The sequence below is a fragment of the Sturnira hondurensis genome, unplaced genomic scaffold (genome assembly GCF_014824575.4).
Source record: "Sturnira hondurensis isolate 20B ecotype Veracruz unplaced genomic scaffold, ASM1482457v3 Scaffold0022910, whole genome shotgun sequence".
Taxonomy (NCBI): domain Eukaryota; kingdom Metazoa; phylum Chordata; class Mammalia; order Chiroptera; family Phyllostomidae; genus Sturnira; species Sturnira hondurensis.
The window spans coordinates 294,244-366,157 of record NW_028095541.1 but is presented as its reverse complement, the minus strand read 5'-3'; the positions used below and the strand labels follow the sequence as shown (position 1 = coordinate 366,157).

The 71,914-nt window shown below is 46.6% G+C and overlaps 2 long non-coding RNA genes and 1 pseudogene across 2 annotated transcripts in view; 1 reads left to right on the top strand and 2 right to left on the bottom strand.

Annotated features, from left to right (window-relative positions):
• The window catches only part of LOC118980574 (uncharacterized), a 2,712-nt gene extending 2,016 nt beyond the window's left edge, over positions 1-696 (bottom strand). The window contains exons 1-2 of the long non-coding RNA XR_005065140.1: positions 625-696; positions 212-442 (exon numbers count right to left, since the gene is read on the bottom strand). This is a non-coding gene — a long non-coding RNA (uncharacterized LOC118980574). The remainder of the gene's footprint in view (positions 1-211; positions 443-624) is intronic.
• Positions 697-47,773: 47,077 nt separating this feature from the next.
• Positions 47,774-59,386, top strand: LOC118980571 (uncharacterized). The gene is made up of 3 exons (XR_005065138.1): positions 47,774-47,839; positions 56,090-56,160; positions 58,854-59,386. It is a non-coding gene; the product is annotated as an uncharacterized LOC118980571 (long non-coding RNA).
• A 9,941-nt stretch (positions 59,387-69,327) lies between these two features.
• The window catches only part of LOC118980434 (uncharacterized), a 15,449-nt pseudogene continuing 12,862 nt past the window's right edge, over positions 69,328-71,914 (bottom strand).

Genomic DNA, 71,914 nt, shown 5'->3' with positions numbered 1-71,914 from the left:
TGCGTGGGCTAAGTCCCTTCGAATGCAGCCCAGCGTCCGGTCCTACCGCGGAGGCCGGGTGTGCGGGGTTCTCCATTTCGGGAGACTGTCCCTGGTGAGCGGGTGGCAGGACCAGTGGGAACCCAAGGAGGACGCAACAGGGGCCTGGTCAGCTCTCGTCTGCCTATTCTCCTCCCCCAAAGCTGGATGGAAATATGAAGGCACAACTGACCGGCAGTTCCTCATTCTGATGACAAACAAGAAGCTGATTGCGATGAAATATCATTTTCCAGCTGTTGGTTTCCACTTCCACTTCCCAGGAGACGTGCGCTTTGCCATCCGCCCACTGAAGGGTTCTGAGCCAGGCAAATGCAGGCCTCACTGGGGCTCCCTCATTGAAGCTGGGAACCACGCTGGGGACCCGCTGACCTGTCAGGTGCAGACTGGTGCCCTGGGACCCGCGCTGGGGACACAAAGTGCTCGTTTCCACTCAGGCCAGGGCCTTGTCCCCAGGGGAAGGCACAGGCAGTAAACACAAACCTGATTCGTCTCCCCCCCTCCCCCATTTGTAAAGTCTTGAAGTCATCACAGGCCAGCCCTCCCTCCCGCTCCCCTTCCTCCTCACTAAGTTAACACCACGTTTACTGTTTGGTGCTTCCCCACGGCCCCACGAACACGCCGGGCCAGGCGCATAGTCTCCTGGGAACTCGAACAGGGCGCCTCAGCCTGCAGAGGGGCCCCGCCTCCCAGGTACAGGGAGGGTGGGGAAGCGCCAGGGGCTTGGCGAGAGCGGCAGCCGCACCGGGTCTTCGGCACCTGGGCGCGTGGACCGAACAACCAGGGCCCGTTGTAGCAACTACTTCCAGCGTGCGCAGGACTCCAGAGCAGCCTTGAACTTTGGAACTGGGCGGGGGAACCGCTGCCGGTTGCTTCCCACTTTCCCACTGCGGAGGGGGGTGGGGCTGGAGTTCCTGGGCCTTGAGGATCACGTGGTCCGGGAACATTCCCTCACCCCTCCGACCGCTCCAGGGTCTGCCCAGAAAGTAGCAGTCACCAGGTCGGTGAAAGCCGAGGGGAGGAGTCTCAGGCCGGCAGGCCTTGGGAACCCCTACCCTGCACGGGGAAATGGCAGGAACCCGTCACTGTGGTGGTCGCCAGCTGCCACACACACACTCCTCCAGCAAACAGCAGCAGCCACCTGCATGCTGCCCACCACTGCTCCAGTGTAAGGGTCAGTGGCAGTTCCACCATGCTGCCGCCGTGCCCTCTCCAGCTGGGGCTGGGCCTAGGACCCACAGTACCAACGTGTGGGAAGGGGCTTAGCAGTCCTATAGGTGCTGACCAGGCACCAGCTCCGTGCCCCTCACCCGGTCGGGAAGCCTGGTCTCTACTGTAGCGCTTGCTGAACTGGAGCTGTGCTGCCAGGGTCCTGATGAGGCAGCAGCTGGAGGAAGAGGACAATGTGTAGTAGGGCATCTGGACGCACAGATTCCAAAAGATGCCTGAAGCCAGACAGCAACTGGAAACCCTCTAAGCCACCTATGCTTCTTAAAGGGTGGTGCCTTGGGTGGGAGAAGAGGTTTCTGATGAAACCTTGAACTGAGCTGGCAGAAGGTGGCAGGGTGGTTTTCTTTTGAGTGTGTTAGAGGAAACAGAGGCAGAAAACTGCCATTATTTCAAACTATATACTTTAAATAAAAGATTCCTTTTCCCTTTCACCAAACTGTCTCCAGAGTTTTTGCCTGTGGGCAGCTAGTGGTAGGACCCCACTGGTTGTTTGATTACAAGCCCTGGCCAGGTGGCTGAGTTCGTTGCAGCATCGTCCTATACACCAAAAGGTTGCAGTTTGATTCCTGGTCAGGGTACATACCTGTGCTCCAGGTTCAATCCCCAGATGGGGCACATTCGGGGAGTCAACCCATCGATGTTTCTCTCTCACATCAAAGTTTCTTCTTCTCTAATCAATGGTCATATTTTTGGGTGAAGATGAAAAAAAAGAAAATGGCACCTCAGAGACACTGGAGGAGTCCAACTAGAGGTGCTTCACCTTTGCTCTGAGTTGTAATTGCCCAGGGAACTTTGAAAACACACACATACGATTGCCACCCCAGCTTGAGGTGAGCTCCTTAAAATTGAGGGCTGGGGCTTATTCATCTCTTTCCTTCTCTTCCATATCTAGCAGAGCTGGGCTAATAACAACCTTGGTTGGTTGTTGAATGGATGAATGCATGAATGATAAACAAGCTCTTCACACAAAGTGGAACCATGATGAAGTTGCAGGCTTCCCTGCGTCTACCGAAGTTGGCCAAGTGGGACTCGTCACAGCCCTGTTCCTGAGCCACTCTGCAGCACACAGTTGTTGCTTTTCACCAGTTGGCAGGCTCAGTACTGCATACAGATGGTAATTGGTGATGGGGCACTTTAAACACCACAAAAATCAGTTGGAAATGTGTTTCTAGTGATCGGTAACTAGTAATAAAATAATGAGGCTCTGCCTGTTCTGAAAAATGTCCAAGTGTTGGGCCAGATCTTATTACTGAGTGAGTATGCATTACTCCCTCTCTCCCAGCACTCTAAGGAGAACTCCTTAACTGCAGAACCTCTGAGTTCTCCCCTTCCAAAGAGAAAGATTTCTTACTGCTGGGAGAGATGCTTAGTCAAGCTATGTAATAAAACCCTGAGTGGGGGGGAAAAGACAGTGATGAAGGCAGGAAAAGAGGAGTTTTCTTCAGGGATACTCGAAGAGCCCCATCAGAGCAACCAGGTGCGAAGGAAAAAGAAGAGAAAATTTAGTTAATGTTTGAGTTCCTGTTTATATCTTTTTCTGTAATGATTNTCTGAGTTCTCCCCTTCCAAAGAGAAAGATTTCTTACTGCTGGGAGAGACGCTTAGTCAAGCTATGTAATAAAACCCTGAGTGGGGGAGAAAAGACAGTGATGAAGGCAGGAAAAGAGGAGTTTTCTTCAGGGATACTCGAAGAGCCCCATCAGAGCAACCAGGTGCGAAGGAAAAAGAAGAGAAAATTTAGTTAATGTTTGAGTTCCTGTTTATATCTTTTTCTGTAATGATTTGAATGAGATAGGAGCAAAGAATGAAGTTCCTTTTAAAATTGTATTTTGGCCATTGTCCTGTGCTTCTAAATGCAACACTGCCCCAAGGCCAACACACAAGAGACTAGACTTTGTGAAAGTTACACCTACAAATGGATGAGAAGGGCGTGCAAAAAGACAAAAGCATGCCTTTCACTCAGTGTTTTGCTAGCTCCACAGCTGCCTCTGTCCCAGAGAATGGAGCCAGTGGAGGCAGCGGAAGTCTCAGAGCTAGTCAGTTCTGGCTGCTGTTGAGGGACAGCCTGGACAGTGAAGCACTGGGTCTTGGGGGTGGGGGGTGGAGGGCACCCCAAACTAAGTGCTGTCCTTAGCACTCACTGGGGCTCTTCAGCCAGAGGTGTCCGGGAGTCCTTGGGGGTAGGTCGCAGGGAGGTAGGGAAAACTCAGTTTGGAATCAGGCTACTGCTTGATGTGGGTGCCCCAGGGGCAGCCGGAAACTAGACAGGCTTCTCCCCAAACCAGGATGCCTCAGGGTGGCCAAACCACTGGGTCATGGAGACCACTACTGGCAGGTGGTAGCTCTGGGGAAGCCAGGGCTTCCAATATATCAATAATAGTTTACTCAAGGAGAAGCCTCTAGGATATACTCACCCCCCACCCCACCCCAGTGGCTTCAGATCTTAAGATCAGAAGGGGAAAATTTCTAGGGCAAGGTCAACATCAGAGAGACAGCAACACATATGGTTAATTAACAGTGGGAGGGGCTCTCGACCATGGCAGCCCCTGTGATTCAGGCTTATTACCGCAAAGTTGAACTCGGGAGAGAATAGCAAAGGCAAAGCAAGGTGGCATGAGGAAGGGCCACATCGTCTTGGATGGAAAGCAGGGAGGGCACTGGACTAAAGAGGACAGAAGGCCTTCGGTTGGGGCTTTGCCCACTGCTGACACTATAAACAAAATTGCTGTCAGTTTTCTCATATGAAAAACAAGATCTCCAGTGTCTTATACATGAAAGCATCTGGTACATAGTGTACATTCACTCATTTATTTATTTCACAAAAATATCAGACGTTTGCTATGTGCCTGGCACCAGGCTAGACACTGGGGACACTGGTGAGCAGAGAGCTGTGGTCCTTGTCGTCATGAGGCTTACATTTTACAGGAGAAATGAAAATATCGGTTGAATCCAGATCCCTACTTGCCTGCCCACTCCCCGACCTCCTTGTAATGGTCTCCGGCCAGGACTTTTAGAAAGTGTGAGCAAGAAAGGAAAGCCTCAGAACACCACGTTTTAGGGCTTCCAGGAAAACGAAACTGGCCTCCTGGCCATAACCGTCCTCTCTCCCATAAGAGATTTCTGGGGAAGCTGAGGAGATTCCAGTTTAAAGCTAGGGAATGATTACAGCCTCCCTCCAGGCCTTTCCAAGAAACCATGGATCTTTTTCCAGGCCTATGCCAAAAGCAGATATAATCAAACCAGCATTTTAACACATCTCGTGAGGACAGAAGGACATTTGACAGGCCGTTTCTAGAGACTGATGAGAGGCTTGGGGAAGAGGACCATAGGAGAAGTAGGAAAAGAACTGTGATGGTCAGCTGTGAAGGTGAGAACACCATAGTGGTGATTTAACCAAGGTTATGTGTGTACCAGTTCTTTTCCTGCTCAGTGGAGAACTGTTTAAGATAGAATATATTTCTGTTGTAGTGGGAATATTTTCAGTTACATGTAGGAAAGGACTGCCCGACTCTAAGAATGGTTAGATGCCAACAAAATGGGTTAGAGAATAAAATTAGCTTTCTTATACTTGAGAGAACAAACTTGCAGATAAAGCAACCAAACTTAGCCCATGTGAATGCTCGTTATCTGATTCTATCCTTCAAGGTCAAAACCAAAGAAACACTGCTGAGTCTTGATGTGTAAGGAAGGCTGGACACCTGTAGGCTGAGGGGATCGCATCCCACTTGGGGAGACCCCTCTCAAGTCTCCTTTTGGGCCTTTAGCCCATCTTCCACCTTCTCCATCCAGCTCATTGACCAAGAGGCTGACCTTCAGGAACTGTGCAAGGACCCCTCCCCCCTGGGCTTGTAGCTGAGTACTGTAGGTGGTCCTCCAGAAGGGCTGGGGGAAAGCAGTGCTGGGCATTACCCAACCCTGTCCCCCGCGGTGTGATAGCTGCTGGACTCCTTTACGGGAGGCTGTAGGTCCCATTGGGTGCCCTTTCACGCAGCTGTATCTCTCACTGGGTTCGAGGGAACGCCCCCATGTCATACCTTCAGGCCTAGCGGTGGTAACAATGCTGCCGACCCTGGACTGCCCTGGACTCTGCCCAGACCTGTAGATACTCCTCTGATAAGCACTCCAGAGTCAGCCCTTTGAGTGTCTGTGACATCTGTCTCCAGCTGGAATTCTGACTCACACACGCTGTGAGTCGGACTGAAGGAATTTCATTAAATATTTATTTTAACAGAAAGGTTTTGAGCAACTACTTTATATGAGTGATAAATACGGAAGGACTTAATAATAACATCTAAACATTTTTGAGTGTCTGGCATGTGCTAGGTACTAGACTAAACCAATGCATATGACTTAATCATCATGACAATGTTACGGCCAATGGGTTCTTAAACCTCTTTCCAGGCATGAAAATTCATGTACATTTCAGTTAAGTACCTTGCCTGAGGCTACATTACTAGTAAGTAGAAAAGGCAGGATTCAAGCTCAGATAAAATCCATTCTTAAACTTACATTTTAAAGTTCTCTTTACAGCTTCTCATATACAGTGGTAACTATGATAGGAGGAGGAAGGAACTCTGCCATGTGCTAAGAGTTGGCTACATAAAACTAAGCTCTGTGTTCCCAACTTGAAGTCTTGTGGGGGTGCAAACATGAACAGATGACTGCCTGGATGAAAAGCACACCAGGTGACTAGGGGTGGGAGACGTACGGAGGAGGAGCATTATATACAGCGATACACTGGTAAGTGCTCAACAAATGGTCCCCTATCCTGCCCCAAAGCCCAGATTTATAGTGTTTGCCAATTTCTGTGGTGTAAATACTTGCACTGTGGCTGACGTCCAGTTGCCAGTATAACGTGGCTCAGTGGAGAGTGGGGAGGTGTGCGTCGTCGGCTTTTGCGAGTCAGCTCAAGCCTGCTCTAGCTCACTGCTGAATTCACGCACAAGGGCAGCGAGTGGTGAAACAGAATGGTGTCTGGGACGCTACCGGCTGCTGGACCAGCTCAAGGACCCAGAGGAGACGAAGGTGGAATGGGAACAGGGCTGAGCCCGGAGAGGAGGGAGAAAAGACCGCGGGAGAGGGCTTTGCCTGAAAGGCTAGAGCTGCACTAACTTGGCACTGACACATCGTCCCTGAGTGTTTGAAAATGTGGCTGGTCCACACTGAGATGTGCTGGAAGTATAAGCTATACACAGCTTTGGAAGACTTAGCAAAAATGAATAAATATATATATATGATATCATTAATATTTTTGTGTTGACTACATGTTAAAATGATAATATTTTGGGTATATGGGGTTAGTCGCATATTTACAATTAACTGTATCCGTTTCTTTTTACTTTGTAAAATGTAGCTGCAAGAAAATTCCAAACTACATATGTGGCATTATATTTCTGCGAAGTATCTTTAGGCCAGAGAACATGGACATTACTTAGCAGGCTGCAGAGAGCCTTAGAAGATTTTTAAACAGATGGGGCCTGCTGCCCCGAAGCTCCATCTGGTGCTGTGTGGAGTTAGCTGAGGCCAGGCGGGAGGGGGGAGCTTGGCGGGGTCCAGCCAGAGCGATGTGGGACTGAATGGAGGCAGAGAAAGCAGGGATGAAAAAGAGGAGAGCAGGTTGTTGGGACAAGGCAGCCGATTGGATGTGGGAGGTGAACAGAGGGAGGAATCAAGGATGATGCCTAGGGTTCTGGCTTGGGCGGCCGTCTACATGAGAGTAGATAACAGATAACAGATATCTGTTATATCTTATAATAGATAAAAGTATAGGAGGGACATAGGTTTCTTGGGAGAAGGGAATGAGTTCAGTTTGGGATGTGATGAGCCTGAGATGAAAGGGAACTTGCCAACGTCCAACAGGCCACTGGGCAGGGAGGTCTAGAATCCCATTGGCACCATCTTAAAAATCCATCCGGTTCCATCTCCTACCACCTATCCTGCCACCACCCTAACCCAAGCCACCATGATATCTCACCTGGATTAGTGCCATACCCTCCTAGCCGGTCTCCTTGCTAATGCACTTCCCTCAAGTCTCTATCAACAGCCAGAGTAATCACATGAAAAGCCAAGTCAGAACATGGCACAGCTCCCTTCTTCCAGTGAATTCCTGGAACTCCCAGTGAATTCCACGGCGCCCAGTGTCCGTGCCTCTGCGTACAGCGACCTAAGGCCCTGCGTGGCTGGCCCTGCTGCCCTCCGAGCTCCCACCACCTTCCCCCTAAGAGACTGCTCTAACCACACTGGCCTCCTCGCTGGTCCCGGAGCTCCCCAGGAAGTGCCTGCCTTGGGGAGTCTTTGTGCCTGGTACCCGTCCCTTGAATTTCTTTTTTTGTCAGTTTATTCACTTATAAGTTTTACTTTTTTAAATTTAATTGTTGTTCAAGTACAGTTTTCTGTCTTTTACTCGCATCCCAGCCCACCCCGCCAGCCTTCCCTTGAATTTCCGAGGGGCTGTCTCCCTCATTTTCTTCAGGTCTTTGCCCAGCTTTCCCCTTCTCTGTGAAGACTTCTGCTCACCCAGTATAAAATGACACCCCCACTCTCTCCTGTTCTTACCTTTTTCATCAGCTCTTATCACTATTAATCATGAGGAAAATGTTAGTTATGTATCATGCTTGATGTCTGTCTTCCTCATTAGAGTGTAAGCTCTGTAAGGCAAAAATAGTGTTTGTTTTCTTCTCTGCTGCATCGCCTGCACCTGGAATAGCTCCTGGCACATAGTAGACTCTGGGTTAATGTCTGTTGAATGAAGGAATAAACTGGTCTATCAATGGGGTGAGTACCTGAGTCCCAGAAACAGACCTGCTTTGGGAATCCCAGCTCTTCCACTCGTCATCGTGACCTGGGGCTGGTTATTTATCACCTCTGAGTCCTAGTTTTCTCATCTCTGTAAGGGAACAATTAATAACACGTCTTACAAAAGATTGTTGTGAGAATGCGCTCAGTCAAGAAATATTTATGGAACCCCTCCCATACACCAGGTGCTGCATTTAATGGGAATTAAAAAAGATAATGTACAGAGACCCTGACATCATGTGTACCATATTTTAACCTCTCGTAAACAGTAGCATTTACTGAGTAATAACAGGAAGAGGGGGAGGAGCATTAGGCAGTCAGGAGGGAGGGCCGTGTGAGGAAGATCTGGGAGAGGCCCGGCTGGCCCAGGGCGAGTGAGCAGAGTGGGGGTGAGGGGAGGAGACTGCTGGTCCTACTGAGTCCACAGCGACGAAACCCATGAGGGGGAGCTGGGATGCAAGCTGGACTTTAAAGTCTGGATCAGGGAGTGGAGGGGAATTCTGGTGTCATCACCAGTACACCGGTGCCAGAATTCTAAAGAACTGCAGGCTCCCCGTGAAGGCACAAGTCACAAGTCAGTCGTCCCAGGAGGAATGACACCGTGGGGGGCCCTGCAAGGAGCTGGGGCTACGAGAACACAGCGATGTGTCAGGCTCCCACCTACTCCAGACTGGACTGGGGTTGGACTCTGGAGTCCCATGCCTCCCTCCTTGAAAATCCCATGAACGAGCCAGAGCCTAAGTCTGGTCACCAGTGTACAATGGCTCTTTGTCACCAGTCAGGAGATGAGAGCTCTGATGGGGGCAAAAGTCTGAGGGGGTCTCACATGGCATGGAGATGAGGGTCAAGACACTAGTGAGTCATGGAGCATGGAGGACTAGAGGCCCTGCCCTTTCCCTCCAGACCTGGCATGACTCTGGCCCTTGCTGCCCTGGGAGTTCCTTGCCCTGGGCTTCCTGGTGGATTTTTCCAGAAGACTTCCAAGGTTGCCTCTCAGCTCCATGACTGGAAATTTGGAAGATGCTCTCACCTCCACCTCAGGTCCAGGCCCCAGGGATTAGGGAGCCCGAGAGAGATGGCAGTTACTTTGAGGACGGGATCCCTCCAGCTCTTTGGTGCCCAGGAGGTGATTCGTTTCAGAAGTCTTTGTGGTGCCACTGATTTGGGGAATAGATCAGGCCAAGAAGTCAAACCTTGTCGTGTAGTCACTCACTTTTCACCCAAGTAAAATACAAGACTGCCAAGCTTACTGCACGCCTCCCCACTCCACCCCTCAAAATATGTTGCATAACAGACACATGCAGCTCAAGGAGCAAATATAAGGTAAACTCCTGCATAACCACCATCCAGGTCAGGAAGGGAACCACTGCCAGCCCCCCGGCCTCTCCCCCTTTCTGATTTCAGTCCCTTGCCTTCCCCTAAATAAATTACCATTATGACTTCTGGAACAATCATTTCCATGTTCTTTTTTGTTTGGTTTGTTTTGTCTTACAAAGCAGCGTGGTTCAGAGGTAGGAACATAAATTCTGGAGCCAGAAGGTGTTGGTTCACATCTTGGTTACTCTACTCACTAGTTGTGTGTCCTTGGGCAAACTATTTGATCTCTCTGCACTCAGTTTTTCATTTGACATAAAGATAATGGTAGCATGCAAGCTGGTACGTTTGTTTAAAAGATTAAATATGACTTAATATATGTACAGTGCTTAGAACAGTGCCTTAGATAGAATGGCTGCTCCTTATCCTATGTCATCTAAATATACATCCCTTAGCAACTATGGTCTAATTTGCTAGTTTTCAACTCTATAGTAACGGAGTTGCACACACATTTTTAAAAAAAGAAAGATAGGCACACAAAGCCTGTAGGATAAAGCAGCAGTGGAACGGGGGAGGGATGTGCCAGGCCCTGCAGTTCCCCAGGTAGGAGCGGCTGGTCGTGGTGGGAGGGTAGCACACACGGAGGTGGCACAAGCAGGCCATGCTGATCTCAACAGAGCAGTGTGACCAGGAGAACACAGTGTGGGTCCAAGGAGCGGAAGGGACTCGGGGTGCGAGGCAGCCTGTTCCCTCCTCTCCCACCAGCCTGCACCAGTGAGGTCGTGGAGGACAGCGTTTGTGAACAGAAAAAAGCTCTGTTCTGGTGAGGCTCACTCTGCTTCCCATAAAGCATGGTGGAGACCGCTTCTGCATTCTACCTCTGGTTGCATTACTTCACTTTTGTTTTAAATCCTCACCCAAGGGTATGTTCGTTGATTTGAGAGAGGGTGGGGGGAACAGCAGTGTCAGATAGATGCATTCATCAGTCGCCTCCTGTCTGTGCTCTGTCCAGGGATCAAACCTGCAACCTTTTGGTGCACAGGGCAACACTCCCGCCAACTAAGCCATCTAGCCAAGGCACATAAGGTCACATTTTTATTCCTGGCCCCTGGGCCGGGCTGTAGGTCACTACACTGACAACAAACGTTTCCTTTTTGTGGCAGCCTAAACAGTCAAAGCCGCATGGGCCTCTCTCTCCTGAAGGAACGGTCCTGTAGCTGAGGGAGCAAAAAGCCCCAACTCCCAACTACATTCTGGGTAGAGTTAAATTCCAAATGTCAAGTTGTTTAGCAAACTTACTAGTACCAGATGCTTCACTGAATTACATGGTTTTCTTTTCAAGTTATCTGTTTCCCTATTGCTAATGTTCCTTGAGAACTTGCTCCACTCCAGGCCTTGTGGCAGTTCTCCATGAATCTGCCCACTTGGTCTTCACACAGCTCCGAGCTGGGGTTTCCCAGCCACCTGTGCTTTGTAGAAGAGGAAATGGGCGCCTGGTAACTTACTCAGAATCACATGGCTGGTAAGTGACAGAGGCCTGGCGAAGGCTGTGCTCTTGACCGGTCACTGTTCAGTTTCTTTCCACTTCCTGTAAAACAGTCCTGGTCCTGCCATCAGCAGGCTGTGTTGCCAGACAGGCCACTGAACCTCCGTGGGTTTCGGTTTCCCTGGGTGTAGGGAGGCGTCCTGTGGGCCCCAATACGCCGCCGTATGTCCCGACTCACTTCGGCGAGGGATCCCCATGGATGCAGCCCAGCCCTGGGCCCTTGGGGACTCCAAGAGAAGTGCTGTCGTGGCCTGAGTCCTCCTCGGGGAGTTCCTAATATAGTCGGGGACACAACTGATGCTACAAGACAGTGAATAATGAATTCCCCAAAATGCAATTCAGGCCAGAGTGTACGGGCTGTAGGAAGGAAGCTGAATGAGTCTTGCCCAGTTGAAAAATGGACCATCTTAGAGGAAGAGAAAATCCTACTTCATGTTTGCTGAGAATTACATGTCTGTCAGGCAAGGGTCAGACAGCCTGTCTGGTGGACAAGGCATTACCACTCAACTCCTAGTCAGCTCGACTTAAAGAATCCCCAGCAGCAAGAGCCCTGCACAGCTGGCAGACCGGCTGCGTTTCGATGAAAGAATAAACACATAAAGACAATATGTGTTTTTTCCCTCCACATAATATGCTTTGTTATGTTGACACATCTTCTCCACAGGGCTCTGCATGGGATAAAGAGGATGTATGGTGATGAAGCAGAACCCAGGAAACAGAGGGCTATTTGGGATTGTGCAAAAGTCACTGAATTAACCCAGGAATAGAGATATCACACTTGCTGTGACTGGTTATGTGAGCAGAAACACAATTTAACTGGGTTGGGGCCACAATACTGGGGGATATAATGATTGGATTCCCTACTCTAGTAAGTTTAAACCAGTATTGCACACCAGAGGGACTATTTTAAAGTGTTGAGCTTGGGTTCACTAAGTGAGCTATGAGTCTTAGGTTGGTTTTAACTCACTGCTACAACACCCCAGAGCCTGTGGCGAGACGGCACCTGTCCCAGAATTCTCGGTCTCCCACCTGCTCTCTTCCTCTGTTTCCCCTTAGGTTCTGTGCCAGTTCTGCTACTCATTCTACCATTTCAAGGGATAATACCATCTACCCATTGCCAAGATCTCCACATCCAGCAGCAGGCTGAATGCACTCAACTCTAGAATTGCGGCTGAGAGCTGGGACTCGGAAAGACTGCCCATCCCATTTGTCAGAGGACTCAAACAACTGGCGATTTTGATCTGACTCCAGAGCCAGAGCAGGCTCTGCAGCAGGCCCGAGCAGTCCTGCCACGTGGACCTCACAGACTGGAAAGCCCCACGGTGCTGGGAGGATCTGTGATAAATGACAGCACCATCCAGTGTGTCTGGCAAGTTACATTAGGAGAGTTGCACGGGGGATCTCTAAGTTCCAGAGCAAGGACGTGCTATCTACAGCAATGTACTTTCTCAAACACAGCTCTTGGCAGACCCCTAAAACTGAGAAGAGACCAAACACCTTGCTGGGAGTCTTCAAATATTCATGCATCCAGACCTACCTGTTGAGGACCGAGTGCCGTTGGAGAGGCCCAGCAGTAACGCACCTTACAGCGATCCCAGCACATCCAGGACTGGGTCTGAGCCCGTCTGGAGGGCATGAGTAAACTCACTGACCGGGCTGACCAGACCCACGTTTCCATTTCTGTTGCCCTGGTGCCTCTCCCTAAGTTCACACCGATGGCCAGGGGTTTCTTGTGACCAAGAAGGGGGAATAAATCCAGGCCCTGTTCATGGAGGGATTGTTGGTGTGAGCTGAAAACAGACTCTGCTACGTTGCAACTCAGGGGTCTCTAAAGAGTGAGAAGGTGCGAGAAAATCTTCCCAGTGGGCAGGGCTTTGGGCAGTGGACCTGGTCATCCAGTGTGTGAAGAGAGAGAAATGGCTTTAGGTCAGATGACGCTGCGGCTCCTGAGCTGTGGCAAGTGGGTTGGCCTGCTCTTGGCCACCCCAGTGCTGGCACGATAGGCCTATGACTGGAGTTGCCAGGGCGGCAGAAATGAGGAGAGTACGTACACCCAACTTGGCAGAGTAATGGACTCTGATCATCGTGAGGAGGCAGGATTGCCGCTGCATTATGGGGATGGGAGGAATCGATTTGGAACTTAGGGGATGCACTGGGACCCATCTTGGGGCCCACTTTCAGCTGTAGATGGGCAATTTCAGCAACCACACCTGGTAAGGGCATGGTGACCAGGGGTTCACACCCTTCAGGGATAAAAGTCTGTGTCACCCCAGCAACCAAGCAGCCTCGCCCAGCAGAAGTGGCTGAAGGTGAGCGGAATCGAGAAAGAGTGGAAGAGGAGGGTGTTGGCGAGTGTGAGTCCCAGCGCAGCGACCAGCCGCAGTGGTGGGGAGCTCTGGTCTGGTGCTTTTCTTCTGTACCCAAGAAGCTCTTTGGAAGCCTGGCTGCCTCTACCGCACTGCCTTGCCCACAGGTGCAGAAGCTAGAAGGGCCTGGGAGTCTTCATTTCCTCGGGGCACCGCTTGGTCAGGGACTGACGGAGTTTGGGGCAAACGTCTGCCTTCCTACCTCCATGGGGGCAAACTCACAGGTCTCTCTATTCTGAGACCTCACCTGAGATCTCACAGCCTGGGCTCCTCCCCCTTCCCCAGCCTGCTTCCCCTGTTCCTGTGCCAGTGTCTTCCTAAATCCCACAAACTGGCATCTTCTTCTCAGGGTCTGCCCTGGATAACCCCTCACCCCTCAGATAATAATGGGTCATATTCACGGAGCCTTTATTCACAAAGTCACTGTGGTCAGAGCTGCTTCACGCCCTCGTCCACTTCATCCCCCAGAAGCCAGTCAGGTGAACTGGGGACCATTGTGAATGCTCAGCAGCATAGCTTGTCACTTAAGGGGCACAGGCCCTGGAGCCCACCTTCCGAGGGTCAGCTTTCAGTTCTGCCAATGGCCAGCAGTGTGGCTTTGAGCGAGTCACTTTCCAGAGCTGCAAAATGGGTTAATAACGGAGTCTACTTCACAGGCTGGTTAGGGAACGTTGAGGAGTTACTGTGGGTAAAGTACGGGAGTACCACATAGGTATTCGTGAAATGAACGAACACTGCACGCAAAAGGCACACCAGACTTACAAAGATCAAAAAACTTGCTCAAGTTTACCAAGCTAACCTGGCAAAGACGGCATTCACACTCAGATCAGTACGATTTCAAACCTAACCTCTCAACTAGGACCCTGTGCGTTCTGCTCAGGCCTCCTGCCCCTGCTTCCCCGTGATGTAGTTCGAAGGACCACTTTTCCCCAAGACCCCTGCCCAACCCTGGCTTGTCTTTGCTGGGAGACAAGAGGAGGGGCCTGGATCTGCCAGCAGCTGCCCTGGAGCCCTTCCAGGCTCTGCACCTGCAAACAAAGCAACCACCTCTCCACCACTCGGGAGATCACCTTGTCTTGGGGGGGGCCACCATGTGTTAAGTCTCAGGGGCTCTCTACAGAACTACCTTTTCTTCATTTCATGGACCCCCCCCGACAAAAAAAAAAAAGAATTTCCTTCACTGCTGAAGTAATAGCTTCTGAGTACTTTTTAATTTTTAATTCTGAAGTCTTTTCTCTGTTTTCCCAATTGCAAAGGTAAGTGAGGTAATTTAATACATATGGGAACATGTCAGGGAGGGAAGTGAAAAAACTCTCACTTGTTGCCCGTGCGGCTTTCCAAGGCTGCTTCCCCCACCCAGGCCTTGACTCACTGGGGCTGTCACAGCCTCCTGTTGGACTTCTGGATGACACACCTGGCAGGCCTGGCAAATGTCCTTATAAGGCAGCCTCTGTGCAGAGCTGGCAGCTTCCCTGGCCTGCGCCGTTTCAGAAGGCGATGAAGCAATGTTCCCTAGCTGGGAAGGGCAGGGAACATTGCTGCTCCTAATTAGCTGCAGCTCCGTTCAGCGGCCCTACTTCCCTTTCTGTGCTTTTGAATATGAGAACTCTTAACTACAAGATAACCTGAAAAGCAAAGCCATTTATTTCCATGTGATACAGTTAGCAACAAATATTGAGCATTAAGTGCTCTCTGCGAGGCACTTCAATCTCACCTGGCCACTCTTTACAGGAAAAAGGAAAGATCCAGGCACGGTGCTAAGCTTCAATGAGCCTGGGATCCACCGTTACATCTTCTCATTTTGTGTGTTTGTGAGGCCCTTAGGGTCCATCCAGGTCCCAGGACTTGGGAAGGCAGGGTAGAATGAGGAAGGGATGTTGAACATTTAATGGCATATGTACCAAGCACAGTGCTTGACATTTGTTTCCTATTTAATCCTTGCAGTGACCTGTGAATTAGGTGTTTAGGATGATATCGGAATTTCCCTGAAATGACTGCTCTAGTTTATCTTGCTTGTCTCTGGATCCCAAAGTCAGCCAGGGTGATGCTCCTTAAGTTATTTACATTTTAACTTCAAAGGGTGCTTTCTGCTTCAGCCTTAGTCCTTACTGCTCTGATCAGTCCCCAAGACTTCCTTCCAACTCAGGTACCCAAATAAACTGCCCTGACCAATGGCAAACGCTCAACTCCCCAGACTAGTCACAGCCGCCGGGAATCCTGGAGCCAGAAGACCTTGCCAATCTCCAACTCCACCTCCCCACCTCACCCATCATGAGAGATGGGGAGACCCCAGCACCTTCCATAACTTCATCTCAGGGCTCTCAGTTCACACCCCCATACCTCCTCCTTCAGTCAGTTTGCTCGGGATCCAGCTTCTGTGCTGGGAAAAGGACCCAAAGTCAAGTTGACGCCAGGGTTTCCTGGATCCTCACCTTCTTTGGAGAAGAGGTGCCGCAGACACAAACATCTTTATGACCCAGACCAGGTTAATTCCCCCTGTGATGGGCTCCTCCTATCTCCTCTTTTGTGGCTTTTAGCACACATTTCTCTTTTGGACAGCCGGGAGAAAATTCTGCTGGAAGGACAGGGAGCTTAGCTGGATGGCTTCCCTGTGTTCGAAATGCTGACCACTCTGCCCTGTGCAAGGGTCCCTCATCCTCATCTCCCTTTTCCTTCTTGCCGCCTCCACTCTGACCACGGCACTCCCCTGGCTGCTCTTCAAACACACGAAGCCGGGGTTGCCGGGTAGCGTACAGGAGTCCCCGTCACATACAATCCAGGTAAACACTGAACAACTGTTCTAGTGTATGTCCCAATTTATAGTATTCATTGTTTCTCTGAAATTTAATTTTAATGGGGTGTCTAAAGTTTTTCCTCCTCCTCCTCCTTCTTATTCTTCTCCTTTTGCTTTTCATCTTCCTCTTCCTCCTCTTCCTCCTCCTTTTTCTTCTCCTTCTTCCTGAATTCGGTGACTGCACCACACTTACTCCCACCGCTGGGAATGTCCTTCCCTGACAGTGGTGCGGCTCCCTCCTCACTGGACTCGGGTTCCCGCCCAAGTGTTTTCTTCGGGGAGGCCTCACCGGCACCAAATGCCAAACAGCAGTGCCCAGACCCCTGTCCCCTTCTCCTTGTTTTCCTCAGAGCCTTATTTTGCCTGACTTTACCATGGACATTGGGTTTTTGTTTATCTCCCCACTGGTATGATTGCATCACAAAGTCAGACACTCACATCTGTTTCGTTTACTACCATTTCCCAGTATCTAGAACAGGGCTTGAGACAGAACAGTCACCCAAAACCATTTGTTGAATGAATGGAATGTTCTGCATAATCAAGGGAGAAGAATTTTGAGTTTTGCAGTCAGGCCAGGAAAGAGAAGGAGGCCCTGATGGAAGAAGGGGAAGAGTGAGGAGGGGAAATGGGGAGAGAGGAGAAGAGAGGGCACATTCCAGGGCCTTTCCNCAGGGTGATGCTCCTTAAGTTATTTACATTTTAACTTCAAAGGGTGCTTTCTGCTTTAGCCTTAGTCCTTACTGCTCTGATCAGTCACCAACTCAGGTACCCAAATAAACTGCCCTGACCAATGGCAAACGCTCAACTCCCCGGACTAGTCACAGCTGCCAGGAATCCTGGAGCCAGAAGACCTTGCCAATCTCCAACTCCACCTCCCCACCTCACCCATCATGAGAGATGGGGAGACCCCAGCACCTTCCATAACTTCATCTCAGGGCTCTCAGTTCACACCCCCATACCTCCTCCTTCAGTCAGTTTGCTCGGGATCCAGCTTCTGTGCTGGGAAAAGGACCCAAAGTCAAGTTGACGCCAGGGTTTCCTGGATCCTCACCTTCTTTGGAGAAGAGGTGCCGCAGACACAAACATCTTTATGACCCAGACCAGGTTAATTCCCCCTGTGATGGGCTCCTCCTATCTCCTCTTTTGTGGCTTTTAGCACACATTTCTCTTTTGGACAGCCGGGAGAAAATTCTGCTGGAAGGACAGGGAGCTTAGCTGGATGGCTTCCCTGTGTTCAAAATGCTGACCACTCTGCCCTGTGCAAGGGTCCCTCATCCTCATCTCCCTTTTCCTTCTTGCCGCCTCCACTCTGACCACGGCACTCCCCTGGCTGCTCTTCAAACACACGAAGCCGGGGTTGCCGGGTAGCGTACAGGAGTCCCCGTCACATACAATTCAGGCAAACACTGAACAACTGTTCTAGTGTATGTCCCAATTTATAGTATTCATTGTTTCTCTGAAATTTAATTTTAATGGGGTGTCTAAAGTTTTTCCTCCTCCTCCTCCTTCTTATTCTTCTCCTTTTGCTTTTCATCTTCCTCTTCCTCCTCTTCCTCCTCCTTTTTCTTCTCCTTCTTCCTGAATTCGGTGACTGCACCACACTTACTCCCTCCGCTGGGAATGTCCTTCCCTGACAGTGGTGCGGCTCCCTCCTCACTGGACTCGGGTTCCCGCCCAAGTATTTTCTTCGGGGAGGCCTCACCGGCACCAAATCCCAAACAGCAGTGCCCAGACTCCTGTCCCCTTCTCCTTGTTTTCCTCAGAGCCTTATTTTGCCTGACTTTACAATGGACAGTGGGTTTTTGTTTATCTCCCCACTGGTATGATTGCATCACAAAGTCAGACACTCACATCTGTTTCGTTTACTACCATTTCCCAGTATCTAGAACAGGGCTTGAGACAGAACAGTCACCCAAAACCATGTGTTGAATGAATGGAATGTTCTGCATAATCAAGGGAGAAGAATTTTGAGTTTTGCAGTCAGGCCAGGAAAGAGAAGGAGGCCCTGATGAAAGAAGGGGAAGAGTGAGGAGGGGAAATGGGGAGAGAGGAGAAGAGAGGGCACATTCCAGGGCCTTTCCCGGCCTGCAGGTGAGCTCAGAAGGGGGTGGAGTCTGGGTAGGCTGCTGGATCACGCTGCACGGAGGGGCAGCACGTGGCAGAGTTGCAAAACTTGAGCTTTGCCACACAACTCAAAATTTGAGTCTGGGCTTCACAACTTACCAGCTGTAAGGTTTTTAAGCAATGAATTCCCCTCTCTAGGCCTCGGTTTTCCTGTCTGTTAAGTGGAAATAACACTATTACCCATGTCAGAGGGGTTGGGCGGCATAAATGAGACAATGCGTGTAAAGCATTTCACACAAAGTCGGACACCTGGCAAGTGTGTTCTAGAAAACAGCTGTTGCCCGCAACAGCCCATTCCCCCTGATCATGAAACCCACGGCGATCGCTTTTCTGATTTCCCTGACTCTCAGTTGATGACCATGTTTCAATAAGAAACAGGATTTTTAATTGTTTTTTTTCCCCTTTAGTCACTGCAATCCACAACAGTGATTGGAAATAGCAGCAGTGTGCCCTGAGCCCAGAGAGACCAGTGTGCTTGCCTGCCCGCAGAGTGACCTCTCCCTTGCACCAGCCTCACGGTGGCAGGGTTCAAATCCAGCCAACTCACAATGACGCGTCACTGCAGTCAGGGGGCCTCAGGTTTCTAGGGAATAGGTGAAGCTGCAAGTGCTAACGCCGGGGCGTCAACAGCGCGTGTCGCTGAGCACACAGGGCTTGGTGCGGCCATGGATGCTGTGATATGTGCTGGCTCTGTGCGTCTGGGCGTCGCTTACCCCCCGGCCTCACATTCTTCCTGTGGAAAATGGGATGGTATTTCCCGATTTGTCTTTCTTACAGGTTTGGATGATGATAAAATGAAAGAGGGCATGACAAAGAGTTTTGGCAACCCTATACTACTATATAAAGCCCAGGATTACCATGATGTCATCAGCATTGTCTGCAGGGGTCCGGACTGGCTGACTGCGGATCCCCGGGAAGGGTCGCCGTGGACCTCTTGGTGTCACCCACGCCCTCTACCTCATAGACACACACCCTCTTCCCGGCGCCAGGATAAAATACTTCTCAGTGATGTGTCCCCGTGGGGTTAAACTGACACAAGGCGCTCGCTCATACCAAGAGCTCCGCCACTGCATTCCAGGACAGGCCAGCTCGTGACTGCCAGATGTGCAAAGGCAGGAAATTAGCACCAGGTCTGAGTAAACATCTCTGCCCGTTAGTAACTGGCTACACTTTCAAGGACTGAACACCACCCGTGAAAAGTCCCACGGCCCCCAGGTCGAGCAGTCTCGGGCCCTTCTCCGATCCCAGCCTCAGCGTTTCTGGGGACTTCTCAGGTGGCAACATGGCCCAGGAGCCAAGAGGTGCACCCTGAGGCAGACAGGCAGAGCCAGGAGGTGCCTGCCCCTGGGACCTCAGCCTGCGGTCCCAAGGGTCTGGCCCAGCCTGGAAAGCCAAGCAGCCTCTAAGAAGCCATTTTCCTTTCTCTCGTTTGGATGCTCATTGGCCAGAGCTGTCCTCCAACTACAGCAGGCGGGATCCTTGCCGCAGGTCCTGCAATTTCATATATTTATGAGAAAAATTAACCAAGTGACTTCTATACACTTTGTACTAGGTGCTAGGAATTCATCAGTCAGCAAAACACAGTTTGAATGTCCCTTCTTTCCTAAAACATACATCTTAGTGAGGGAAGGACAGAAAAGAAACAATAATTCACTCGTTTATGACATGTGTTAGATACATGACTTGGAACATTAGCAGCGTGGGGAGAGTAGCAGTGAGTGCAGGATGTAGGGAGCAGTGGGTTCCGTCTTAAATAGGGGACTCAGGACAGGTTCACGGAGAAGGTACCACCTGAGTAGACATAAAGGAGCCGGGCATCTGGGAGAAAAGTGTTCCAGGCAGGGAGGGGAGCAACCAAGCAGAGACCCTAAGGGCTTGACCACTGCCCGGCGAGCTCAAGGACGGAGGAGAGCACGAGTGAGTGAGTGAGTGAGTGAGCGAGCTGGAGCCGAGTGAGTCAGGGAAGCAGTGGTGTGGGAAACCAGCAGCCCGGTGCGGAGAGCAATCCCAGCATGCAGCAGCAGGAGGAAAGAGGCCCAAACCACTGGGGGCAATGGCCAACATTGGTTTGGGGACCCTGATGCTTATGTCATTTAGGGAAGCCTCCTTTGAGGAAAAAGCATGAAATTACAAGTACAAAAATAGGCACAGCATTTTGGAACTGCAAGGAAGAGGCCCTGAAACTTAGGTTCCCTAGCTTCCTGCTAGTGGAGCCGTGGACCTGAGGCCTGTCCTCGGGATCGGCCCAGAGGGGCCAGCTCACTCCGAGGCAGCACCCCTCCCGCCCTTCCTGCCCTACAGAACTGTCCCCAGTCACTTCTTTTTTGTGACTTCTTTCCCCATTGCAGACTTCCTGTTTCATGGATCTCAAGAGACTTTTCATAGATGGAAATGGGACAGACTGAGGAGCAGAGGGTGTGTCCCAGACCAGCCATGTGGGTCAGCCTCCAGCCTGCAGGGGTGACAGCGATGGTGAGGACAGACAGGGAAGTCCCTCAAAGGAGGGGAAGGACAGGAACCACTTCTCCCCAGAGCACAGTGCTTTGTGGCTCCATCCACTCAAGGGCAAGGCCCGCAGGCACCTATGGGAGGCTGAGGCTCCTCCTCCAGATGCCCCTACTGTGACCCTTCAGGGAGCTGCTTCCACAGGCTGGCACTCTCTCTCTCAAGCTGGCTGGGAGAGCTCCCCCTGGGGAGGCCCAGGCTGCTTTGGAAACCAGGAAGGGGTGAGACCAGGGCAGAGCATGCAGGAAGAGAGAAGGAAAGAAATTATTTAGGATCCAGTTAGTAACTATTAGCCGTGGGGAGAGAAGCTAAAATGTGTGGAGGGGCAGCCTTTCCACCTCTCCACATGATGGGGCCACTGAGGGTCCTGATTAAATACTCAAAGTTCCTTCCTTCCTTCCTTCCTTCCTTCCTTCCTCTCTCTCTCCCTCCCTCCCTCCCTCTCTCTCTCTTTTTCATCTTTTATCCTTTCCCTTTCCTCTTTCCCTCCCTCCTTCTTACCCTTCTCCTTCCTCACCTTCTCCTTCTTCTCTTCCTCTTCCTCCTTCTTCCTTTCTCTCTCCCACCCCCCTCCCCCTCTCTCTCTTTTGCTCATAAGAAAATATGGCATTTAAAAGTAGCTGGTGTGGTATGTCTTTTCCAATTAAAAAAATCAGGATACTTGTTTTAAAATTGCCTGCTGCTATCTCGTCTAGGTGGAGACATTTAAACAATTTTGGATATAATATGGGAATTTTGATTAATTCTTCAAGAAAGGTTCTTGTTGTAATAGAATCTTTTGCCTTCTGGAATAAGCAGGTCAGCCAAGCAAGAAGCACAGTGTAGCTGCTGTATGCAAAGTTTTATTACAGGCTCTGTGGGGGAGTCAAGGCCTTGCCAAAATGACTTCTCTGGGAGTTTTCCATCTGGTGTGAAGCTAACGCTGCTGCCTCAGGAAAGCCTTTGACAGCAGCGTCGCATGGCTTCTCCACCGCACTCTTGACGGACTTCTTTTCTTATTTGCTATGTTTTCCCTGCGCTCTCCACCTACCCCCAAGACCTCAACCACCTTCTGTTAAGCTTTCAATGCCAAATCCCTGCCTCCAGTCAGGTCTTCAGCCGCCCCGCACTTGGTTCTCCAAGATGCAGGGGGACGCAGGCCCACTGCCTCCAGTCCCCGCTCTGCGAGCCGTCAGGGTGGCCTACCTACCACCCACACGTCTGGCCGCAGCGCCACCCGCACAGGGGCCTGCGTGAGTCATCGTCATCCAGAGGGGGTCCAAACATTTGTACACGTAACTTGTTTTTCAAATAAAATATCATATTGAATACCAATAGAAGAAAGAGATGAAAAGTTCTTTTATTGGGTACCATGTACTTTATAGGCATTCTTTTATAACATTCACCTGTTATAAAGCCAACCACTCGGAATAAGGTGGCTATTTTGAAAAGCATCAACACGGGACATTCGTGGTCATGGATGCATTTGCAGTTTTGCCCCTGCCTCGGCATCCAATGTATTCCCATATTTGTTCCTATCGCCTAGTGGTGAGGAAGTTTGACTGCCAGAGATAAATAATGAAACTAGCAACATCTTTACTTTTTATTTTCACACAGCTTGCCTTGCAGTCTCAGGGTGTTCTCCATTTCACAGATCCGGGATCTTGCATGCAGAGGAGGAGGAACTTTTTATTCTAATGTTGAATCATTAACAGTATCTAACTGCTGTCGTTGCTTGTGTTGAACGGAAAAGTCGCAGTTTCGCATGTAAAAATAGAAAGTAGCCAGGCTGCGGACAGGCGCTCACACGGCGTCACCCTGACTCCCCAGCACGCAGTGGGAAGACAACACGATAGCCTACACTTTGTCGGGACGCTCGATCGCTCAGTTTTCCCTACCGTGTTTGTACAGTTGATGCCAGAGGACAGGCACAGGCCTGAACTTTAAGCAATTGGCCATAGAGCGCTACAGTTCTTTCACTCAGTGACACCTTTATTAAATATTTGAAACCACGGACCAAGTCAGGAGAAAACATCAGTTTTTCTGTTTGTATCGAAAAGCACGTGCCTGGAAGCATGAATTAATGCACGGGTAGTCTCCAGTATGTGAAAATTTGCTCCAAAGCACATGTGATTAGGTTGACGTAAGATTGCAGTTGGTTTCTTAATCGTTTGAAGTGCATATTTTGGGTAGCTTTTTAAAAAAGTATTTTATTTTTTAAACAGAAATCATGAACCTAGTCCAAAAGTCAAAAGACCCAGAAGGATAGTTAGTGACAAAGCAATGTCCCTCTGCCCTGTCCCCAGCCTCACTGTCCTCCTGGTGGTGCCCTGCACTGTTACCTGTGCTTTAATGTGGACCTTGAGGCAAGGAGGTAAAAGCAGCTGTTTATGTGGGAGGGGCAGCTGGGAGACCCCTGTGGGAGGCTGTGGGCAGGCGAGTGGGAAGGGAGGATGGCCAGCAAAGGGAAGGTCACTGAGTGGATATCATGGACAGTCAGAGCTTAATTCCCCTGGAGGACTCTGGGAGTCAGCATGGGACGCGTGGCTCAGTTATTTCTCCCAGGGGGAATTGAAGCTGGGTTTTTATGACCAGCTGCATTGTTTGAGGTCTGTGGGATGCAGGCAAGCAGCCACATGGCCAAACACAGTGGACTCTGGTGACCAGAGAACGCTCTTGGAGAAATACAAGGGCTAGCAGTTTAAAGCACACAGGTGTGCATCGAAATGTTAAGCAGCAGGAAGAAAGGGCAGGGCACCCACAGCATTCTCTACAATATTCTTCTAAAAACACTTTGAAAGAAATTTGAACCAAATATCTGCAGCAGCCCATTCACATGGCCCAGACCTGTGAATGCCAGGCTTCCACAGAGCCTGGTCTGAAGGGCATTGGCATTTGCTTGCACAGCAAACTAAGCCTCCTGGGATATTGCTCTTGTAACCACTCTGGCTCCTTTGCTGACTTAATCTCAGTCAAGTTTTCACCCAGGACTATAGCTGATCTGTCCTGGCGACCCCTAGACATCCCAGGTACAGCGCACGTCCCTGTCTCTGCCCGTGAAACTCCCTCGGTCTGGAAGCACTTTTCCCCTCCTCTCACTTGCCAGACTACTTGTTCTCCCAGATTCGGGTGACTGGAAAGAACAACGTTATTTTTTAAGGGAGAAGAAGGCTCACCAAGATGGTGTTTAGTACAGTGTCTGGCAGAGACTCCTCTCAGGAGTAATTGTCTACCTACCCATCTGCCTGCCCTTCCATCTCCCCATCTGTCTGAGGCCTTGAGGCTCCTTCCCCACCACCCCTGGAGAGACTGGGATTCCCCTGTGCTTGCTGACCCAGCACCCAGGGCTCATCTATTGAAATGATGTTTGCCTGCCTCCAACTGTGCTGGGAGCTTCTCCAGAACAGGAAGCAGGCTTTGCTCATCTCTGAACTCCTATTACTTGGCACAAGGCAGGGTGCACAGTGTGCCTCAGCAAATGCTTTTGAGTAGAATCGAACTGAAGGCACTGCATGGTGCCCCTTTTTTGCAGTGTTGGTAGGAATTCTGAGGAAAGAGAAATTGCTGCACACAGGATGGCCCATGAAGGTTTGTTAGGTGAGCCTATGTAAGACACACCCATATGTAAACATCGCCGTCTCCTTCTTACTGGGGGACTGTTCTTTAATTTGCCTGCAAGATTGTTTCTGCTCTTTCCTTTTTTTTACTTGTTCAATGCATAGTCATTGAACAAGTCACTTGACCCATGAACATTTTCTGAGTCCCTACCATGTGCTGGGTGCTGTTCTAAGGAATGGGGACCAGAGGTGCACACAACTAGAGGGAACCTTGTTTCAAAGAGCTTACGCTCCCTTAGAAGGTGTCAGATGGTATAGAGTGGAATATTCCTCTGGGCAGGTCTGCTGTTGCTGCAGGATCTGAATGACCTGGAACGAGCAGGGCTCACTGGGGCTTGGCTGACGGAACCTTTAGGCAGTTGTAGGTAGAGGCCCAGATGTAGACATCCCAGTGGGAGGAAGGAGCCAAAGGTGATCAAGGAACAGCTGTCACTGAAAAGCATTGAATTTTGTGTGTGGCTGACACTTGGTCACAAAGAAATGTAAGCCTCAGTCACTACTGGTAAAAATCTGCCGTCTGGGATGCGAGAGTCAAGTTGTAGTTTGCATGGGTTGATGATCAACCAGTGTGGACCATGGTGGCAACCATTTACTTGGGACTAATTGTAGACATGAAAGAAGCTGCAAAGAGGGCCTGTGTGCCCTTCAGCCAGTTTCCTCCAGTGGCGACACTGGCGTAGCTACAGAACAACGTCACAGCCAGGAGGGTGACATCAGCCCAAAGCCCAGGTCTTATTCAGATTTCACTCCCTTTGCACATGAGTCTGTGCCATCTCACCACGTGTGTAAATTTGTGTAATGACTAGCACAATCGAGACACAGAACTGTCTGTCACCATAAAGGTAGCCCTTGTTTTACACCCCATCCCTACCCCTGGCTGCTGTGGACTCTGGAATGTTCTAGATACATTCTAGATGAGTCTTTGACATGTATGCGATCTGCATGTGTCTTCTACTAGTCTGTGGCGTGTCTTCCCATCCTCCTCACAGGGTCTTTCATAGAATAAAAGATACCAATTTTGATGAAGTACAACTTATCGATTTTTTCTTTTATGGATTGTGATTTTTAGTGTCATTCTTAAGAACTTTTTGCCTTGTTTTACAGCCTAAAGATTTTCTGTTTTATTCTAAAAAACTATCCTTCCTCCATTGAGTATCTTTGCTCCTTTGTCAAAAATCAGTTGGCTGATTTTATATCAGGTTTATATTGATATATAAAACCTTATAGATCAGGAGTGTCAAACTCATTTTCACCAGGGGCCACATCAACCTTGTGGTTGCCTTCGAAGGGCCGAATGTAGAGCTCCTCGCCCCTAGTTAAGAAGTTACACTTATACAGTCCGAAAATTGCATTTGGTCCTTTGAAGGCAACCGTGAGGCTGCTGTGACTCCCCATGACCATGAGTTTGACACCCCTGCTCTAGAGCAATGATCAGTTTGGGGAGATTTTACATCTTCACTAGGTTGACTCTTCAATGCCCATAAACGGTACGTTTTTTTCATTTATTCACATCTTCCTTAATTTCTTTTATCAGCATCTTGTAGTTTACAGTAGACACATCCTGTACATGTTTTATTAGAATTATGTGTAGATATTTTATTGAGGGGTGCTATAGATGTTATTATGTTTTTAATTTTGGTTTCTACATGGTCATTCATAATATATAGAAATACAATTTATTTTTGAATGCTGATTTTGTATGTTGGGGCCTCGCTAAGCTGTTAGCTCTAGGAGTGTTTTGGTTTTCTTGTTTTCCTGTTTGTTCATTTGGGATTTGGGGGAGAGGTGTTTTGTTTTTTAGATTTCTTGGTATTTTCTCCACAGGTCACTGTGTCATCTGCAATAAAGGATATTTTATTGCAAATGACATCATGGGCAGATTATCAACTGTGAGAATCAACCAGGCAAAAAAAATGCATTTAATCCCAAATATTTTGTTTTCTTCTCACTTCTAGATTATTTCCCCATATCCACTGTGTTCAGGGAATTTAGACTCACTCTTACATTAGATAAGGCAAGTATTATTAGGAAAACATCTGGAAATAATAAGATAACACATTGCAAAGCCAAAGAGGGAAGATCTGGGGACTTTCACATCATGTCCACTGATGAGCAAGAGACATTAAAGGGTGACTCTGGGTAATGTTTGTTCCCTTAGGTGAGGACCACCCAGGCCTCAGGGCTGACCTTTTCAAAGCCCACCCAAGAAAATAAGCAACTCTTCTCCCAGTTCTGGCCAAGGTCAGGGCCTCCTGAAAGCAGGCTGGGGGCAGGGACTGACCCCTGGGTCTGAGGAGATGATGCAAAGTCGAGGAGGGTCTCCCCTCACCCGGGATCCAGATGGGGGTTCAGCATGCAAGTGAGGGACACCATGGTCTCCTCTGCCTCTGAGCTAAGGCATAGCTCCTATCGGGTCCTACAGGATGTGATTTTTGGTGTGATTGGAGAGAAGGTAAACAAGATACGCTCTTGTTCCCTGTGGTAATGAGTCTGGGCGGTACAGGAACTGTGTCCTTGACACTGCAGAGGCATCTGTGGAGTTGTATAAGCAATGCTGTGTGGGCAAAGGGATTCGTACAATGAGATCTCTGTTTACTCAAACTACTTAGAGTTTTCTCATCTTAGAGCTATTTATTTTTCTAACGAAGTGTTAGGCAACTCATGGCTGGGATACACTGAAATATTATACTGTGTGCGATGCTTAGCTAACACACTTGTTCAAGGCGGATGTGGTTATTAAAGAGGTGAAAACAAAGGGAGTGTGGTTCTCCCTGACACATGCTTGCCTTTGGAGAAATTTGCTGGGTCTAAAAGAGTTAGATATCTTCATCTGCTTTCTGGGGAGCAAGAGATGAAGTACATTTATTAAAGCTAATATTTTTTAAGATTTTATTTATTTATCTTTAGAGGGAAAGGGAAGGAGAGAAGGAAAGAAATATCAATGTATGGTTGCCTCTCGTGCGTCCCTTGCTGGGAACTGGCCTGCAACCCAGGCATGTGCCCTGACTGGGAATTGAACTGTGATCGTGTGGTTCGCTGGTGTGGCTCAATCCACTGAGCCACACCAGCCAGGGCTAAAGCTAATATCTTGAAAATAAGAAATTGAAAGAATATTTAAAGGCAAAATATAGTTACTGTTTCTGTGGTCTATACCACACTATACACAACTTAATACAGTGGTACCTCCACACTCATTGTTTATTCGTTCCAAAACTCGTGACGAGTTCCGAATCCAACGAGTACCGAACGGTGAAACATTGCGGGCGACAGTGTGACTCATACAAGTTCCAGCAAGTGCAGTGAGTCCCGAGCCAGTGTAGAGTGCTGAAACATGTTTTCCTCATCAACAAAGTGCGATGAGTACAAGGTTTGACAAGTTCTGAAGCCTACAAGTACCGAGGTATGACTGTTCTTTTATAGCAGCGTTGTAACAACACTGTTTTAGCAGCTTCACAAATGACCCCACTCATGGAAGTGGCCAGGAGAGTTTTGTTGCCGTGACCCACATCCTGGAAGTGTGAGACTCCTCCAACCAAACCAAGTAGGTGCTTTGCCTCCATTATGTGCAACACTCGCCTCCTTACCTTCCATGTGCATTTCTAGTCTGTCTGGTTCTGTGCTCATCTTGTGCCCTAACACACTGACCCCCTCCCACTGCTCTCCCCAGTACTGACCCGTGGATAGCAGCAAGTAGAGACTCCCCTCCCCAGAACAACTTCTCTGGGTTTCCAGAGACAAGGGGATGTTAGGCTCAGAAGGCAGTCTTCTCTCCTCTCCAGGCTCTTTCTTAGCTAAGTAAGACCTGCCCAGGATTCCTATATCCTCTTCTCCATACCCCAGAAGTCTCTGACCATCAGAAATATACCTGCCCCTGAGTTTCAACTCTACGGCTTCTGCTCTCTCTTTCTTCTTGGCTTCTCATGTTCACTGAGCCATTCTAGGGACCACTAGGGAATGGCTGTTTAGGATGCTGCTTGTGGTGCTTCCAAGGTGAGAATCCACTGCAGCCGTCCTCCCATGTCAGCTCGAGGGAGCACACATGACCCAGATCTGCCGGAATGTCCCTTCGCATTTCAAGACAAAGAGCAGTGGCCTGGGGGAGATTTGACAAGCAGGTACCCCTCGTATCTTTTCGTGTGGGCTTTGCCTTCCATCCTCTCTCGCTAGGGCTGCCTCTATGAAAGGATGGAGTTTTCACCACAAAATGTAAAAGGACTTTTAGAGGTGAGCTGGCTACAGTAGTAAGGATCTAATCGGGAAGAAATCTCATTTTCAACAGTGGATCTGAAGTTCATTGCATTCTTTTATTGGGACTTATGAACATCCTTCGTTCATAAAAGTTGGCCATGGTGTACTCTTCACTGTTAAAAAATCCTGAAGAGGCACCTAATGTGAGTGGGGGAAACTGGTGAACCAAACTCCGAAGCCCCAAACTCTACAGCCCTGAGTGAGGGACCCCACTCAGACCAGATCAGACCTGCCTGGAAGAGCTGAGCCAGGAGGACCCAAACTGCTACTTTGCTCTTTAGGTTGCATTGAAATGGGGGTTTTAGAGGGGTTTGTTTTCCAAAAAAGCTAATAGAAGCATAGCCATACGCTAGATGCTTTCTTGGCTTCTGAAGGAGATAATCTTCTCTTCCGTTACTCCAAACCTTGTATTGCTTTTTTGAAGCCTTCATGCAATAGCGTTCTGAAGCCAGTGGTCAGTGACCTCATGAATTCACCAATCTGGGGGAATGATTCTAGGTCTTTTCTCTTAACCTCTGTTTTACATCCCATTTGGGGGGGGGAAACACTTTCATTAGCTCAATTATTTATTCTTTTATAAGCACTCACTGGCTCTCTGCTGTGTAACTGCCAGGCTAGCTATGATGAATAACAAGACACTGCTGCCGTTGTCAAAAGGCTCCCAGTCTACAGTTGAAGCCACGTAGAGGCACAGACCTGCTGCATGGCAGGTTATAGGTGTGGAGGGAAGGGAGCACTGGGCGCTCGGGAAAAGGGCCTCTGTTTAAAAGGGTCGTGTGCTGAGTTCACTGATACTGATGTTGAGTTTGATGAGAGAGCAGCAGTTGGCTCTGAAGATTATAGTGGAAGAGGGCTTCGGGGTGGAGACAAAGCTTGTGCCACAGAGAGTGACCGACCAAGGAGCTTTATGGGTTCAGCTCAGATGGGGTACAAGGCAGATTATGGAGAATAATAGAAAACAAGTTGAGGTTGGAAATGCTTTAGGTTTCTCCAGAGAAAAAGACCAATCAGATATGTATGTATCATATAGATATATATATATAGATAGATATATATCTATCTATATATATATATATATATATCTGAGTCATCAAGCTGAAGACCCAGGGGAGCTGAGGGTGTCGCTTGTGTGAAGGCTGGCAGGCTCCAGACCCAGGGAGAGTTGATGTTCCAGCTCAAGTCTGAAGACAGGAAAAAAAAATCCTGTGCCCTCTGCTGAAGGTGGGCAAGCAGTAAAGATTCTTTGTTACTTGGGAGAGGATCAGCTTTTTGTCTTCTGTTCGGGCCTTCAACTGATTAGATGAGGCCCACCAGAACTAGAAAGGGCAATCTGCTTTACTCAATTTACCAAAGGAAATGTTCATCTCATCCAGAAACACCCTCATAGACACACCCAGAATAATGTTGGACCATACATCTGGGCACTCCATGGCCCAGTCAAGTTCACACATTAAATTAATGATCATGGAAACATAGTCATGAACCAGTGAGAGACCATTTCAAAAAAAGTGGAAAGTTCTGGGGCCAACTTTTGATTACCTCCTCAAGGAGGATCAGCTTTTCTTATCTGCCACTTCAGGGGTAGTAGGTTGAGAGAATGTTCATTGTCACCCCCTTTTAAAATCGGAATGTCTTCTTTATACAGTAATGAATATCACTTATGCATTTAAGACGTGCTGGCTGTTCAGCAAGCATCTCACTGAACCCTCTCACGAATGCTCCTCCCCACTAACTTCACACTCGGGGAGGGGATGTTGGTGGCATCTAAGTGTGAAGAAACCAAGACACCGAGGACAGTATACTCATTAGTGGTTACAGGGCCTGGACACAGTAGGTGCTCAGTAAAAATCTGTTGAATGATGTTGAGCCTCTTGTTAAAGGCCATACAACTACAAAATGGTAAAGGTAAGTTTCCAAACCAGTTCATTTGACCCCAAAGCCAAGGGACTTTGGAAAAAGCCAGTAAGCCTAGGCAAGGAAGAAAATATGTCTTGGAGTCTGGGCAGTCAGACCCCTGATGCTTTGTCTGATCCCTACATGAGGTAGGCCAACCTGACCCAGTCTAAAAAAATTCCAATAACTCCAACAAAGCCCGTCAGCCTCCAGTCTGTCTCCTGGGAAGTGGTCTCGAGCAACCAAAGCACGCATGTCAGCAGACACTATTAGCACCGGTTCTGGTGAACCCAGAGGAGCGGCAGCCCCAGCCCTGGCGTACTTCTGAGCATGACTTTCTCCCTGTCGTTAATTCATGCTCAGCATGCTCTGGTAACAGCTAGAAACATGGGGATGATGTATGTTCCAAAGCTGTTTGGTCTCCCTTCGATTAACAGTTTTCAGTTGGAGGAGTGAAGGTGAAGGAGGAAAGTTGACAGCTATTTCATAGAAATTATACTTTTCAGCCTCAGTACGATGTGTGTCAAGGAGCTAGGACTCTTCCGAGGGCGCTACCCGCAGTGTTTGGAAGCATGTTAAGTCTCAGAGGCCACGTGGTGTGTTTGGCTGCTCCTCCGCCGCGATTTATGACTTAGAAAGATACCTACTCCCTGTCCCAAGGCTCGACCAAGGGCAGCTTTCCACTGATTGGACTGGAGCCTTCCTGCCACCTCCCTTCCTTCCCTCCCTGCCTTGCTCCCTTCCAAGGCTGTGGGGAAACTGTTTTTCATCTCATTTCGTCTAAACTGGCCAAAGACTTGATAAGGAGATCTCAAACAGGGAAATGTGGTTCTCTCAACTACCTCAGACAATTGGTGGTGAACAGTCAGAAAGGAAGGAGGGTGGGAGGCGGTTAAGAAGGAAGATTCATCCAGGCAGAAGCCTGGGGAAAGGCCCTATTATCTGAAACCCACATGAGTCATGTTACAAAAGAAAGGCTGGGGGTTGTTCCTGGGAAGGGTGTGTTGAGGGGTAGCTTGACCTCCGATCTAAAACTAGAAAGTGAAGCCAGAGCCTTCCTTTTGGGTCATGTCTCTTCAGGATGTTGCGTCTACCGTGGTGTTCCCACTTCAGGTCACGGCTGGAAGAGGGTCTTGCCTCTTCTTAGCACCGAATTGCTACCACCCTCATCCGCACTACTATTACCTCTCCCCCTCGCTGTTGCAAAGCCTGATTCCTGATCTTCCCATGGCCTGTTTTCCACACAGCAGCCTGGGTGACCTGTTATGAGTCACTTTACATCTCTCCTCTGCCCCAACACTTTCCATGTTGCCCACATCATTCAGCGCAAATGTAGTCCTTACATGCTCTTCAGGATTTGACCCCTCTCTTCCCCACTGACCTCCTCTCCTAACCCAAAATAGAACCGAAGGCCAAAAAGCTCAGGCTTCACTTTCCAGAATTAGGCTGGATGTCCAGTGTTCCCCCCTCAGTATGTTCCTCCTAGGAAAACTTCTTGCACCTCCTTTGTCCTCTAGTCTCATCATGCGTTAGGCAATGGGCCCGTTCCCACTGGCCTTGCTCTCCCTTTGCTCACTCTACTCCAATCGCATCGATGCCGTCGCCCTTTCTCAGACACACCGGGGCATTTCCACTTGCTTCTCTTGCTGCCTGGAGTGCTCTTTCCCCAGATAGCTGTGTGGACCCCTCAGCCCTTTAGGTTCTGCTCAAACGTTCTCTCTTAGGGGGGTCTTCCCCGACTCTGCCCTCCCTCCACTCTTTCTTGATCTGTTTTTCTCATTAGCACTTTTTATGACCCAATATACTATGTATTTTATTTATTATATTTTACCTACCTATGGAGCAGGATTTTTTATCTGTTTTGTTCACTGTCATATCCCCAGTGCTTAGAAACTTACTTGGCACACCCTAAATGCACATTACGTATTTGCTGAATGAAGAAATGAATGAATGAAGCATTCATGAACAACTGAAAGATGGCCAGCCTTGAGCTGCAGGTGCATGATGTGGAAGACGTACTGTCCTGAAGAAACTCACAGTCCGTTTGGGAAGGCCGTGCTGAGAGCACAGGCCGTTCGTTGTGTTTTTGCTGTGAGGCACAGAGACTCGCTCAAAAACACTCCCCAAAACTAGGGTTGATGTTAAGGACCTCTGGGGACGAACCCTGGTCCAGGACCAGCAAGGCGTCAGCAGGAGCCCCAGGCAGCACAGGCAGCCCCTTCCCCTTTTCTCCCGACGTTCGCCTCTCTTACTGAGTCTCTGGCCCATCTCCCAGGTCCTGGTTTATTCTTGCCTGCCAGGCTGCCCACCCATTTCTCACTCTCTGGTCTAGATCCCCACAGAGCTTCTCTGCCCGACATTCACCATCCCCTTTCACGGTGGAATTGCTTGCTGCCCTCTTGAGTGCGGCCCAAAGCCCCTTGGCAGAGAAAACACTGCCTTTACTCATGAAAGGACTGACAATTTGGCCAGAGAAACTGCTCTTTTATCCCAGTAACCTGTGTTTCTGCAAGATTGTTGGTCTGTAGCTAAACATTACAAAACCCTCTCTTAGAATTTCAACACAAGAGATAAAAGTCCTACCTCAGGTGGTAAAAGGAACGTGAATGGGTAAAAGGGGGCTGGGAGTGACTCTCAATGAGCAGGCGGGCTGGGCGGCAGGTGGCCATCGCTGGCGGTTTGATGGTTGAGTCACACAGTGGCGGGGTCTGTGCTTGGGCCAGGGTGATAGGTCTAGACTCCCTGAAGAAACAGTCAGCAGCAGCAGGACGAGGTGTGGCCCAGAGAGGCAAACTCGTCCTTTCACCTGTAGACAGTTTATAACAGTGTGAGCGCGCCCGGTTTCCTTATCCGCACAGAGACCGCGTGTCCCCTGTTGAGAACTGGTACCAGCGGTCTGACACACGGCGGTCTCCTGAGTCGGAGTGTCTGCAGGACCACTCCTGGGACGCCCAGGAAAGCACCCAGCCCAGCTGGAGGGCATCTGAACGCGTGACACTGCGAATTCTGACCCCTCCATACTGTTAACTACATTGTAGACCTGTACTTTGAGATACTTAGATAAAAATATAACTTTATTTTGTAAGCATGTACTGAAAGAACACACATTAGGCTTGTCTTTGTTCCTCGCCCAGTTTCCTAGAGCAGAGGCCCCCTCACTGGCGTGGGGAACGGGCACCAGACAGCAGGTCCCAGAGAAACCGTTCTGCCCCGAGTTTCTACCTGCTTGTCCATCACCTTCACCCCACCAGGGTCTTCAAACCTGCTGCATTTTCTGAGCCATGTGGCTAGATGCCTAGTGGGCACTGTTAGGTTGCCTCACCAGGGGGGCTTGGCGCTCAGCCTGCTTCCTGACTGAACCCTAGTTCCATGCAGTGCCCCCTCCTCGCCCAGCCCGCTGTGCTTCCCAGGGGGCTGAAACCATCACCAGCTTTCACAGGTTGGGTCTTGATGAAGTTAAGCCAATCCAAATGACCCTGTTCCTCTCTCTGGTAATAGATTAAGTCTGATACCATTTTGACCAGTAAGAAATAGAACTTGATGGAGAAAAAGTAATTTTTCTTAAAAATAGACACAGGAAGCCCTGGCCAAATGACTCAGTTGGTTGGAGTATCGTCCCATACACCCCAAGGTTGCAGGTTTGATTCTCAGTCAGGGCACATACCCATTGATGTTTCTGTATACTTCTCTCTCTTTCTCTGCCCCTTCCTCTCTAAAATCAGTAAACATGCCCTCAGGTGAATATTTAAAAAGTAATAAATAAAAAATAGTCACAGCGACATTTTTGTGTTTCCATGTGATACTTAGAATCATGGCTGTCGTTTTATAACCACAAGTTGTAGCCTGAGGATGAGCCAGTGGACTCGTCCACTTTGCCTAAGAACGGCAAAGCAGAAGAGTGGAGAGAAGCTGGGCTCTTGATGACATCACTAACTTGGCAGCCATCCTGTCACAGGGCTTTTTGTTATATAAAATAAGAAATTTTTCCTATTGTATAAGGATTTTTGACTCAAGGTTTTCAGTCACTGGAAACCAAGCATCATAATATAACCGCCCATTGTTTTTACACTTGTGACCAGCACGAGGTGACGTGACCCAGCATCTCCTCACCACCTCCTGTTCTTCCAGGAAAGCATTCTAAAAGGTATCCTGACTATGGGTGCACATAAAACAGTATTTTAGCACACCCTTGACAAGAAAGAAATTCTGAGACTTCCTAAATTAAAAGTACCGTGGCTGGAGAGGGAGAGACAGAAACAGAACCGCCCATTCGTAGCTGTGGACCAGCTCTGACAAAGGACTGCTCACGTTCCCAGCCATCTGCTGGAGCACGGAATTAATTCCCAAGTGGCCATTCCTGTGATTGTCTGAAAGAGAGAACAGTCAGGCACCACGGACCCCAGGAGCCTCCGTTCCTTATTTATACATGAACCTCCCAATGTACTGCCCACAGCTAATCCACAGGAGTGGACACCTCTTCCTTGCACACTCTGCGGCCCCTGTTCCAGAACTGGCCCCGCATCACCTTCTCCCACCCCCTTTGTGAATAGCTAATGGAAATCTCCTCAGAATGACTAACATCTTTCTTCCCTACGTGATGTATGAAAATGCTTGCAAAACTACAGAATGACAGGCATGTTTTCTTACCTATCTTGCATGCTGCTGGTGATTTTAACTGCATGCCCCAAGACCGGTCTTTGTTTGTCTGTTTGTTTGTTTCACTAACAACGGCCTAATAAACCCTGTCTTTAAAAAAAAATGTTCAGCTAAGGAAGTTAAATTTTTTTGTTTAACATCCTACTGGAGGTGAAAGAGGTGAAAGTTGATTTAAAAACGTTCCCAAGTCAGCCAAAGTTCTCTTAGAATTGTTGCCAGTGTCTGTATAACTGAAATTCTTTCTCTTCTTTAAAAGATTTTATTCATTTATTTTTAGAGAGAGGGGAAGAGAGGGAGAAAGAGAAGGAGAGAAACATCAATGTGTGGTTGCCTCTGACACACCTCCTACTGGTGACCCGACCTGCAACCCAGACATGTGCTCTGACTTGGAATCGAACCAGTGACCCTTTGGTTCGCAGGCCAGCATTCAATCCACTGAGCTACACCATCCATGATTTGTAACTGGAATTCTTAAAACCGGAATTTGGGGTCCTGGACTTGAAATGTTGGTGGTAAGCCTTAAAAAGTACAATTTTTGACATACCAAATATTTCCAGACACTTATTTATGCCACTCTGTGGGTGTCTGGAAGTTGCCAATAAATTTCACAAGCTCATTACGATAGCATGTGTATTTCCGTGCAAGACAAGATTAGTAATAATAGATAATACATGGGTAATTTGACTCTAAAGCTCACAAAAATCACAAAACCAGCTCTTTGTCAGGGTAGGCAATGACATTTGGATTAAGAAATGACCCAGGCTTTATCCAAAATGGGTGTGAAATTTTGAAAGCAAACAATTCTCCCATGACTTATAGAATCAGTTTTTGTTTACTTTCACACTTCCTATCTTCCTTATATTTAATTCATATAGGAACTAGACATCTGCTACATCACCATCCTCTGACCATAAGATAAAAATAATTTCCTAATTTAATGTTCAGAAAAATGAACCAGAAGCAGCTCTGTTTTCTAAAGGGCTCCAGGAATCTAGTGCAGCAGTCTCCCTTTACCTGTGGGATGTGCATCTAGAGACCTCCAGTAGATGCTGAAACCACAGGTAGTACTAGACTTTACATATACTGTGTTTTTTCCACACACACATACCTAGGTTAAAGTTTAATTGATAAATTAGGCCTAGTAAGAGATTAACAACAACCATAATAAAATTGAATAATTATAACAACACACTGCAATAAAAGTTATGAGAGTGTGGTCTCTCTCTCTCTCTCTCTCTCTCTCTCTCAAAATATTTGATAACCAAGAAGGCTACTCAGTGACCAACGGGCAGGTAGCATGTGGAGGGTGGATACACTGGACAAAGGGAAGGGGGTGGTATGAAATTGATCACTCTACCCCAAATGATGCCAACTTAAAACGTATGAATTGCTTATTCCTGGAATCCTTCTTTAAATTTTCAGATGGCAATTGACTGTGAATAACCAAAACCTCAAAAAGTGAAACCACAGATAAAAGGGGACTGCTGTATACTATTATATCGTTGCTTTTTAGAAGACAGCTAGATCTGCAACTTTGGTAGATCAGGGGGTCAGGAATTCCCAAGAAGCTCTAAAATTGTCCTCTCTTAGCCCATGCGAATGAAGATTTAAAAATAATAAATACAATTCAATATCACATATCTGCTGAAAGCCAGCAACAGTGAGGGCCTGGAACACGTATACTACCAATAGCAGGAGTTTGGTGCGCATACCCTCTTCAGGGGTTGAGGAGAAGGGGCTGATTTGGGGAAGTAAGGGGTCAGAATTGCTGCGGTCTGGACATGGAGTAAAGGAACGTAACTATTTTTTAATCAAGGGTTGGTGCCCTAGATATTTCCCACTTGCCCCTTCAGGTGGATTTTCTTTCTTTCTCACCATGTTCTGTGCCCCAGGAGGCTGAAGATTTTCAACAGACTCCTTTGACCCCTGACCTCTGGCTGGGTCTGTCAAGGGGGCTCCAGGAGAGACTGGAAGGCTAGATGGGAGTGGGCTTGGGCCTTTATCCCCCTACCTCCCTTCGGGACACGGGCTGTCTGTGGCTGCAGTCTTCTACCGAAGGCACAGCCCTGGGGACAAACCTTCCTTACTGTCTATTCTTCCCAGATTCTGATAACCCCTTTAGGCTTATGGGTGACAGGGGGTAACCCTTCTCAGTGCTGCTGGGCTCTGGGTGCCCCACCATGCCTTACCACTTTCCTTGGACAAGAAAAACCCCATCTCACCTATGTAAATGTGTCCTCAATCATATCACAGGAGCTACCGGCCTCCTGCTGGGCCCTGGCTCACAGTGCACAGTGGTATTTCCCCAGGTTCCACTTACAAATGAGAGAACTAACCAAGCAAAGAAAATGAACAGGCAAAAGGTTTTTTTACTTTGAACTTTATTTATCCACTTATTTGCTTTGCCAAAATATCAGGTCCACATGTTGGCTAAAAATTGGTGTCATTTCTTAATACAAATTGTCCTGCCTGATCCTAATTCCTAAGTGGCACCAGTTGAGCTCCTACAAATTCATGATTTCCAAATAACCTATCTTCTCCTTTCCCTTTTAAAGGGTTGGAAACCTCTCAGTCCTTGATGTAGAAGTCTGAAAAAGAAAAAAAAATTGGCTTAGTTTTCTGGCTATGAAACCGTGAAGAGAATGAATCACGTAAGTGAACACTTTCACAAGAGGTTATCAACAGTTCAGCTGGCGCCCATTAGCATTTATGGAAAGCCCATCATAGGCAGACTCCAGGGCACAAAAGACCTTTAAAACATACTCTCTGACCTTAAAGAATTGAAAGCCTAGTGGAGGTGCTCTGACCCATCACAAAGGGAAGGGGAGGACCAGGAGTTGCTTGGAAATTGTGAATCTGTGGGGACTTGGCAAGTGCCACTCAAGAATTGAGGGTGGTTGGGCAGTGTGGATTAAGAAATAACACCAGTTTTTAGCCAAAATATGCATGAAATGAAACCTCTCATTTTATACACACACACAGAATTTTAAAGTGGAGGTGGGTCAGGTCGGTTCGGGTCGGGGAGGGACTGGCACACACATCCTTGCAGCACGGACGCAGTGAATGCTAGAACAGGGTTTTGTGCTAGCATTATGGGAGTGCAAAGGAGGGGCACGGGGTTCAATCTGATGTTTGGGGGAAATTTGCTGGAGATAATACCTGGCCTGTATTTTGGAGGAAGAGTCATCTAAGTGAAGAAAGATGGGCATTAAGCAAAGGGATATAAGAAAAGGAATAGGGAGGGCAGATATGAAGGTGTGAAACGATGTAGTATGAGAGACAATTATATGCAATGTTGTGCCCAGCACAGAAAGGGGTTCTAGGTGCTGGGCAAGGCCCAAAAGGCCAGGGGAGGCCCTGGGCCTGCCCGCCGCTGTGTGCAACCCCTTGGGTATGCACGCCCGCTCCTGTATTTGTTGTGCTCAATCCTGCTACTTCCCTGTGACTTATAACTGGTTTCAAGAGTAAGCATCCTTCTTAGATAGCCTTACCAAGAAAATGGGTCAACGCCAGGGAGGGGCAAGCTTTGGGCTGCCTTCACCAAATGGGGAGTCAGGCCAAGGAGAGGAGACCTCTGTGTACCTGACAGGGGCCTCCTTTCCCTGGACACACCCGCGTGAATGGGGTGACTGCCGGATGGAGCAGTGCAGCCCTTGTCCCGATCCCAGGTTCTGAACAGTGGCCCCAGCACCCATCCACACGCAGGACACAGAACATTCCAGGGGACATTTAGATCCAGATCCATCCCAGTCAGAGTTTGAGAACTGGCGGTTAAAACGTTGCCCAGGTGGTGCAGACATCCAGCCAGGTCTCAAAACCATTTTTAGAGCGGCATTTCCCAAGCTGGGTTTGATTGTTCCGAGAGCAGTTGAGTCAAACCCCACCGAACTGCCGTCCTAATTGCAGGACCTTTCGCTTCTCTTCATCTGCTGGCACACGTTGAGAATCTCTAAGACACAGGGGTGGTGTGGGGGAGGAATACATCGTACCACATCTTCTAGATGTATTTGACCATCGAGCCTCTGTCTTCCCTGCCCCACCCCTAGAGTATTTCTTCAGACTAGGGTCCATGCAGCACACACTTGGGAGAAAGCTGCCCTAGAACATCAGGAAAAGGTGTGTGATGATTAATTTTAGGTGTCGACTTCACTCGGCCACAAGTGCCTGGATACTTGGTCACACATTCTGGGCATTTCTCTGACAGTGTTTTGGATGAGATTAACATTTGAATGGGATTAATATTTGAATTTACTTCGTCCTAAGTAAAGCAGATTGCTCTACCTAGTAAGGGTGAGCCCTGTCTTATCAGTTGAAGGCCTGAATCAAATAAAAAAGCCAGCTTTCCTCTAAGTTGGAGGGAATTCTTTCCTGCCTAACTGCCTTCAAACTGGGACTTTGGTTATTTCCCTGCCTTTAGACTTGAACCAGAACATCAGTTCTTCCTGGGTCTCAACCCTGCTGGCATTCTGACTAGAACTGCCCCATCGATTCTACTGGTTTCCAGATTGCTAACGCATCCCGCAGAGCTTGGGACTCATCAGCCTTCTCATAGTCTCATGTGCCAGTTCCTTACAATGAATCTCTTTCTATCCATCTCTTGTAGAAGACCAGAACATGTCACCCCAAAATATGTCTCTTTGGCATAAGAACTATTATCGAGCTGATTATTTTGAGAAACAGCAGACACAGGGAAAGCTCTCAGAACTGAGTAGAAATTATTCTATTGTAGGGAAAATTTACCTTTATAAAGATTTTTCCTTCTCTCTACCTGAGGGAGGGAACAGAAGAGAAATGTTGGAGGCGAGCTATGCAGAAAGACTGGCTTCTGCATACTAGGTGCAGAGGATGACTCATGGGGTCACACTGATGGAAATGAGAAGAACAAGGGGATGGAGTGTCAGCTCCAGGGTTAAAGGAGGCAGTTTAGCATCTATGGTGGGAGCTCTAGTCAATCATTTGATGTTTTCTCAGGATTCTTCTCCCTTAAAACATGTACTTTGTTAAGTTGCATTTTTCTTACTGATGTTTATCTTCTTTCTGTCTATTCATTTGTTCCCTTGGAGATGCTAGGGCCTGTGAGCAACTTTTCCTCTGAGTGGGATGAGGATTTGGAAGCAGTGGGCGCAAAAAAAGGAGGGGAGCTGTAAGGCCTGCTGATGCTGCTCCAGGGGAGTCCTCAAAGCCTCATGGGAATTCAGCCCACCCACAGTGCCTTCTTCTAAATGGAGTTTTCCCTGTGAACGGAAGCCCTGGAGGCCTTTCTGCAGACCCAGGTGCCCTGCAGTTTCAGTGGGCCCTTCTGCTTCTTCTGAGGCCTGTGCCTTTGCTGAATGAGCACAGGAACTTGTGGCCCGAGGGGCCTTTGTCAAAGTGTGAGAGCGGCCAGATCGGGCAGATTGGGCAGACTTCCATGTCTGATAAGATCAGCAGTTTGAACAGCCTGAAGAATATTTCAACATCCAGCAAAGAAACTTGGGCACCAACCCCACCAGTCAGGCAGAGCCCCATGCTGAACCTTGTGGAAATGCAATCTTCTTTTACCTACTGCTAGAAAAAGGCTGCCTTCAGCCTCCTGTCTGTCTGGGTATTTCCCACTTTCTCAGGGTCAAGGAGGCTGTCAGGGCAACTTGGCCTACTCCAGCGTCTGCCTCTCTCTCTCTGCTCCCCCACCTGTGAAGCATCTGGACGTGCATCTCACTGTCTTCCACAAAGGCAGGCAGGAAATGACACTGAGCACAGACCTAAGCAGAAACACGGTCAGCCCAGTGGGGAACCAGGTGGGCGAAAATGAAAGTAAATTCTCCTTTAGTTCCTCCTGGGTTTCCTTTTACAGTGTTACTAAAACGAAGGTCAAAAGGTTATCTGGTTCATGACCCAGGACCAACCCATTCCAGGAGGCTGTAGGAAGCAGCGGAGGGACCGGGTGCTCTCCCTTGGTCACCCACACTGGCACTGAGTTCCACTTTCCAACAACACTAAGCAGGCTGCCTCCTGGCCTCTGTGGAGGTAGGCCCACCCCAGGGAGCGTCCTTCTGCCTGCTCAAGGCCAGCAGGTAACGGACCTCGGAACCTTTGTGTGTATGGCTACATTCAAACAGCATTGCTGAGATATGAGTCATATACCATACAATTCACTCTTTTTAAAATACATCTATACTTTCTGAAAGGTTTTTTTAAAGATTTCATTTCTTTTTAGAGAGGGGAAGAGAAGGAGAACAAAGGGAACATCAATGTGTGGTTGCCTCTTGCATGCCCCCCACTGGGGACCCAGGCACGTACACCAGCCAGGACAAATTCACTCTTTAAAGTACACAATTCATTCTGTAAGATACTAAATGACTGCTAGTTTAAAACTTTCACTGTTCTTCAAGAAAATAAATGCAAGTAGTAAATTTGACAAAACATGATATTCCAGAAATAAAAAAAAGTGCATTTGAAGTGTTAAAGTATTATTTCTTCAATTATTTTACCCAAAGAATTTTTCATATGTTCAGTTACAATTACTTCAACAGTAAGTGTAAATTGCAGAGACTTGTTCTGTTTCCACCTCTTTCCAGTGAGGCTGACTGAACACTGGATTCATTCACATGTTCCATGGTCAGATGACAATAGTTAGAGTGATGACATGATTACAAGCATATTTTCTCGAGAAAATAGTGTACTAAACCACAAAATGCAGAAAAAGGAGGGTGCATATGCTCTTTAAATATTTTTGTAAGCATAGTACAATATATAAACAGAACATGGAAAACAAAAAGAACAAAATGTGTTTCAGCTTTCATTTTAAATGTGGGAGGAATAAAAAACGAGGGAAAAGTTGTGTATTCTATATATAGGAGTTAACTTGAAACCAAAATTGTAAATTTATGTTAAAAATAAAAATAAAGTATACAATTTGATGGTTTTTGCCATATTTGCGGGACCATCACTGCTATCCAATTCCAAACATTTTCTTGGCCCCCTCAGCCCACGCTCTTTCAGCCCCTCCCATCTTCCAGCCCCTCAACCTCGGTAACTCCTCATCTGCTTTCTGTCACCTCAGACTTGTTGGTTCTGAACATTTCATACCAATGGAATCTCACCGTGTGTGTCGTTTCTGACTGGCTTCTTCCCCTTTGTGTAGTATTTTCAAGGTTCCTCTATGTTATAGCATGTGTCCAAAAGTCATTCCTTTTTATGGTGAATAATATTCCTTTGTATGGTATATACCACGTTAAGTTAGCCATTTATCATGGACATTCAGGTTGTTTCCACTTTTGAGATACTGTGAATGATCTATGAATATTCAAGCACAAGCTTCTGTGGACACATGTTTTCAGTTTTCATGGATATATACTGAGAATCACTAGGTCACGTGGTAAATTCCCTGTTTACTCTTTAGAGGAACTGCTGGGGTGCTTTCCAGCGCACCATTTCAGTATACCCGTTTTGCACTCCTACTAGCAATGTATGATGAGGGTTCCAGTTTCTCCACACTCACAGCGATGACAACTGTTTATTGTCTTGCTCGCATTGTAGCCTGTCTGGCGGGTGTGAAGTGCTATCTCATTGTGGTTCTGATTTACATTTCCTGGATGGCTTGAAACTTTGTTTTTAGGAGATTAAACCTGTCTTAGAACTTTAAACCTTTGGTCTTTCAATCCAGTGTCCAGCTCTTTGCTCATTTGGTCACTCAGAGAAGAGTGAAAACTTTTCCCCACACCATGAAACTTTTCTCCAGGTTAGTTCTCTGACCACTGTGACAAATTTGGGGTTCATTCAGGCGTTTTTGAAATTACACTAACCCCTTGTCAATTGCTATTGTTTGAAATGTTCACACCTTTTTATAAAAGCAGGGATTCTCCAACAAGTTAATAGCAGGAAAAAAGTAAGGGAATATTGTTCTAAATTATAAAACACATACAAGACACAGTCAGACGTACTGTGTGCATTGTAAGTATTTGTATCATGACATTAACAAACTGACAGTACAGAGATATTTGGGGAGACTTATGAGAAAATTGAGTATGCACAAGGTATCAGGTGGCACTAAAGAATTGTTGGTAATTATGGTAGGCATGATGATAGTGTAGTTAAAGAAGAAAATGTACATTTTTCTTAGAGGTTTTTACTACAGTAAATAGGAATAAAATGATACAATGTCTAAATTGTGCTTTAAAACACCTCAGAAAGAAACGAAGAGAAAGAGGTGAAGCGTGAGTGACAAATTTGGATGATAGGATATGTAGGTTCACTGTACTCTTCTCCATATATTTACATATGCTTGAAATTTTAATAGTAATAATAATAACTATGGAAACACTCTAAGATCTCAATGTAAACTCCATAAAATACTTGGGTCCCAAACCACAGAATGATGTTCATCTATGTTCATCAGAAATCTTAGATAACACTTGAAAAGTAAAGAGCTGATTCAAACATATGTATTGTACTTTTAACTTAAAACCCACAGTGCTAGCCAATGTTTCGATACCGGACTAAGGCCTTTTTTTTTCGAGTATGGGTCCTTTTGATCGTCATTTGCGTTGTTTCTCTTACAAAGGCTACAGCTATAACGTCCCATCTACAATTCATAATTATGGCTTCTAAGTGGAACAAGAAGATGCAGATGCTACAGAGAAATCTGAGCCCAGAATCTTTCTATATTTGCATTATTTTCCAACGAACACCAAGTTTACTCCGTACACCAAAATTGGACCACAAATATTTTTGGAACTCCACTTTGTTTACTCCTTACTAAATATTTAATTTGGTCTTTATATAACCAACAACTCTTATCTGTGCACTCGTATTTAACTGATTAATAATATTCAAGTAGATTGCATCCCCACAGTTACAAGGACTACGGCTGTAATCGGGCTAGTGTAGCTGACATTTGGTCAGCACACAGCTCGGCTCGCGGCTTCCTAGCACACCCTTTGGGGCAAATATGGCGCATCTACCAGCACATTTGACAGAGGATGGAAAGCAAGGTTAACACAGTAAGCTAAGAGGAGGTCAGTTTTAAAAATTTCTTCTCTATTTGGGAAAATTTCAACTAACTGACTGTTTCATCCTACATCAAGTTCTTTGAGTGATGCGTACCTGGCCAAAAGCACGCTGAGTCCAGTGAAGTCATCCCTGTGCCGTGGACAGCAGGCAGGTCATTGCACACACAGGAGTGCGTCCAGGTCAGGAGGGGCCCACAGGGATGGGGGAGCCAGGGGATGAGGAAAGGAGGGTGAGTGTTTCAGTCCAGTAGTATTTACTTCTCTCCTCCACAAAGATTAAATCTGTTCAACTAGTTCCCACAGCAAATTTACGATGCTAAGAATGGGGAGTGGGTGGTCAGTGACTAAAAATAAAGCCTTCTTAACAGTCGTGGCCTCTTTCTTTTAACTTCTTTTTCATTGTATTTTTTCCATTGTCATTTAACGCCCTTATACTCCCCCTGCAATCACCACACCATTGTCCGAAACTCAGGACATCTGAGTTTCGGTGAGACTGGGAGTGGCTGAGCATGTTTCCTGCTACCAGGTGTCTTGACACCTGTGTCCTTACAGAACATCATAGGCTCCTCATGGGAGCAAGAGAGAGAATGAACATGAATCACAGGACACTGGAGTTGGAAGGAGCCTTAGTGGCCTCCGCACCAACCGTCCCATTATACAGGTGCAGAAACTGAGGTCCAGCTGGAGGGTGTGTCTTGTCACTGACTCAACCACCATGCTGACCATGTTCAGCCAACAGAGACATGCTCAACACATGTTAATTCCAAACTCCTGCCCCAAATTATCTGAAGCTCAGGTGGACACTGTCTTGTTAGATTACAAAATGAGCGAAGTGCCTCCTGGAAGTGCCTGACAAGGAGGTGATAGAACATAAGGGAGTCGCATTGCTGAGTGAGAAAGGACATTCTGTGACCATGTAGTCCTAAACTTTTATTTTGGAGTTGAGGACACCAAAACTCTAAGCAGGTAGGGGCAGAATTATCTGAAGCATGAGCCAGGAGAGGCAAGTAAATTTTAGAATTCTGGAAACTCATCGTTTGAATTATATAACACTAGGGCTGCGAAGAGCCCTGCGTTGACTGGGAGAATTTATCTCACACAACTCTGTCTCCAGTGCCCGGCATAAAACACAGTAAGTTCTTAATAAGTGGCCTTTAACTGAATCATAAAGCTTATCATTCAAGTTAGCACAGCATAAGGCACCATGTGTATTCTGTAAAGAGATTATAAGGTAGTCAAGACCAGAGCTGGTTGAAGAGATGGAAAGGCCGTTTGGAGGAGCTGTCATGGAAGCGGGCCTTGAAAAGCAGGCAGAATTTTGAGGGAGGTGTTATGCAGGTGGGAAGTGGAAAGAGCATGTTCTCCAAGAGGAACAGCATGCAGAGGGCTGGGCGCCTGAAGTTTGGGGAACGTCCAGTCATCCAGTTGGCCACAGTGTAGTGCTGGACCAGGGAATAGAGGTTATGGGCTTGTCACCGAGGGCCCAGAACTCTCTGTCCTTAATTCTTCACGAGGCTCTGGAGAAGCTTACCATTTTGAAGGGCAGGCCGGACATACAAGATCCATCCTTAGGAACTAGACCCTGCAAGAAGCTGATACTCAGTCCAGAGACAGGAATGTTTCTTTCTTCATCCAAAGGCTCTGACTCTATGAAAAGGTCAGAAAAACACTGGTGACTATCTTTCTTGGGAAATACTTTCAGACAATTGGAGCCGTCAGGGAGATAAATATCCTTATGATGGTTCTGGTGATCTAGGCCCATTCTGGCTCAGGGAGTATAAGGATGCACAAATATTAATTTAGCTGGAGAAAAATGTTAAATATTTTCAGCTCCTCAGAAAAGTTCAGAACCTGTTCAAATTTGAGGTTGAAGTTTGAGCCAATGTTGATTTTGATTTTATCAGCATCTATTTGCCCCAAGACTTTAGAAGAAAGGTTGTTTGTGCTAGTTCTGATGATACCATTGGAGGAAATAATAATGACCATTTACTGATTTTCTCCTTTTAGGCCCTCTATTAGGGGCATATACTATATATTTTCACTAATCTCAGCAATTTTGAGAGGTAGATAGCTTTAGAGGTGTGCGGTAGCTATTGTTTTTGACTATTTACCAAGCTTTTCCCTCACCCTGGTATTTATTGGTGGCCAGGTAACTGGGGACTGGCCAGTAGAATCACTCATCTCCTGGCCACAGTGATTGGACCAATGAACAGGCACAGGATCCAACCTGCAGCAATCACAGTCCTTTCCAAAGACTGACGCCGTGATGCTGAAAGGAAGAAGCGCTCTCTGCTGGGGCTCAGCTGAGGCCATGGTGGCCACGGGGACAACTGCACTGCAGTCCCGCCCCTACCTCTGCCCAGTGCTGCACAGGTATGGGACCTGAGGACTGAGCTCAAACACCTTCCTGCTCATTGATCACTCTCTCAGAGTGGCCTCCCAGGGAATAAATCAAAGAAGAAGAGGAAGGGGGTGGTAGTGGTGGGGTGCTGATGTCTGACTTTACAGAGTATTTTTCTTCTATTGCATAGTACAATTAAAAATAAAAATACAAGCATTCAGGAAGCCCTCAGAATTCATCCAGAATCTTTTCCTAGGAAGACTTAAACCAGCAACCTTTCCATCAGCTTCCAGGAGAGCTGGGGAAGGAGAGTTTAGGGATGGTATTGCCTGAAGGCAATGGAGAGTGACTCAGACAGCCTCTCAAGGATGCTTCCAGATTTGCGTTCCTATCAACTGTGCTTTACATATCTAAGAGTTGTTTTGCATGGGTGATTTCAGAGAAACGTTCAGTTTGGGTGGGCTGAGCGCCAATGCCCCTTTTGAGGAGTGGACATGCATGCTGAATGCCTCTGAGTAAAAAGGGGGCGACGAAGCCCCTGGTCAGCCTGCTGACTCCAGCCATCTTCCACTGCTCCATCACCATCACGAATGCTGTTCTCAGGTCTGTCGTGGGAAAATCTGAAGCAGGCAGGCATTCTGAGAGCTAAGATACCAGTGTCGATCCCCCTGTCCAGAGCAGGGCAGAGACCCTCTCAGCAAAGCCATACCACCTGCTGAGGGACTCATAGGGGCTGCTTGCTGACCTGTGTGCCCAGGAGACACCGTGTCCACCTGGAAGACCGAATGCCTTTCTACAGTCTTCACGGAGGCACCGCACTGACTAGTTTCTCCCTGTCTTGCCTCCTCCTAACCATCTTCCCATCCGAATTAAACAGGAGTACAGGCCCCCAGCAGAAACGATTGCCAGGGACTGGGACACACCTGTGTATTTCTTCACAGTTCACGGGGCATATTTAATTTGTTTTCACATTAAATAGGCTAATTGGATACGACAACTATTTCAATGGCAAAAATAGGATTTGGAGCATGAATAAAAGAACTTGGGTTTTTTGGTAAATATAATTTTTCATGCAGAGAGCTCACAGAGTTTACCTGTAATCTTAGCTCACAGCAGACAAGAGGATCAGAGCTGGGCATGCGGAGTCTATTCAAAAGCTTAGGGTGAGACCGACAAAGACAAATACACTTTCCCTTTTTTATGCACTTGCCAAAGTGTACACATTAGTCAACATCCTGAAAACTTTCCTGTGGAGGTAACTTGAGCTTCCTGTGGTACAATTACCTCGAGAGAAAGGCGGGGCCCTGCCAGAGGCACACTGCAGCCCAGCCCTCGCAGCCAGAGCGCCGTGGTCACTCTGACGGGGCAGGTGAACCTCATGTAAGGGACAGGCAGGCCACTTCTGGTAAGTTACATGTGTGGCCATGAGACTGGGGCCGCAGGTCCTGGATTTGATTAAACCAGTTAACACAGTTGTGTCCTAAACCCTCGATCTGAGTAGGAGAGGAAAATTCTCTCTGCAGGTACCAGAATCAACGAGAGAAGAATGTGGCCTTGAGTTGTTCTCCAAGTCCAGTTGATTTAATAATGTCAATAAAAGAATACACAACACTAGTGTCACAAATGAAGGGGCTGGCCCGAATGACAAGCCCAGGGGATATCACATGCCTGGTGCACTTTGAAAAACTCTTCCTTTGAGTTTAACGTTGCTTTTACTAAGGAACTTCTTCCTAATAGGAAGGGAAAGTAGGAAGTCACTAATACCTTAGCAAGAGAGAGTTTGTCATCTGGAACCAAGAAAACAAGAAGCCAGGTCTGGGAGTTAGATGAGGGTCGGAAGGACGACGGGTGGAAACCTGGAAGTGAAGGGGGAAGAGGACCTGATGGCTGAGTGTATTCCCATCCTGCCAGCTTGCCTTTTTCGTGAGGCAGTCTGCTTTGGAAGGCTAGGCTATGGTCAGNGGGGGGGGGGGGGGGTTGGGGATTACAGCTTCTGAAATCAGGCAGAGAGGTTCCCAACAGACTTAGTAGTTGTCAACTGGCCCAACAGCTCTTAACACAGATGGGCTCTGTCTCTTGTACCTTGGACTTACAATCTCATGTCATCCTTAAAGAGTCTCCAGGGATTTATCTCCATTGTACAGATGAAGAAAATAAGGCTTGAGGAGGTGAAGGGATACGTTCAAAGCCTTAAAGCCAGTGAGAGGTAGAAGTTGATTTAAACTCAGTTTTCCCTCTTCCAAATCCCAGTGGCTTTCTATTATTGCCTCTCAAACCCCATCCCCACCATCCCATCCTGACCACAGATGGAGGGGAACGAAGCTGAGCCTTGAAGAGGAAAATGCCTACACCCAACAGTCCAGAAAGGAACAATGACACTGAAATCTGCACAGGGACTCTGCAACTACAGGCTGTATGTCTGTATTTCTTAGTTCTTTGGAAAAACTCTAATCTGAACAAAAGACAAGGGTATTTTGGTAATGCCTTGTGAGGAGATTGGCAGCTCTGTGGAGGGAGGAAAGAAGAAAGAAAAGCCATAGAAAGAGGGAACAGGGCCGTGGGCTGGATATCAGCAGTACCACGCGCTACTTTTCACTCAACACGTTCCGTGGGGTCAAGTATGGGAGCAGAGCTGGAAGGACTTAGGGAAGGATGGCACTTGCTCTTGATGGCACCTGTGAGCCAAGTGCTGTGCTATTGCTAGAATGTATGAACACATTTACTTCTCCCAGCAACATTTAGGTGTTGTTGATGGACCTTTCTTCCTAGGCAAGGAGGCTAAGAAAAATGACAGCTCAATGACTTAGCATATACTTACTCTATACCCTCCTTTATCTCTAAACATTTTTCATTTAGAGCTTCTAATACTTTCTAACCTTTATTGCAAATATCATATATGAACATGCTTTCCCCCCCTGAAAGTTTCCCTTCAAATTATCTTCTATTAGAATCCTGACATAGAATTATTTCAGGGTACTTCCTTCAATCTTTTTAATTTGCACAACAGAATGACAAAGACATATTATCTTATGCCACCTGAAGTAATATCAAAGTGGGATCTTACAGGATTTTCTTAATACAGAAAAGTAGTGGGCAGAGAAATCTAACACGTGTTTCACAATTATTCCTGCAGAATAATTGATCTGATCTGATCACTCAGTTACTAATGTGGGAGGCCACAACAAACAAGCCATATGAAGATGATGTTAAAAATCATTGTTACTATATACTATATTTTAAAGACAAGTGGTTATCTTAGGAGATCACAAATAACAAAAGAATTATTGTATCGTGGGGTAAATTTTCCAATGACATCATACTTAGATACGAGTGCCAAATCTCCACCAACCTAGATGGATATACAGACGATGTGCCTGGAAAACAGGCTTGCAGACTGGCTGGAGTCAGAATGGAGACCCCGGTGTCAAAGGCACATTGGACGAGCTTGATTAAAGGTGAGTGGTGAGTGAGTAAAGGCAATATTTCAAACTATAAATGTGACATGACCTTTAAATATATCACTTAAACCATTAACATAATAATCAGTATTTATAAACTAACAAATATCATATGGGATTTTCAGGATATATAGTAATTATTACATCAACTATTATGCACAGATAATTAGTCTATTTCACTTACATCCTGACACATTTTTAGATTCATCTCAACCAAACCCTTTCTGAAATGCTCATGGCTAAATGGGGGTGCTGTGACACGCAGAGTCACCTCACATGCGGTCTCACATCCACTAGTTCACGGTCACTGAGGTGATGGCCACATCCTGACTCACACGTGGTTCAGCCTAGCCTGCAGTCTGTCCGCAGTGGCAGGGTGTTGAGTTGTTGCTGCCATTTTCAAGATAAAGAAGACCCTAATGGGTTAGGAAACTTGGCCAAGCCACACAAATACTAATGAGCAGAGCTGACTGGTTCTAGAAATTTACACCACACTACAATAATTCTTTTCCGATGTCCTGGCCAGGGAACAAGCCACCGTTCCAAGCTGAGTGCATGGAAATGTTTCCTCCTACTCCACCAAAAACAGAGCCCCGTCACGAGGCCAAGACCGCAGAGCTCAGGATAGTGTACTACTGCAGAGCTGGGAGATAATGAGACACTTGTTATTCTTGGATCAGGCCATTGCCCAAAGCAACGCCACACACACAGAAATTTGGTTTTTTGTTGGTTTATTATCAATTCCTGATAGCTGGAGAGCAGAACTGGAAACAACTGATCATTTGGTTTAGAAATCCTCCCCCTCTTTTTTTTTTTTCCATTTCAGACATTGTCTCTTTGTTTCCTCGCATTCTTTTCAACACCTGATAGCAGCCCTAAACACTTGTGTATGTAAGGAAGGGGCACTTCCGGGGAACTCCCTCCCACCATTCCTTTGCACGGACACACTCAGTGGGTCATTTGCAAATGTATGTTAATGTAGGAAACCCTAGGCAACGGGATTTGGCAGAACAGGCATTGCTGCTGTGCTGCTCCCAACGCAGGTTAGTGCATGTTTTGACCACTGACATTAAATTTAGTCATGGTTAGAGGACTTTTTTTTAACTTCCTGAATTTCTTTTCTTTAAGTATTTTTTCTTGATTACGCAATTACGGTTTTCCCAATTTTCCCCCCTTCATCCTGCCCCCCAACCCTCCAGCATCCCCCGCCTTAGTTCATGTCTGTGGGTTGTACATGTAAGTACTTTGAGTCCTCTGTCTCCTGTACCATTTTGACCCCTCCCCATCTATTTAATGCCTACAAACTATGCTTCTTCTTCCCTGTACATTTCCCCTCCTATTCCTCCTTCCCCCCTCCCCATTGAACTCAGTCTGTGTGATGTCCATTTCTCTGATTCTATTCCTGTTCTGGTTGTTTGCTTAGTTTTTGTTTTCATTGTTTTTCTTTTCTTTTATTTATTTATTTTTAGAGAGACGGGAAGGGAAAGAGAAAGAGTGGGAGAGAAGCATCAGTGTGTGGTTGCCTCTCATGTGTCCCCTACTGGGGACCTGGCCTGCAACCCAGGCATGTGCCCTGACTGGGAATTGAACTGGCGATCCTTTGCTTCACAGGCCTGTGCTCAATCCACGGAGCTACACCAGCCATGGTTGTTTTTCTTTTCTTTTAGGTTCATTTGTTGATAATTGTGAGTTTGTTGTCATTTTACTGTTCATATTTTTTATCTTCTTTTTCTTAGATAAGTGCCTTTAACATTTCATATAATAAGGGCTTTGTGATGGTGGACTCCTTTAACTTGACCTTATGTGGGGAGCACTTTACCTGCCCTTGCATCCTAAATGAAAGCTTTGCTGGATAGAGTAATCTTAGATGTAGGTCCTTGCCTTTCATGACTTCAAATACTTCTTTCCAGGTCCTTCTTGCCTGTAAGGTCTCTTTTGATAAATCAGCTGACAGTCTGATGAGAACTGCTTTGTAGGTAACCGTCTCCTTATATCTTGCTGCTCTCAGGATTTTCTCTTTGTCTTTTATCTTGAGTAACTTAATGATGATGTGCCTTGGTGTGTTCCTTTTTGGGTCCAACTTCTTTGGGACACTCTGGGCTTCCTAGATTTCTTAGAAGTCTATTTCCTTTGCCAGATTGGGGAAGTTTTCCTTCATTATTTGTTCAAATAAGTTTTCAATTTCTTGCTGCTGTTCTTCTCCTTCTGGCACCCCTATAGTTCAGATATTGGAAGGTTTCAGGTTGTCCCAGAGAATCCTCAGCCTCTCTTCATTTTTTTTGATTTTTGTTTCTTTGTTTTGATCCAGTTTCATGTTTATTTCTTTTTTTTTTCTGCTCCAAATAGTTGTTTTGAATCCTGGTTTCCTTCTTGCCACTGTTGGTTCTGTGAATATTTTGCTTTATTTCATTTGGGGTATCTTTCATTTGTTCTTTCATTTTCCGACCAAGCTCAATCATTTCTGTGAGCACTTTGATTACCAGGGCTTTACATTTCCCCATCAGATAGGTTGGGAATCTCCTCATTGCTTAGTTCTCTTTCTGAAGTTTTGCTCTGTTCTTTGATATGAGCCTTATTTCTTTGTTTTGCCCAGGTGAAAGGTTGTAAGGGCCTTAGGTGGTCACCCAGGCAGGGCAACCCTCTTTGCTTTGCTGCTAGTCTGGTTGTTCTAGTTGATTTTTTCTTTAATTCCTTGGTTCTCAGAGGTCCATGCAGTTTGATTTTCTGGCAATTTTGGCTGTTTATTGATTTTGGATTGTTATCCTCCCTTTGGTTGTGCAGGGAAGTGAAGTTTTTCTACCTATACCATCATCTTGGCCGGAACTTAGAGGACGCTTTTTAAAATTACATTTTATTGTGATTTTGGAAGCTATCATTTCAAAAATGTTTAAAATGTCATCTCCCAATGTTATTTTAAGAATCATACTCTAAAGAAATGTCCACGTCCCCTTAGATAAGAAGCGCATGGGATACGTGCATGTATGTTTGCGTGTGTGTATGTGTTTGTGTCTCCCTCCCCCACTTGGGGACAAGTCACGCTTTCAAAAGCAGAAATGTCTTTGGGTGAAATCAGACCGATGGTATCAGTTGTTCTCTGCTGTGCCGCCTTCTCATCATTCGATTGCTACAGAGTCCTTGTTGACGCTACACGCTCCCCCTCTTCCTTTCCATCCCTTCTCCAGGCCCCAGATGGCTCTCAGAGTTGTTCACTGTAAAACTTTCCTCCTAGGAAGTCAGTGGGAAATGTCGGGATGTTCGGTGAAAAGTGAGTCTGGTGAACCCCTGAGACAAGGCCTTCGTTGCATTCCAAGGACTGGTGCAGTGCAGCCTTGCAGCAAGACCATTCCAGGTCCCAGCTGCTGGCAAGGGTGGGTGAATACTTCCACTTGGAGAGGGTTGCCTATGCTTAAATCATCATGGTCAAGAGCAAACATTTATCATGATCCTTTCAAGTGACAGGAAATTTACTGTTTTAGAGGGACCAAGAGCAAAAAGGCAGTTGTTAATTCTTGGCACAAGTTAGAATTTATTGGCATACACATCCTTCCTTTCTTCCCTAGTGTATACACACATATAATTCACCATCTAATCCCTACAAAGGAGTCTCATTGCTCCAGAGATAAAGTCCAGGTCTACAAAAAGCCCTCAAGATGAGAACTTGCTTACCTCTCTGGCCTCACGTTGTCCACTGGCCCCTCTTTGTGTGCATCCAGCCTCCTTGGCTTCTTCCTCGGGGGGTTAGGGGAATCTTCCCAGGTCCTTCAGTTCCTTGCCAGGCTCCCTATCCATGCCCCGGTTACGCACTCTCTTGCCAATTTAGCAATCACTGCAGGACTTTTTTGATAGTAGTCAAGCAATTAACTAGTAGGCTATTAACTCCACATTGCTGAATGTCAGCTCCCAGACAGCAGAAACCATCTCTGATTTATTCTGCAAGACCGAAGGACTGTGATTTGCATAAATGATGGCTACAAATATTTATTTGAATGAATAATAGGGATCATGGGGGCAGGACATCTGGGAAGCCACACTGAATATGGGAGTGGGTTTGGCCCAGCTGACTAGTTCTGGGAGCCAGAGGGACTCGGCCTGGGTAGGTGGTGGGGACAGTCAGAGGACAGGCATGTGGGCCAGCTTGTGTGAGGAGGCTCAGTCATGCCACGTCCCGAAGGGCCTCGGACAGCCCTGTGGGCGGGCCTCCTTCAGTGCTGACAAGAGAGAGCACTCTGGGACTCCGCTGTTTGCGTCCAGGGTTTTCTGAGCCACATAAGGTTGAAAGGAAAAACAGTTTAGGAGGAAACACGACATCCATTCACTCTTTGATGGTCTAGGAAATCCTCACACGGAACAAGACAAATTGGAGTCGCCAAAATCCAAGGACCCTGGTTGTCAGTAGGCATCAGAAAAGCAATGCAGGTGTTGGGCGCACCTGTTGAAGGAATGCCACCGGCTTGGAAAGGGTTGGAGCTGAATCTTTGTGTTTCCACTTGCTAGTTGTGGGAATGAGCCAGGTCACGTAACCTCTCCTTGAACTTCAAAAAATTTTTTTTAACAAAATTGGTTCAATTACCGGGTCACTACAGGAATTAACAGTTAAGTAAAGCAGCTGACCTGGAGGAGGCACTATAAGTAAAGAATAGCTAGAATTGCTGGTAGTTTATCACTCTTTTAGCTCCTGGGTGGACTTTCAGCTCTGATCACTGTGGATTTTGAGCCTTCCTGTTACTAAGGGTTATATAATAGCCCATTTGGGGGCAGATGTTTACATAGTTGTTAGGAAGCTTGTTTCTCAAATAATAAAAAACATTTTTTTTTCTTTAACACGTTGGTCTCATTGAATCCAACTGCAGTACTGATTCAAGAATGTTATAGCTGGAATTATCTCAAACAATTAATACTCTCTTGACTCAGTGTGAGGGGCAGCCACCCCAGCCTGGAGACCACGGGGTGTCCAGGGCTCAGGCTCGGAGCCCCATCACCAGGTGCAGTTCGGAAGGACACACACAGAGGCTTACATTCCTGAGCTGTGAGTGTGGGGCTTTTTGTTTGTTCGCTCTGTATAAGGAGCAAGTTCTCAAGTCCACAGAAAGGTCATGGCTCTTTCTCTCTCCTCAAGTGTCTAAAATCAGTTTTTTTCTTCTCCCAGAGGGGTGGAGCAATGATTAAACAGGGTAAATATGCCAGCATTTCACATAGGCAGCTATGAGGATGCTGACAAGCCCTTGCAACAGCGCAGGATTTTTTACTTTGTGTCTGATCCTAAGGACTCTCAGAAAACGAACTTGGAACAGTCTCCTCCCCCTCCCCTAGAGTCAGGGCAGCCTGCAATCTCTTTGATGAATTTTTCACTGATGGTTGGGGGAACAGCCCAAATGAACATACATACCTCAGATTCTGCTTAAATTCCTACCAAGCTATCACTTGACACTCCTGAACTGAGAGCGGAGTGACAGGGGAGAATATGGGTTGGGGGTGGGGAGGGTGTGACTTAGAAGAGAGCAAGGGGCCCAGAAAGGGAAACTTGGGGACAAAGACAGAACTGGGTTGAGGATCAGCTCTGGGCAACAGCAACTGAAGCACATGTCTGCCCTTGGCCTCCCCAATCAACATAAAGCATTTTCCATCATTATCTGCTTCTTGAGCCAAGAGAGATGGGAAAAAGTTCTGCAAGACAACACACACTCTCGTTTGCCTTTTGTCCGTGAAGGCCAGGGCCGTAAGGTCTGCAGTGTGCCGTGCTGAGCAGAGCCATGGACTATGTCGGCATCATTTAACACTAGACAAACCCCTTTACCCCTCCAGGTCTTATTTATTCATCTGTAACATGAGGTGGTTAAACCGGAAATGTTTCAAGTTTCTTTCTAGTTCTTCTACTCCTGAGTTTCCCAGGTCACCTGTCCCTGTGTGGGCTCAGCAGAACATCAGGGATTCTTTTCCTTGCCCTCCTGGGGCAAATAGAGACCCAGGAGGACACCTGACATGATCCTTTGGGGGACTCCTTCTATATATTGATTACACTTCAATATATAGGAAACATCACACTTCTCTGGGTTCTGGTCTTTGCCGCTTACTGGCTCTGTGTAACCTTGGAAAATCTGTACACCTCCTCTCTCTTACCACTAGAAGTCAATGATAACTCGCACCTAGCACCGAGGGAGGTCAGAGTTGATGTATTTCTTTTTCCCCTTTTTTAAAAGAATAATGCCTATCTCATCCCAAGGGTTCCCTTGTCATCGGCTTCCTTTCTTTTGTCTTGCTGACTTACGAGGTAAGCTCAGGAACTGTTCCACAAATGTATTGGTTGTACAAGCTATAGGCTGTAACAAAGAGACCGCCAAGTACAGTGGCCCAAATGTGTTCGAATGTAATTTCTCTCTTATTGCTTATTCACAGAGGTCATAAGGCCATCAGAAGTAGGAAGTTCATGAGCAGTGATCCTCTCCGAGATCCCACTTTGCTACATCAGGCCCAGCTCCTGGTGGTCTTGATGCTCTTCTTCAAGACCAGCTCAGAGCCCAGCTCCCTTGGAGGCCTCAGGTCCCTGTTATCCACAGGGATCACCTGTGGTCAGCTTCCCTCGGCGGAGGCTCAGTACACGCCGCCTTACAGTGAGAGATAACTTTGCAGGTAAGAAAGTTGTGAGTCCTCCGCCAGGCTGGTTGCTCCTTAAGATCAAGGACCATGACCTCTGCCTCCCCAAGCTCACCCAGCCTCGGAGAAGTGCCCACATGGTGCCTGGCATATGGTGAGCCCTCCAGGAGGGTTCCACCCTGAGGGAATGCACTCCTGGGGACTTCAGACGACCGAGGTCATGAGACCGCCGTGTTGACTTAGTCATCACCATCTCACTCATTGCTCACCTTAATTACCACGCAATTTCTTCATATCTTCTACAGATGAAAGGAAAAAACATGTATCTTTGGTGAGTGTGTGTGAAAATTAATCCTCAGGAAAGCTCTTGACTCACCACAAACATTCAAGAAACGTGCTTCCTATACAGGACCATAAGGAAACACAGATTCCCTGAAGTGTGGAAGTTAAGGGCCCTTGGGCGAAGTGCTGGCCGGGATGCCTGGCAGAGTGAATAGCTGTATTACTGGAAATTTTACAGAATCGAATTTCTTAATGGAAAAACTTCCAGCAGCCATTAGTTTTGGTAACTGCCCCAATTGCACTGGCTTATGGCTGGCAACCCAAAATAGCAATGCAATACGTCATCTATCTCCATATTTATCTCACACTGATCATGAACGGCAAGGAAAACCACACTACTCCAGTGAGCCAGTCAGTGGGAGCTCCCCCGGGACGTTTTGTAGCTGGTTTGTGTCGGGAAGACAGATTGTTTTCATCTGCTTTGAAAATTTTCACACGGGCAGTTTTAGGGCCACTCTCTGGGTCAGATCTAACTCCAAATTGTTTCTTAGGGAGCGCTCCGTCCTGCCCACTGCTGCTCCGTTAGACCGTTTCTGCACGAAGTGAAATATTGTGTCTCTTTATGGCCCCGGGACTTTTCTCTGTCTGTGGCACTCCCACAGGGGTCTGGTCTCACAAACAGGGACGATTCCTGCAGCTGTGCCGGCTGTGCGCTGCCCCGTCCCAAGGGGTGCCGCCCATGTATTTACATTATATTTGTTGACGTAACATTGGTCAATGAAATTATATAAATTTCAGGTTCACACATTATAACTTGATATCTCCATGCCCTATTGTGTGTTCATCACCAAAATTTTGTTTCCTTCATTACCATATATTTGACTCCCTTTACCCAATTTGCACCCCCACACACGCACACACCCTGCATCCCCTCAGGTAGCCACCGTTCTTTTGTCTGTGTCTATGAGTTTGTTTTTGATTTGTTCTCTTTGTTTGTTTGCTGCCCTTTTTTATATTCCACATAGGGATGAAATCATACTGTTTTTGTCTGTTTCTATCTGACTTATTTAACTTGGCCTAATACCCTCAAGATCCATCCATGTTGTCACAAATAACACTATTTCATCATGTTTATGGCTGAATAATATTCCATTGTGTATGTGTGTGTATATGTGTGTGTATATATATATATATACACACACACACACACACACACACACACCACATCTTCTTTAACCATTCATCACTTGATGGACAGTTAGGTTGTTTCCATATCTTGACTATTGTAAATAATGCTTCAATAAGCATAGGGGTTCATATATCTTTACAAATTAGTGTTTTCATATTTTTGGATAAATACCTAGAAAAGGAATTGCTGGATCATAGCGTAGTTCCATTTGTAATTCTTAAAGGAACATCCATACTGTTTCCACAGTGGCTGCACAATTTACCATCCCACCAACAGTGTATGAGGGTTCCCTTTTCTCCACATCCTCACCAACACTTGTTATTTCTTGTCTTTTTGACATGTTAACTTAAAGATTAAAAGGCCTTTCAAAGTAAAAGGTAATAAGCATTTATTTGAGATCAAAAGATCAGCTACTTCGTATGCTCTGATCCAGGCAGAAAGAAGCCAAATAGCATCCTGAGTGGGAGACAAATGCAAAGGGTGCTTATGAGAACGAGAAGAGAGCAATAAACCAGGAGAAGGGAGGCAGGTCTATTGGTGCAGATACTGTAACATAGTGCTGCCAATTCTAAACAATGTATAATTTTGGGTCTGGTAGTCATAATAGCTACTTTTTATTACCTTTGCAAATAGTTCTTTGGGGTGCAAGGTTGCTGTGTTAACATCCCAAAGATCTGAGGCATAAGACGTTAAGTGCAGAGCAAAGCAGTACCTCTGGCGTGGAAGCTCCAGATTCATTTCAAAATGGCTTTGTTTTTGTATTTGTTTGTTTGGTTTTTGTTTTTGAAGGTAATAACCACTCTAAGGGGTCTGAGGCGATGTTTCATTGTAGTTTGATTTGCATGTCCCTAATAACTAGTGATGTCGAACATCTTTTTGTGTGCTTGTATGTCTTCAAGGACAGGACCACAGTGGCACCTCCGAAACTGTGTTGGCGCAACCCCACAGTACTCCTGGGAGGCCCTCTTCTCGGCAAATGGACGCTTCAACCCTCTGCCATTTAATATTCATCAAAAGCTTGATTGAGAGAAGCAGACCCAACAGCCGTGAACTCTGCCTGTTCCAGAGTATTAGAGGTCTGTTCCTGACACAGTCCAGCCTGATAGCAAGCTGTGTTCCCCAACCACAGCACTCTACCTCTATATGCACATGCTTCTACATAATTGTGGTCTGCACCTGGCATCAGCCACACTGGAGAATGTGATGAGAAACACCGTGATGCTCCCCACGGTTCCTTAAACACTCTGATTAGGACCTTGCTCGCAATATCCAGGCTCTTTGGCAGGGCTCAGGGGAGACATTTTTCTCTGCTCTCAGTATCAGGAAGAGTTACATTTCTCTTGAACAAACAGTTTCATTTGTTCTGACTCACATAACAGAAGCTGCTTTCATGTGTACATTAACTGTCTGAAAGCTGAGAGATAAGATAGCGGCTCAATGCTGACTGGTATAAAGACCTTGAAGCATGTGCATTATGTCCTCGCCTTCTTCCTAGGTTCATGTGCATTAATTAATTCCACAAATAGTTGCGGGGTGCCTACTACAAGCCAAGCACTCTGCTAGATACTACCCCTCAACAGAACAGACAAAAGTTCCTACCCCAGGAAGCTTGCAATCTAGTGGGAAAATATATGACAAAATTACACATATATGCATGTACATATGTTAAAATATACTTTAAAGTATTAAAAATGTATTATATTATATATAAAAAGTATTACATGTAAATATGTAATAAATGTGTAATACTATGTTACTTGGTGATAAAGTAATGTAAAGTAAATTAGGGGAATCACTTCTTGGCCTTTTGGCTAAGATCAAGTGTAATACATTAAGGAAAAGGACTAGGATGGGAAGAGGTACATTTTAAAAGTCTGCAGTGACTTTCTGAGATGCCATTTGAGCAAAGCCTGAAGACTGAAAATGCTAAGGTAGTTGCTTTGTGGATCCCTGGGAGATGAACATTCCAGATAGAGGGAACAGCAAGTTCAACATCCCTGAGGCAGAAGTGTGCTCAGCATTTTGAAGAAATAGCAAGGAGGTTGGTGTGGCTGACGTGGCGTGAGTGAGGCAGTGGCGTGGTCATACGTATCAGAAGCAGAATAATGTCAGGCCTCCGAGTCCTTTGATAAGCTTGGACCCTACACATTATAAGATGCAAAGCCATTTAAGGGTTTTTAGCAAAGGAACGACAAGTTCACAGGATCACTCTAGCTGATGAGTTGAGATCAGACACAGGAGATAAAAGTAGAAGCAGGAGATTAATTAGGATACACTGCAGGAGTTCAAAGGAGGCCATGCCGTGAGCCAGCTTGGTAGCAGGGGCCAAGTGAGAAAAGATCGCACATGCCGGATGGATATCTGTGGGTAGAGCCAATAGGATTTGTTGACAAAGGCACTGTGAGTAGGAAAGAAAGGGAGGAGTCAAGGATGACTCCGGTTTTTGGAAGGCTGCGACTGTCTTGAACTACTCATATTCCCAAGAGTAGAATATGGGACAGTGGGTTTGGACATGCTCATTTGAAGAACAGAGCCCTGGGACAATTCAAAACTCAGATTTCATCTAAGCATCTCACCCTCAATTTTTTTTAATCTAGTGTCCTAGGCTGGTATTTACAAACCTTACAATATTCCTTTCTATAAACTTCTTTAGGTTCTTTTTAGAACAAGACAAATATAGTGGAGGCCTGTGCTCTCATAATGACATCACATAATGCATTTAAGAGCTATTTAAGAGTCAGTTCTGTGTCAGGCAGGAGGAGCTGGGGATAACCAGACAAAGCCCCTGGCCTTGTGAAGCTTGGTTACAGTTGAAGGGAACAACTGTAGTTGACATGTCAATAAACACACAATTAAGATAATGTCAGATTGTAACAGGTGCAATGAAGAAAGGAGAACAGATGAAAGTGGAGAGGATAACTCAGAACAGGAGTTGTGGCTTCACTGAGGATGTGCTATTTGAACTAAAACCAAGGTGACAAGAAGGAGCCATGCCATGTTCTAGAGGAAGGGCATTCCAGGCCACGAGAGCAGGTGGGGCAGAGACCTGACGTGGGAATGAGCCAGCGTGTTGAGAAGACAGAAAGTGGGTTGGCAGGGTGGCTGGAATGCAGTGAACGGGGGAGTGGTTAGGGGCCAGGACGGAGAGGTGGGAGGGAGCGGCTCCTGTTAAGACGTGCCTGCATGGCAAGAACTTTGGGTTTTATTTTAAGTGCACTGGGAGTCATTGCAGATTTCCCAGCAGGGGAATGACATCAGGTGATTTACCCTGACTGCTGCTGAGTGTCACGTGGCCTGTGAAGGATCAGGAGGCTGCAGTGAATGAGTGAGGTGATGGGGGGTGGACAAGGACAGGAGTGTGCAAGGGGGAGACAGGCTCCAGTGCATGTTGACCTTGCTGAGGGACTGAATGACGGAAGAGAGGAGTCAAAGATGACTCCTGGGTTTGGGCTAGAGCAACTGGGTGGATGTTGGTGCTGTCATGAGTTAGACCAAACTGGAGAGGGGCAGGTTTTAGGGAGAAGTTGAGTTCCACTCCAACTCAGTTAAATTTGAGATGCTTGTTATTCACTTTGCACTTCTGCGTGTTTTCTGCCAAGAAAACCACTCGTTTCTTCAATTAGCGTTTGTTAAATGAGTGATGCCAGCCCTTTTTGGATGAGAGAGGCCAAACGCAGGATTACAGATTGGCAGTTCATCCCAGGAAGCAGTTTCACTGATGCTGTTGTGACCAATCATCTTAGCAGCCTGTGGAGGCCCTGAGTTGGGAAAGACTGTCTTCTATAGGTGACATGTCTGAGGCTGGGGGCACTACGTGACCTGCCCGATGAGCCTACCTCCCAGGGGCAGACCCAGGCCTTGTACCTTGGCTCTTTCTTCCATCCCATGCCAAGCTCTTATCAAGGTGCTGCAGGTCCCTGAAAGAGCTGTTTTGAAAGGTCTCCATGTGACATAGCCCATAGGCCCTTGGGGGCTGTGGTGACTCTGGCCAGCCAGAAGCTGTGGCAGCCTGTTTCAGCCCCAAAGTGGCCTGGGCCATCAGTCAGCAGCCCAGAGCTGGCCATGACTTCCAAAACGTTCTGGTTGAGCTCTGTGACACCCACAGACAAGGGTTCTCTACTTGCTTTTGTGAGTCAGAAGCACTGGAGGGCAGGTTGGCCCAGACTTTGGAATGGAACCCGGGCCAGGATTCTCCCGCAGGAGACAGGCCTCACTCTGGGCGGTTGGCTTCACCAGAGCCAGTTAACAAAGAGGCAGAGGACGGGGCATGGCCACTTACCCAAAGGCGTGTGCCTTTCACAGCCCTGTTTCCCACCCGGCGTGGCACATTCCAAAATAAAGAAAATTTATTCTTGTAGATTATCAGATCAAAGGTAGAACATTGATATTTATTTCTGTAGATACAAGTAATGTATTAAATAGCAATCATAACAGGGACTCTCAAACTTAAGCATAAGAATCAATGAGGAGAAGAGATTTTATCTTAGCCCATTCGAACTGCTATAATAATACCACAGACCTGGACGGTTATAAACACCATAAGTTTATTTCTCACAGTCCTGGAGGCTTGGAAATCCAGCATTAAGGAGCATGGCTAGAACCCTCCTCGTAACTGGCACCTTCTGTGTGTACCCTCACACGGTGAAAGGGGTTGGGGAGCTCTCTGGAGCCTCTTTCATAAGGGCACCCATCCCCCTCAAGAGGTTTCCACCCTCATGACTTATGCTCTTCTCAAAAGTCCTGTATCCTAATACCAACATTTGGGGGGTTAAGATTTCAACAAATTAGTTTGAGGGCATACAAACTTTCGAACCTCAGTAGATAGTACTGTGCAAAGGGTAAGAACTTCAAGTCTGAAGCCAGACTGCCTGTGTTTGACTCCAGGCTGTATTGATTACTAGTTATACAAACTTGGAAAGGTTTCTTAATCTCTCAGTACCTCAGTCTACCCATTTGAAAACTGGGGGTAATAACATTGCCCAATGATAAGTTGTGCTGAGGGTTAAATGAATTTATTAATATAAAGCTCTTGGAGTAGTGCCTTCACATGGTATTCTACAGGTAGAAGCTATAATTGTTAATAATAGTATTATTTTTCCCAGCTGGCTGACTTGTTAAAAGTGCCAAGTCCAGAGTCATACATGTAGAGTTGCGGTTTCAGTGGTCCCAGAGTGGGGCCCAATAATTTTTCACAAGCACTACCACAGATTCCTGTTTCAATTGGACCAAAATGACTCTTTGAGAAACCCTGGACTACCAGGCAAAAGCGAGCATCTGCAAACAAGGCTGGGTGGCAGGTACTACCAGGAGGAAGGAATAAAGAATAGTGTATACGTCTCCAACTCATAATTTCATGCTCTTCAAAGTGGTGGGTTTAGAATAGAACCCAATGAGTCTCGCAATGCATACACAGATGGTTTCCAAAGAGAGTCATTTAACTATATTATTAATTTTCATATTATTTCATGTTTATATATATCTTCCTACTAGATTCTGTTATTGAGGTATAATTCTCACATCATCAATTTCAGTGTTTTAAAGTGTGCAATTCAGTGGTTCTTCGTACACTGGCAAAGTGGTACAGTCACCACTATCTAAATCCAGAGTGTTTTCCTCCCCTCCCCCCTGGGGGAACAAAAACGCACTCATCAGCGGTCACACCCTATTCCTCCCCTACCCCGGCCTCAGGCCACCACTGGTCTACTGTCCGTTTCAGTGGACTGGCCTCTTCTGGACACTTCATAGAAATGGAATCTCACAATCTATGGCCTTTTGTGATCAGCTTCCTTGACTTAGCATTCTTTCAAATTTCATCCATGTTATAGCATGTATCAGTACTTTTTTCATTTTTATGACTAAGTTAATATTCCATCGTTTGGCGGTATCATATCTTCTTTATCCATTCAGCAGTTGACAGACATGTGGGATGTTTTCCATTTTTTAACTATTATGAATCACACTGCAATGAAATTTGCGTGCACATGTTTGCATAGACAGATATTTTCATTTCTCTGGAATATATCCTTAGGAGTAGAATTGCTCAGTCATATAGCAACTCGATGTCAAATTTTTTGAAGAACTGGTTTTCAAAGCAGCCGCGCCATTTTACACTCCCACCAGCAATGTATGAGCGTTTCAAGCTCTTCAGATTCTCACCAACACGTCCTTTACATCTGGCCTTTACTCTGGCCACACTCGTGTGCTTGAAGTGGTATCCCGTGGTGATTTGATTCGTGGTTTCCCCATGACTGATGACATGGAGCATCTTTTCACCCGTCAGTATCTGGCCCTGCAGGGTTTGGGGTTCTGAGGCTGCGTGCTGAGGTATGGTTGTACTGAGAACAGGCTGTTCATTTCATCCCACCAAGTCTAAAGAGGAGTATGTTTTATTTGGTTCTTAGCAAATATTTACCTAGGCCCCTTCTGCAACAGATGTAGTTTTTGCCTGAAGAGCCTAGTAAATGAAATTAACTACAACATTTTATAATTATTTTACAAACTAAATAGGTAGTTGGAGAAAATAAACTAATACATATAAGAGATATAAGAGAAACTCCATTGGAAGGTGTTTTGTTACTTAAGCGCTTGTTTGAAAGTTATTTATTTGAGTGAAACCCACTGACCCTCTAACACGCCTGTGCCAGGCAAGCCAGCACCCCTGTCCCAGGCAGCCAGTGATTCTGTAACACACTCTAGGGAAGAAAAAAAAAAACATTTCTCTACCTTTCTAAGGTCTTCTGGCTGGTATGATAATTAAATTAACATAAGACAGGTTAGCAGGAGGAAAAACAAGTTTAATTATGTCCTACTGGGGCCCTGTAAGAATATGAACCCCACATGCAGCCAGGGAAAAAAGGCTTATTATATGCCATCTTGAGCTAATAATAGGTCCTGCTTCAAAGAAAGGAGACCATTTGCGGGAAGAGGGGAAGAGCAAATGCCTTTAGGGACACAGAGAGGCCTTTGATTTCTCCGTCCCGCTGGGACCTCCAGTGCACCACGCTAGCCCATATTCTTTGCAGTTTTATCTCTTCCTGGGCCAGAACCTCTATCTAAATTCTTTTAGGCACTTAGAGGGAGGTAATAAGCTTTTCCCGAGTCTCTTGGGGCCTCGACTGTCTTTAGCTCAAAAGAGTCTGCGTGCCAAAGTGACACATTCCAGGGAGACTTGATCCGAACCCCTCGATGCGCAGATGGATGGGCACTCTCGGCACCAAACATGGGGACTTCCTTCAGAGAGGTCTCCGGGCGACCCACACAGGAGCTGCCTCACAGCTGGGTGTTGAGCTCAAGTCCCAGTTGCTCAATCACAAGAATTTCAAAGTGTTCCCAGTCTACAGTCTGGGGATTAGGGGCTAAGTTCCCGGAGATCTGGAAAGGGGAGTGTATCATTAACAGTCTCGAAGCCTAAACTTGATTGGAAATGGATTTGGCTTTTACTTATAGTGCAAACCAGGAATTCCCTAAAAATGAGACTGCTAATCCGTAGGAGTCCTGCTGAGGATATTCTGGGAAGTTCCAAATGCTTAGCTGTTCTGGAAATCTGATTCCAAACTGGAACATCTCTTCTCCACGCACGTTCTCTCCTCCTGAAAGTATCATGACAAATTGCTCTCATCTTTAGAGCTTATAGTGGTAGGAATCTCACACCAAGGCAGACTTTTAAAAACAAATGTTGCAATCATTGACGTGATATTCTCTTCTCTGAGGGATTTCTGTCAGACTATGGAAACTGCTTTTCCCCTTCGTCCCCCAGAAAGCAGCCAGCTATGGCGACAGGTGCAGAAGATAAAGCAGGGCCAGTGGCCCAGTGCTAAAGGCAGCACCTGTATGTTTTGTAAAGGCCTGGCTTCCCCACTTAGCAGACATGTGGTTTTGAGTGTGAACAATAAAGGGGCCATATGCCAAATCTGACAAGCTCGGGGGATCCCACAGGGCAAGACTTACAAACTCTGTGAGCAAAAGTAACCACACAGATGGTCTCACCATGAATTCCTCACTGGGCAGGCCACAGTGGGTGGTCACACCCAGGCCTACAGCTTCCTCAGCAAAGGTTAATCTTTACCTTAAGTGAGCTCCCTCCACTGTCTTATGCATCTAGGATAACATATATTAGAGATGTCAGAGGGATTTTCTTCTCTAGACCCCCAGAAGGCACAACCGCAGGCACCAAGCACAGGACCACCAGGGCAGGAGATCGCAGAACCCCTCATTGTCATCTGGTTCCCCGAATACCATCTCTGTACTGTAATCAGTAACTATCCTGTACCCACCACACAGAAGAAGTGTGTGTTCCTCCATTTTGCTTTTGGTCCGATCCTACACATTTCTCCACTTTGCTTTCTCGCACTTCTTAATCTACCACCAGTGGTGTTCACATGCCCTCTTTATGTCCTCTCCTTCAGTGCTAACACACTAAATAAACTGCAAAAACTGCCGTTCCCTGGAACATTTTCTCAATTTGCTGAGATTTTGCTCCTAGGCATGTCCTCTAAATTTGGGGTCAAATAAACTCATAAAGCTTTTCTATAAGCTGGATGTTTTTTTTGTCAACATGGGCAAATTGCTTACTTTCTATGAGCCTCCAGTTCTACCTCTGAAAAACTGAGATGAAGTTATTTACCTCAAATGACTGGCTCGAGACAGAAATAAGCGATAGGAGAGCGCTCAGAGGCGTATTAAGAAGGGATGCGTAAGGGAAGCTATTGTTATGCGGCCTTCCCCTTCCATCCTCAGTGGGAACTTCCTTTTTCTTCTCAAATTTTTCCCAGACTCCAGTTCCGAACTTGGGGAATAACTCCAGGCATTCAGAAGGTATCTAACAAAGCTTTCTTAGATGGAACAAATCACGTTTTCCGGATAAATAAAATATCAAATAGATGAGTAGATTTGGTCACTTAATAAACACTTATTAGGTGCCTACCATGTTCCAGGGACTCTGCTAGGCACCAGAGAAACTGCAGTGAAAACAAAACAGACAAACGGCCATGCCCTTGTGGTGCTTCCATGCAAGAAAGGAGAGAGACTCTGAGTCACCAAAAGGCATAAAATGTTGACTGATGGTAACTGCCATGGAGAAAAATAAAGCAGGGAAAGAAGCTGAGGAGTGGTAGGGGTGAGGTGAGGCCTTCCCTGAGGGAAGGGTAGGGGTATTTTTAAGGGCTCCAGTTTGCTCTTCCAAATGCTGAATTCCCTGGGAGTGAGTAGCTTTCCAGGAGTCATTTCTAAAGAAGTGTCACCTTCCTCCCATCTCAGGGGTCACTGTGGTCCCAGGCTCCCAGCAGTCAGGCTCAGGGTCAGAAGCCAGGCAGCACTTAGATGGGAGACAGTGACAAACCAGGCAGATGGAAGGGGACCCTGGGTAGCTCCAGATCACCCCGTCCTGGGAATTAGATCACCTTGGGAAGGATCCCCACCTTAGCTCTGTCTAAAGGCCCTGCCTGCTGTGCCTCCTTGAACAGCAATGACCGAGAACCATCTCATCAACCTCAGATCCCTTCCCTGTTTGCATCGCATGAACAGCACACTCCTGTCCAAGCTCATCCAGACCAAGATCTGCTGATTTCCTAGCAACACAGCCCTAACAGTTCTTGCATGGAATGAAGTGAATCCTGGCAGAGAAATAAAAGTTTATGTTTCAGGGGAGGGAAAAAAACATGTCGAAATTCTTGCTTTTTCTCCCTTGCTGCTCAATCAGCAGCCCCAGGAACCACCTTTGACCAAGCTAAGCAGGGGGCCACTTCCTTCAGCAGCTTGGAAGCCCTGTGCCATAGCAGTGTTGACATTACGTTGCATAAAGCGTGGCATTCACAACAGCTTGCATTTATGTAAAGCCATTATGGGCTGTTTCTTTTTGGAGTTATCGATATTCTGCCTCTTGACAACTTTAGTAGAAGCCTGGACAAACCTACCAAAAATGATTTAGAAGTGTAAAATGGCTATCGCAGACGGTCTGGTCAAGGGCGGCAACTAGCTTGTATTCCGCACTTGTTCTGAAGGCTTGGTGTTGGCCCCACGTAACTCTGGCCTCTGAAGGAGTCTCGGGAGGCTGGTTGGGAAAGAAAGTTGTGGAGGATTTTTAGCAATGTCTGCCATTGGTGAGATGTGGTAGAGGGGCACCCCTCTTGGGTGTTCACCATGCCTAATCTAGTTCCAGCTTCTCATTACTCAACTGAGGGAACTGATGTGTAGGGAGTTGAGGTGACTCCATGAAGATCATTACCGATGCGGACACCGGCCCACAGTGTCCGTGACGTTATGGATGAGACACAAGACAAATTCACATGGACAACTAAGTCCTGTGGAGGAAAAGGGATGGCACTGTTACTCTCTCAAGGGGAGAGCGCCCTGACCCTTGCCTTGACAGGTTTTTATTGGGTTTCAATTTGCACAGGAATACAGGTAAAGTTCATTAATCATTGTCAGACAGTAAGGATCAAACAATAGATAACATACAAAGAACTCTGAGGGCCTATTCTGAGTCAGGGTCTGTTAGCTAAAGGGCTACAAAACTTTGGGAAACAAACTCATTTCCTGCTCGGACCTTTATCATTTAATTGAGAGCATTCTGGACAAAGCAGGTTTCACAAGATTTTATGCATTCTTTCTTAGGCCTGGTCACCCGGGGAACCCACCTTTTCCAGCACAGGGCTGCACCTACCTCTGTCATTGTTTCAGGCTTAAGTCAGGCACAGGAAGTAAGGCAGCCAAGAGATTAGGAGACTTCTTGGAGACAGAATGAGGACTCAGGCTATGTCAGAACCGAGGGGCAAGGGTCCATCACCCCCTTTTGCTATAGACCCCCAAGTCCTTCCCTGAGGGCTTCCACATGATCTTGCCTGTCTTAGGTTGTTTCCCCCTTGGGGAATCTTACCAGTCACTGGCTAACTGATCAAGCATTGGGGCCCAGCTATAGATGAAGTAAAAAGAGCAGAAGTGGCACTTCTTCCAGGGAGATAAGCTTTGTCTCCTTAGTGATTTATGGTCCCAAGGTCGCTCACTCAACCTTAGCCGTGGTGGGGTTACAGCTCCTGAAACCAGGCAGGGCATTTCCAAACATCATACCACCAGAGAGAAGCAGAGCTGGACCTGGAATCCAGCCCTTTAGATCCCAACCTGAGTACTGTTTCCTCCCTCCCTCCCTACCTTTCTTCCTCTTCTTCTTCTTCTTCTCCTCCTCCTCCTCCTTCTTCTTCATCCTCCTTCTCTCCTCCTTCCTTCCTTTCTTCATCCCCTCCTTCCTTCCTTTCTTTCTTTCCTTCTCTTTTTCAGAAGACTTCATTTATTTGACACCTTAAGTTAGGCAAAGAAAAATATGTGCAACTGCATAGAAAGAATCACATTCTCACACTACTTGAACATACAGCAGTGGTCAAAAATAATGAATTTGGAATGAATCCCAGGATACATTGCAAGAGCAAAAACGAAAAAAAAAACCCTTGTATAGAAAAACTTTAGGCTTCTAATGTCACTAAATCCAATACTAATTATGTTTCCTTATGTTCCTCAGCTTCTTCCAACTCTTTTTTCACTCTCTAATATGTGCATAAGATCAATATATGCAGATTGCAATCTGCGCTGACTTCTGGGACCATCATCTGGGACTCTTGCAGGATGTCTGCCTGCTTTTTAATGGCATAATTTTCACCATTTGCAGCTTGTGTTTTCTTCAATCTTTTCCTCTTGTTGTTTTGCTTCCTCTTCATATACCTTCTTTTTTTCTTTTTCTTTTTCTTTTTTGCCAATTACTTCACCACACCAGTTTTGATCTTGATTTACACATGACCATGGAGGACTGGCCGTGGTCCCTCCAGCACCCAGGGCAGGGGTGGAAAGCCAGGGCAACTGTGCAGGGAAAGTGGGTACTGTTTTCAACATCAGCTCACTGTTGCCCTGAATCACAAGGTCTGGAGAGGGCTGGCTCCGTGTGCTGCCTGACACTGGGTTCATGGTGACCAGCTGCTCCATGGTTCCAGCCGGGCTCCTGCCATCTGTCTGCTCCCAGCAGGACTGCATGCCCCAAGCTACTGTGGTCGCAGCAGGGCAGAGAGATCCTCCCCAGGCAGAAACCCGTAATGACACCCAGGGGCCTGGACTTCAGATCCAGAGCTTGAGGCTATTCTCTCTCCCCTATAATTACATTGTCCTTATCATTCTTATTATCCCAGTTTGGGATGTTTTGCACAGAATTGATTTTATTTTTCTTTGAGTAATGTTGACATAAATTCCATTTACTTTCTGTTGTAAAACCTGTCCTCTTGACTAAGAATAACTGATTTGGTAAGATAAGACATTCATACGAAGATGTCACTAGAAGCAAAAAGGACCAGAAATGGTTTTTGGTTTTGATTCAATGTATTAAGAAATAACCTTTCTTTGGAAAAATAAAATAAAATAAACCCTAGCCCAGCTGAAAATTTTGCCTTTTGCTCCGGCCCAGGACCTGGCTTCCTGCCAAGTTGCACACTGGTCAGCACCTCCTCCTGAAATGCTCGCCTTCCCCACAGTCTCCTAGTAGTGATGACGTAAATTGTTTGTTTCCAAACCTCTTGCTTTTTCTCTTGTATAGCACCCCATACCATTTTGATTTTCTAGATTTCACTTTCTCATCTGTAAATCCAAGAAGCAGTGTAAATGATCATTGATCCCTTCAAGCTCGACATCTCACAGCCAGTGCCCAAAGTTAGTACTAGAATGCATATACCATTTCCCTGGGAGGGCTCTTTTTTCTTTTTTGATTTTTTATTTATTGACTTCAGAGAGAGAGGAGGGGGGGAGAGAGAGAGAGAGATCTGTTATCCCAGTTATTTGTGCATTCACTGGTTGATACTTGTATGTGCCCTGACGAGAAATTGAACTCTCAACTTCAGTGTATCAGGATGACATGCTAGCCAACTTAGATGCCCAGCCAGGGCCCTGGGGTTGGGGTGGGGGGTAAGGGGAGGGTGCTTTTGTGCTTTGTTCTGTTTTGTTTTTAATATGCGTTATCCTGCACTCATTCTCTGCTAGTTCTTTGAGCTCAATCATTTATTTTGCAACCCCTTCGCAGCCCCCCTAGACCTGTGCTCTACACTCAAGGATTTCTTGATTTTCAGAACTGATGCTCTGTGAGCCCACCTTATCTGGACTAAGTAGACCACATACTTCACTTCCCCACACCCAAAATTTGTACTTTCTGTTTTCTCTCTAAGACAGCAGCAAGCTATGGGTACTCTGTGGCCAGCCTCAAAGGGTCTCACGCCTTAAGATGAAGAAAATATTTCTTGGAACTAATGATTCTTGATTTTGAAGGTAAAAACACAAACTTTAAAATTTTGTAGGATCATAAAACAATCAGTTGTATTTCTATACACTAACAATAAAAAAATTTAATTAAGAAAATTCCATTTATAATAGCATCAAAAACAATAAAATACATAGGAACAAATATAACAAAAGAAATTCAAGACTAGTACAGTGAAAATCAAAAAACATTGTCGAAGAAAACTGAAGAACCAAATACATGAAAAGACACCCCATCTTTGTGGACTGGATAATTTGATACTGTTAACATGCCCACACTCCCCAAATTGTTTACAGGTTCAACACAATACCTACCAACACCCCAAGTGGCTTTTTCACAGAAATTGACACCAGGATATTAAAGGTCATATGGAAATGCAAGGGACCCAGAATGGCCAAAACAATCTTGAAAAAAAAAGAACAAAGTTAGGAGACTTATACTTTCTAACTTCAAAACCATGAAGCTGCAGCAATCAAGACAGTGTGGCACTAGAATCAAAATAGACACGCAGATGATGGAACAGCATGGAGAGTGTAAAAATAAACTTCAACATTTAATTTTGGCAATGGTGCCAGGACACTTCAATGGGAGAGTTGTCTTTTTACAATCGGTGCTGGGCAAGTGGACATCCACATGCAAAACGATGAAGTCAGACTTCTAGCTGACATCAAACCTTAA